The sequence below is a fragment of the Pinus tabuliformis genome, chromosome 5_1, assembly GCF_031772625.1.
Source record: "Pinus tabuliformis cultivar Carrire ecotype Pingquan chromosome 5_1, CPIR1, whole genome shotgun sequence".
NCBI lineage: Eukaryota > Viridiplantae > Streptophyta > Pinopsida > Pinales > Pinaceae > Pinus > Pinus tabuliformis.
In genome coordinates this window covers 752123253-752195341 of record NC_142305.1, presented here as the reverse complement: position 1 = coordinate 752195341, position 72089 = coordinate 752123253, and positions in this window count along the sequence as shown.

Sequence of the window (72089 nt, the reverse complement as noted above, 5' to 3'; positions counted from 1 at the left end):
TTACAGGTTAATATTCTTAAGCAGAGGCCCTCGCCCTGGTGGAGTTTCTGTTATCATGAATATAATCTTGTGTTTCTCGCTCCACGTGATGATTTGGCACGTATCTTCTAGCCTAGCGAACTTGCCCTTTGATGTAAGCGATAGCTCACTACATGACCTCAAGAACGAGACGTTGATAATGGTCCACGATGGCTCTGGTGGAATCCTGAGCATGGGAGGCATGCAGGGAGGGAGGAGTAGGAGAGGGGAGTTGACTCGATCTGCCCCTATGTTCTGCCTCTGTGGAGATGGTGGTGCAACATCGAACCATGACTGAGTGAGAGGTAGGGGTGGCAGAAAGTCGATTGAAAGGAGGAACAAGTCGATGGTGGGTAAAAATAAACTAGATAGAGGTTAACCTTTCTAACTGAAAGTGGGTGGGGGGGGGGGGGGGGTTAAAATTGTGAGGAGGCTCAGGTGAGGAAACCTGCAACAAAAATAAAGCCAAGCATGGGGACAGAGAGACAAGATCCGAAATTCCAAATCGGAGCAAGAAGAGAGGTTGTGGAAAAGAACCAATCTTGAAGTGAGTTGCAAGGGGAGTAAAGGAGAAGACCAAACTTCATTGATAGAGATCCTTGTAAAGGAGAGGCATGGATGATAACCGAAAGTGGAGATCCTAAGGGGTTGATTGCAAGTGCAAACATCGGGGATTACATGGCGCTTGCAAGCTAGATTCATTGATAGAGTGTTGCAGGACCCCATGACCATATGCCCTATTTTAAAGGCTTCGAGAATTGGCTGTATTTTTCTCTTAATGATCCAACATGATATGCTTTGCTTCTTTAAATGACAGTGGTGTACTCACCTACACAAAACCATGAATGTGTGCTCAATTCGAAGAGTGTGAGATCTACGAAATGATAGTAGCCCACCTCCTTTCGTACAAATGCCTCTAATACCATAAATATCATCCTCTACTGAGAATTGTGATGGTGGTGGCAGATATGCCATGCAGGTCGCTGGGTGTGGGCATCCTCATATGATTACTACAGATCATGGTCAATCAGGAAAATTAATGTTGTGCACCCACCTTAGGGAACTTTGTCTTGTTCAACAATGTCCTGACATTCATGCTTCCATTGAGCAACAAAAATTTGTTCCCATAGAGATTCCATGACCTCTAAAGTGAATTTGAGTCCTTCATTGGCAAGCATGTTTACCAACTTGTTGCCCTTTCTTAGTATGTGTTGGAAAGCGAGTGCGTTGAAGTTTAGGAGTTGTTTTGTGATATTCTCTAGACTAGCCAAAAGTCTCCAACTCCTTTAGCTCGAGTAGCCCGGCCTACCACCATCTATTTGATCTCTGCAAAGAAATGTAGTAAGATCATTTCACAGACTAGGAAATTTGTTTTCCTTATGATTCACCCTCAGGACAAGAAGAAGATTGTGGCCACAAATTCCAAACATGGCTCCTCCGCATAGTAGTAGCAGATGGACAAGGTCATGGAGGAGTACAAGGACATTTTCACCTCACCTGCGGGGGTACCTCTCCATTGTCAGGTCAAGCACTCCATCGATCTGACCCCAAGCGCGTCATTCCCAATGGATCAATATATCGACGTTGTGTTCTGGATAAGAATGAGATCAAGAGGAAAATTCAGGAGTTGTTGCAGAAAGGGCACATTAGGAAAAGCTCATCACCCTGTGGGAGTCTGATTGTATTGGTACATAAGAAGGATGGGACCTGGAGACTCTATATTGACTATCGGGTGCCAAACAAAATCATTGTCTATAATAGGTACCCAATCCCATGGATTGATGACCTTCTGGACTAGCTCAAGGGGGCCAAATATTCCAGCAATATTAACTTGAAGTTTGGTTAATTCTGATGTGTGGAAGACTGCCTTCAAATCCAAGGAGGGACTTTTCGAATGGTTGGTCATGCCTTTCAAGTTGACGAATGTTACTGCAACCTTCATGAAGTTGATGGATGACATCTTGTGACCCTTCACCAATGCATTTGTGGTGGTGTATTTAGATGACATCTTAATCTTCAACCAAAGTTGGGAATGAACAAGAGGTTAGTCATGATGATAATACATGGAATGAATACTTTGATACAATTGTTATACTTTGTGGGTGTTATAAATAAGTTCAGTTATAAATTAATGGACGATATAAGTACATCATATAGTCTAATCTCTAACCTTGGAAAAAATAATGCATGTATCAATTATTTTAGGTTGGCAATGGAATCAGAACAAATGAGGAGTTTAATCATTTTGATAGACCAATACAAATACCTGCATATGGACGTGGCCTACGCCGTACAATTAAATCACGCAAAAAGAAATGGGTGGAAGAGGATATGACAATGGAGTTTGTAAATGAAATAGAAAATCAACACAATGAACAAGAGGTTGGCCATGATGATACTACATGCATAGATGAATAATTTGAGACAATTGTTGTTTTTGGATGTTCCTAAGGTAGAAAATCTAAGAATATGAAATTAATGTGGCTTGTTTTTAAAATAATGTGTTCAAAAATAATATTTTTAATTTATTGTATACATGTATAATGTTGTTTTGTTGAGTAATTTATTGCGTATATCTTTGAAATGGATCCATGTTCTATACAGTAATTGCTATCTAACATTAAATAATGGTTGCATTTAATTATAGGTAAACGATGTTGATGATACACCTATTAATGATCAAGATCCAACTAGACCATTAAGAATTCAACGAGATGATCCAATTCATCCTTTAAACCATACTAGGAGAAGAAGAGAAGCATTGAAGAGAGCACTACCACGTGAAAAATTTGAGGAATTGATGAAATTAGCATACATTGATGACATGCCATCCACTACTTAGAGTAGAGATGTCGATGGAAATGTAATGCATGAAGAATGATAGTAATACGTATCCAGAAGATGGTATTGAAACTAGTAATTGTTCACGAATCCATAAGATTGTAAGGTCATTCTCATTATCATAATCATTGTCATCATCATCACCATCATCCTTGTCATTGTTATTGCCATCATTACATTATCATCATAATCACCATTCATGCCATCATCATCATCATTATGGACATTGTTTGCAATTGTTCATAATTGTAGATGTTGTAAGAAATATCATCAACCCAAAAAATGTGATCAGTGCTAGAAAAGGGTTGTTTAGGACACATTGATATACGTAAGAGAAATAACAACTCTATTTTTGACAGATGATCGATGATGATCATCATCACCACCATTATCATCGTCATTGTCATTTTTATCATCCCCATCATCATCATTAATGTAATTTCTATCGACATTGTTGTAATCATGCATCATCATCATTCATGCCATTATTGTTTTTGATGATGACCTAGATGAAAATGATGATCATGACACCAAAGATAATGCTTATGATTATGACAATGACAACATCTAAAATTGGGAAGATTCGCCAACATCATTAGCATCGTCATCATCATAATCATTGCCATCATCATCATTGTCATTGTAACCACTATCGTCTTTATCATCATAATCACAATTCATGTCATCGCCATCATCTTCATTTTCATCATTGTCAATATTATTGACATTGTCATCAATTGTTCATAATTGTCAATGCCATAAGGAATATCATCAATGCAGAAAATATGATGAGTGTTGGAAAAGGGATGCAAAAGTGAACATAGAAATGGGGGCAACAATAGAAGTAAAATTGGATGAAAAGTGGATACAACATAAGTAGATGCACAACAACATGAAAAACCTGACACAAAAGTGGATGCAAAAGTAGATGCAGTTGTCAATGCAAACTTGGATGCAACCATGAAGGCAAAAGTGGAAGTAAACATGGGTCCAATGGTAGGTGTAAAACTTGGCACAAATTGTGGTGAAACAAATGTGGATGCAACAACGGAAACAAAAGTATATGCAAAAATGGATGAAACAAAAGTGGATGCAAACGTGGAAGCAAATGTGGTTGCAATGGTAGGCGTAAGATATGGTGCAACAAAAGTGGATGTAACAATAGACAAAAAATATGCAAAATAAGATGCAAAAATGGATGTAAGAGTGGAAGCAAACATTGATGCAACAGGCAAAACAAAATTGGATGCAAAAAATGGATATAATGTAAGTAGATGCAAAAGTAGATACAAAAAGAGATGCAAAACCCAATGCATAAACCTGACATAAAAGTGGAGGCAAAAATAGATGCAATATTTGATGCAAAAGAGGATGTGAACATGGATGCAAAATTGGAAGCAAACGTGGATACAACAGTGAGTGCAAAACATGGTGCAAATTGTGGCATAACAAAAGTGGATGTAATGATAGATGCAAAAAAAGAATCAAAGTATGATGCAAATGAAGATGTAAAAAGGGATGCAAAAAGTGAAATTTAAAATGGGTGCAACAGTGGATGCAAAATTGTGTGCAAAAGTGGATGCAATAGAAGTCGATGCAAAAGTAGAAGCAAAACGAGACACAAAACCCGATGCAAATCCCGGTCCAAAATTGGATACAAAAAGGGATGCAAAAATAGATGTAGTAGTTGATGAAAACCTAGACGCAAATGAGGATGCAAACGTGGATGCAAAATTATAATCAAAAGTGGGTGCAAAAGGAGGTGCCAAACTAGGCGCTAATTGTGGCACAAAAATATTAGATGCAACAGTGGGTGCAATAATAGATGCAAAAGAGGATGTAAATATGGATGCCAAACAAGAGGGAAAAGTGGACGCAACAAAAGTAGATGCAAAATTTTATGCAAAACTAGACACAAAACTCGATGTAAAACTTGGCGCAAAAGGGATGCACAAATGGATGAAAAAATGGATGCAAAAAATGATTTAAAAAAGGATGCAAAAGTTGATGCAAGTGTAGGTGCAAAAAGTGGATGCAAATGAGGATGCAAAAGTATGTCAAACAAAATTAGGTGCCAAACTTGATGCAAAACCTGGAACAAAACCTGGTGTAAAGGATGACACAAAACTTGGCATAAAATTTGGTGCAAAACGTGGTGCAAAACCTATTGCAATACCTGGTGCTAAACTTGGTGTAAGATTTGGTGCAAAACTTGATGCAAATTTTGTGTCAAGTTTTGCACCATATTTGATAAATGGATGCAAATAGCACCAAAAATGGGCTCTAGATGCAAAAAAAGAAGTAAAAAGGGACGCTAATCGCTGGTTTTGTTGTAGTGTTCTAATGGCGCTCCACACCTTTTGATTGCATTGCAACACCTGTGTCGTAAAGGTGTATCTTAAGTGTCACACTTGGAGGTAAATGTCGTTTTGATGTCGTTTTAATGGGTTCATGTTTATTTTGGGTCTTAAGTGTTCCATTCTCATGTGGTTGATCATTTATGAGTTTCTAATGATGTTCAAGTCTTTTTAAATGTTTTGGTCTTATCTTTCTGTCTTACTGATCCAAAACTTTGTCAATTTCTGAAATTCCCTTGTCTTTTCAATTTTCTCGATCAACCACTCATCCTCTTTCTCCCTTGAACTACATATTGTGTAGTCACAAGATCCACTCAACCATCCTTTCCTTCTAGAATTGTGCATTGTATAGTCACCGCCTCTAAGAATTTTGCATTATGCAATCCCAGTGCCTAGCCCCTGCCTCTTGCACTTACTCAATACACATTATTTGTCTAGTCAGGCCTCTACTACACACTTTGCATTATTAGGTGGCATTCAGGTCCTATCTCAATCCTTGACTTTATCAACTATGCAATCAAATGTCTCAATCTCCCTATAACTGTGCATTGTAAAATCACAATGAGCAAGCCTACGTCACTACATCCCGAACTCTCCCAATTGTGAAATATTTCCTTCCTATCCCTTAGACACTATGCATTGCATAGTTATACTATCTAGATCCTCATCACTACCTCATGTTTCTACACATTGTGTAATCCTTGAGCCTCCTCAATATTGTACATTGTCCCAAATCAATCAATGTGTTGCATGAGAAATAGGATAGATTAGGAGATTTTAAGATTGATGTCATCTTGTCAAGAGTGGATTTCATTTTCAAATGTTATCATCTTAACATGGAAGGGTGATGCTCAAGGTAGGTTATCAAGGCGAGGCTATAAGAAGGAATGTTCAAAGAGGGAGCATAAGATAGTACCGTCATGAAGGACATGAAGGAACCTTGGACCAACAAAAAGACATAGCAAACCATGCTAACTTGGAGGCTTCTGACACTCACCTAGACCCTTTAGAGGGTGAAGATGGAGTATAATCAAAGATATGTCATGAAGAATTAAAATTCACAATAACAAAGAGAATATTTTGGACTTTATGTACTATTAAATCTTATGTTGCCATCATCAAGTCATGGCTTCTCAAATTGTCACGACAAGAGCCATATGAGTCAATGTATTTTTACACATCATTTTTGGAATGTAATTATTATATTTTCAAAAATGAGAAACTGTGTGGAAGCCCTAGGTTCCCACATGGAATGTGAAAAGTCACTAGAATGTTCTAAAGTCATGTATAAACCCAAAGGTCACTTAGGAATTCAAAAAGTCATAGTAGGAGGTCAAGAGTCATGAGGGAGGTCAAGAGTCACATGGGAGGTGGAGATTTGGAGAGTCACCTAATCTATTATAAATACAACATTATAGCTCAAGTGTTGGGACTAGACTTTTCACCTTCGATTCTCTATCTTGGAATATGACAGATTAACTTTCTTTGGAGAAGCGAGTAGAGACTTAATGTTTCACAATTAGGGCTAGTTGGTAGGATTAAAATTTTGTATCTTGGCACTTTCAATTAATATATGAATCTCTTAGAGCCAACGCATTTTCATGCATATGTCGTGAATATTTGTGAGACTATTCTTTCATTTTTTGTGGTGTATGTTTATGTCAACACATACTAATGAAAATGAACTATTTCGTTGACTTTGGTAAGCATCTTGTTGAATTTGCATTGTTACTTAATTCTATGATCATTTTTCTATTATGGACTACTTTTAATGTTAATTAACTATCCTTCCATGCTCTTGTTTGTCTCTTTTAGGATAGTACTATTACTTTTCTTCTATAGGACCACTATCTTTTTTCCCTTAAGAGAAAGTACCTTATATACATTGTAATTGTATGCTTCACAGTGTCAACTTACTTGCTTGTTTCAAATATTTCTTGTATAATCTCTTATGTTGATAATTGTAGCCAAGGAAAATTCCTGAGGATAATGGCAGCTAACCTTATTTCCTAGTTGGGGATCCTACTCCACACAATGTGAGGTCTAGTTCATACTTTATACTAGGGGGACCCGCTTTGTTGGAGGATTTACAACACCGTCAACAAGTGGAACTAGAAGGAGGGCTAGATGAAAAGCTAATCATGTTTATTCTATTTTGAATCCCTTATGTTGAATGACCTCTTCTCAAATCTTAATCCTAGGGTTTTTTCCTGAGAGTTTCAATATTTCTATTCCCAGAGAATTAATAGATGACTGGGCTCATATTAAGTTCAATAGTGAGGGTAAAACATCTATTCTAGAGCATATACTTTTGTTTCTCGAATTTTGTAATATTCATGAAATCAATTGTGAAGAAGTTTTTTGTACACTTTTAACCCTCACACTTGAAGGTCGAGCTAAGAAATGGTGTAACACATTACCAATTTCTTTCATTCACTCGTTAGAACAAATATTCAAGGAGCTTCATCATGCCTTTGACATGGATGGTTATAAAGATATATATAAAATAATCAATCATCTTAGAATGAAACCTGGTGAATTGTTAGAGGATCTTATTGATTGATTTCTTCACATTTGTTGTGAGTTTTTGAAAGAAAATGTGGATTGGGATTTATTTAATGAAAAGTTTCAGCGTTTGGTCCAAATATCCTTGAAACATTCTGAATTTGAATCTCTGGTTTATTGTGCTCTCCCAATTTATATTTATCATGAGACACGTCCAATCTCAAAGGAGGAACATATTTCCCCTGTTGTCCCTTGTACTCCATCCTTTTCATTTCCTAACATGGTAGTCTCTGGTGCTATTATTGAGGTTAGGAAATATGAAAACTAAATTGTTGATCCAGTTATCCTGCCTTCATTTCCTTCCCATGGGAAACATTTTATTTAGGAAAACTTTGATTGTTCTAATAATTCCATGGACCTTTAGGTGAATATTAATACCTTTATTCCTCCAAATGACATTGATGCACATGATCATAATTTTGAATTTGATTTCATCAAAAGTATTGTTTCTTCAAGGGAGACTTGTTATCATCTATCATCTACATCTAATGGCTCTTTGTTCCTTGATATCCTTAATAAATCAACTCCACCAACAATTTCATTAGATACTTTTGATTCTCAATTTTTTTTTTCACATGGTAATCCAGTACAAGGTGGTAACATTTTACAGGTATAGGAGCAGAAGGGTGAAGATGCTTTTAATCTCTCTTTGCTCTTTCAAAGTCCTTTATGTCAAAATGATGTTTCTATATTATTTTTTGATCAAGAGTCTCAACATCTCATTAATAAGTGGAGTGGGATCCAATTCCTTGACCAAGATGAACTCTTGGGAAACCATCACCAAAACGAAAATGACTCCATTCATATGCATGGTGATGAGTGTGCAAGTACATTGGATGATCTCTTGTCTTCAAAAGAAGACTTGTATTTCAAAAATTTCAATCTAGAATCTAATTTTATCACATAAGAGTTTCTCACAGGAATATTTCCCTCAACTCACTAGCCCTTATGTGAATATGTGTGTAGTGAATCAATTGATATACCTTGTTTTTCTAATTTTGACTTCGATGAATTAAATTTCAAATCCACACAAGGTGATAATGTTTCCCGTGATGAAGAATATGACATGGTAATTGTTGATCAAGTCTCTTACAATTTGGGTAATCTGTTTGGTGATGTTGAGACATCTGATGGAATTATTTATTCTAACAACTTCCATTTAATGAATAATGATCTTGTTGAAAGAATTGGTGATAGATGTATTCACACAAATTATGAATTGACCATGCTTTCAAAATTCACTCATTCAACATTTGAAAGTTTAGGGACTTGTCAAGATGTCAATCCACTTCAAATTTAATTGATGGTTTTGTCAGGATCTCACAATCTGGATGGGATCTATGAATTAGGTCAAATTAGAATTCTCTCACATAGTTATTTTCTCAACATTGTTTCATTTGATCTAATCTCACTCCTAAAGGATTTCCAATGTTTTCAAGTTAATCTTATTAATACTCAAGATAAAACTAAAGATTCCTCTTTCGATAATTATTCTGCTTGAAAGCCTCTTATATTAAACCCTTGGAATGCATGTCTTTCTCATATGTACATAACATTGAATCTTATCAAACTAATTATCGATACAAATATCATCATTGGCTAAAATATTTCTCCCTATCAAATTCTTCCATGAACAATCATCTCCTAATATTTACTATGAATGTCATGAAACTAATCATTCTCGTTCTGGCCTGATCAATAATTTTGAGTATTATTCAATGCTTGAATAATTTGGTGGATCAAAGCCATCATGGTTATATGGATATTTGATTTGATCTAACATATATTTCTAACCTTTTTTAGCATGTTATTCAAATTGGTTTCCTAGATTTACAATGCCAATAATTTTTTTCAATTCCCTAAGATTTTGTATTACTCATCTAGTATGGAATTACACACAAAGGGAAGTAATGAAAAATCAAGAATATTGTATGTCAAGCCACCAATCTTATCATAACACTGGGTCTAAAAGAATTCATTCAAATAATTACCCCCCCAACGAGTATATCTAATGATAATTGTTCTACATCAATTGATCTTACTAAACTCATTGATATTTATGATTTATCATTTCATTGTTCAGATAACTATCAAGTTGTTGAGGCACTTCAACGTTTAATGATGGTTATGTTGGCCCCTCACTACCTTGACCACATTTCTGAACAAGATAAGGTTATCTTTCCTTTACAATATTCTCCCCTTGATTCCATTGCATTAATTGAGAGCTCATTTTATCAAGAATTTTAGGGTCCTCAAAAGGATTGTTTCAAATTCCATGACCATATTTGTGATTGTCTGGAAACATCTTACCTAGAAATCTTTGTCATAAATAATAAGTTTCAATCTTTCTTGATTTTTTCTAAGAATAAGAATATGAATGAAGGTGGATTCATAAGAAGCTTTCAAGGTGTCTAAGATTGTTTTTCTAATAAAAGAGTAAGGTTGTAGATTGGTTAAGGTTATTTGTTATGCCACATCTTACTCCCACTAGGAAAGACCTTCAATTTCTTGTGTAAATTATTCACAAAAATATTTTTTATTTTTGCATATTCTTTTATATTGGTACTAATTTCCCACATCTTTGTATTTGCAGGTCAGGAACAACTTGAATGGCTACATTGGAAAATGTACTTCAATTAACCCTCACCTTCTAGACGGTCAGGTTAGGAGTAGGTCTAATCAAATTTTAGTTTCTCTTTTGCATTGCGTCGACCCTAAATTTTTCTCTTCATCTCATCTTTGCATTAGCTATGTTTCTTGCTTTTTGTCTTGCATGTTGTTCCTACGTTTTCCTTTTTTTTGTCTTTCTTGTTTTGTCATGTATTTTCTTTCATTTTTTGCTTAATAAGACCATGCATGAAAATTGGATCGAAAGATAATGTGGTGAATTTTTTAAAGTGAAAGTGTGATGATGAGCAATCCTTGTCTTATCTATGATCCCTTCTTTGTTTGTGTTTACACCTCCATTGTTAGGACCCTATAATACTAGTGATTACCCCATTACTATTGTATTTGTATCCCTTATTAATATTGTTATGCCCCTATTGTCCCCATCTTATTATTACTATGCCCCATAGAATCCCTCTATTGTTATTTTTGTGCCTTTATATTATTATTGTTAGGTCAGTTGGGTTATATTGTGACTCCTTAGACTCCTATATATAGGAAGGAGGTTTTTTCATTTGAATCATCAAAGAATAATTCATTTGTGTAATGTAAAGGAGGTTTCCCCCTCGAAGAGGCTGAATTCTAAGGCATTGATCTATCATTTCTATCCTTTTGTGAGTTGGTTTCATAACATTTGGTATCAGACCTTTGAATTCTAGGGTTTCGCTACTCCAAATAGGTCATTGTGGCTTTTGCACTATAACTTTTTTTTTGCGACGTTTCAGACACTAAAAAAAAAAAACCCATTTGGGCCGAAATCATTCTGAACCGCAGGATTGAATTTCAGAGCTTTTTGCGCTATATTTGTGGAGATATGATCTGAGGAAGTTGGAATTTTTGCAGACTCCCGAATTACATTCTAAACAGGTGACCTGGGGAAAATAGTAATAACTTTTGTTTTGAGCATTAGATTTAAATTTCATAAGAATTTACAGAAATAGGATGGACTATAGTTTCCTGTGTATATTTTTCAGATCTTAAGGTCGAAACATTGACACGTGGCACTTCCTACAAGTTCACTCTTCTGAAAATGTCTATAACTGGGTCATCTTGGGAGATTGTGCATTACTCTACCTTGGAGAATCTAAATTCGATCAGACTAGTGGCATTGGAAAGAGGACATAGAGGGCTACTGCAGACCGCAATTTCAGAACTAGATGATCCAAAATTACAGAGATACATCAGAGGCAATCTCGAGCTCCTACACAGTGAAAAAAGGTGTGTAGATTTTTTAAAATTTTTGCTAAAGCTTGGTTTGAAAAATTATTTTGAAGGAATTCAAAGGGCATAGTAGAGCATTATTATCGGTAACTGATGCCCCGAGGAAAGAAAATGCAAACACCTAGTAAGCAACCTGAAAGCTCTAGCATGACTTATGAAGAAGAGGAAGAAATGCAACATGTTATATCAAAATTACAAGACCAAGTGCAACAAATGTCACTCGCACAAAAAGTAACAGAATCTAAGATGGATGGTTTAAAGAAAGATGTAGAAGCTAATATGAATGATGTGGAAGCTAAGATGGATGATTTGAAGATAGATTTGAAGACAAATTTGAAGACAGATTTGACAAATTTTCTACAAGAAATACTTACTAATGATGAAAGGGTAGTAAAGAAAACTCATGATGAGAAAAAAAAAAAATGTTAATCATGATTTCATAGACTCTTATGTTGGATTAAAGACCCACCATATTCCAAAAATCGATATGAGGAAGTTTCATGGCAAGGATCCTGCAACATGGATATTACAGATGGAGCAATTTTTCGATCTCAATAATGTGCAAAACACATAAAAGGTACGTATTGCAACTTTATATTTGGAACCAAATCAGTTTGTATGGTATCAATAGATTTTCTCTCATAAACAAATTATCACTTGGGCAATTTTTACAGAAGAATTGACAGCACATTATGAGGATATAAAAAGCAACACTTTCTTTAGCCAATTGATAAGTCTCAAACAAAAGGGTTCAATAATGGAGCACATTGAGGAGTTCCAAAAATTGAACATAAGGGTAAAAAATATTCCAGAGGAGCATAGGATTGATGTGTTCACAGGGACTTTAAAGGATAATATCCAGCATGATGGTCGTCTTTGGGAACCTGATTCATTAGAGAAGGCATTCAGGTTAGCAATAAAAATGGAAAGCAAAATTATGGCAAATAGGAAGCATACCACTCACAACTATAAAGGGAAGTGTTGTTGCCCCTAGGCTTCCACAACCTATAAGGTTGACAGCACGACAATTGGAAGAAAAAAGAGCAAAAGGGCTTTGTTACAGTTGTGATAGCAAATACACTAAAGGTCATAAGTGTGCTGAGAAGAAATTATTCTACATAGATTGTGAAGAGGAAGAAGAAAAGGAGCAAGAAAGCTCAAAAGAAGAGGATATACTCCAGGAACAAAGCCTAGATAAAGAAGAAATGAATCCGACCATATCTTGTAATGCATTGGCTAGAATTACCGCTCTTCAAACCATCAAGATAGAAGGACAACTGAAGAAGAAAAAGGTAATAGTGTTGATTGATTCAGGAAGTACCCATAATTTTATTCATTGTAAGATAGCAAAAGAATTGAATTGCTTCCTATATCAAACACCAGAGTGTCAAGTGATGGTTGCAAATGGAGGAACGATAAATTGCTCTTGAAAGTGCCATAATATCAAGCTATCCATGGGAGAATATGTATTTACTAGCCCAATTCGTTCCATTCCAATGGGAGGTGTTGATGTTGTACTAGGAGTCCAATGGCTACAATCCTTGGGTATAATAGCTTTTAATTTTCAAGAACTTTTCATGAAATTTTCTATGAAAGGAAAGGAATTTGAATTAAGGGGTATTGCAAGGAAACCAAGAAAGATAATCAGCTCTAACGGTATGATAAAGCTTCTAAAAAAGGAACAAAGAGATGTAATTGCACAATTATGTTCGCTAGATGTTTCCACATCGAAATCATCTATTTCTCCAGATCTCCAAAAATCCTTGGACAATCATTCCAAGGTATTTGAGACTCCCAAAGGTCTCCCACCTATTTGTGATCATGATCATGTTATTCATCTAATTCCAGGAAGTGTTCCTCCAAACATCAGGCCATACAGATATCCATATGCCCAAAAGAGTGAAATTGAATGTATGGTTGCAAAAATGCTAGAGGCGGGTATAATTCAACCTAGTCAAAGTTCTTTCTCTGCTCCAGTAGTATTGGTGCACAAGAAGGATGGATCATGGCACATGTGTCCGGATTATAGGGAGCTCAATAAGCTCACTATTAAAGATAAGTTTCCCATTCCTGTCATTGATGAATTATTGGATGAATTACATGGATCAATTTACTTCACCAAGTTGGATCTTCATTCAGGATATCATCAAATCAGAATGAAGACTGAAGACATTCTAAAAAAAACATTTAGAACTCATGAGGGTCATTATGAATTTTTGGTCATGCCTTTTGGCCTTACCAATGCACCTTCTACATTTCAAGGTTTGATTAATTCCATTTTCAAACCCTTCCTTACAAAATTTGTGTTAGTATTTTTTGATGATATACTAATCTACAACAAGTCTTGGAAGGATCATGTTGAACATGTTGACTGGGTGCTACAACTATTGGAGCAGAAACAATTATATGCAAAAAGATCCAAAAGTTTCTTTGGAGTACAAGAGGAGGAATATTTGGGTCATATTGTATCTCATGAAGGAGTTAAGGTAGACCCTAGAAAAATTAAAACCATTAAGGAATGGAAAATCCCCACATCAATAAAGCATCTGCGGGGATTTCTCGGGTTGACTGAGTATTATCGCAAGTTTTTTAAGAATTATGGGAGAATAACAACACCTCTAACAACAATATTGAAGAAAGATGCATTTTCATGGACTCTAGAAGAAACAAAGGTCTTCGAACATCTTAAAGAGGCAATGTGCCAAGCACCGGTCTTAGCTACACCGGACTTCACAAAAACCTTTATTGTGGAATGTGATGCTTCAGGAAATGGAAATGGTGTTGTTTTAACGCAAGATGAAAGATCCATTGCTTTTGAAAGTCGTCCAATCAAGGGAAAGTTTTTACACAAAGCTATTTATGAGAAGGAAATGTTGGCAATACTACATGCACTTAAGAAATGGCGACCCTACCTAATGGGAAGACACTTCAAGGTAAAAACGGATCATGATAGCCTTAAATACTTTTTAGAACAAATATTATCCTCTAAAGAGCAACAAAAGTGGGTCACAAAGATGTTGGGTTATGACTTTGAAATCATCTACAAAAAAAGGAAACAAAATGTGGTGGCAGATGCACTCTCAAGAAAGGATGAGGACGTGGAAGCATTGTTGTGTGCCATTTCTATTATCCAACCAGATTGGATAAACGAATCAAGGGAGGAATGGAAGAATGATGAAGAAGTGTGGGCACTTATTCGAAAGTTACAAAAAGATTCCAGTACATCTGATACATTTAGCTCGCAAAATGATTCGTTATGGTACAAAGATCGCTTATACCTCTGTAAGAATTCCCAACTCAAACAAAATATTCTTATGGAATTGCACACTTCTCCCTTAGGAGGGCACTCAGGATTTTCAAAAACTTACTATAGGGTTAAGAAGGAATTTTTTTGGGATGGCCTTAAATCAAATATTCAAAAGTTTGTGGCAGAATGTTTGGTTTTCCAACAAAATAAAGTTGAAACAATTAAGACCCCGAGTCTATTACAATGTTTATCCATTCCAAGCCAACGTTAGGAGGAGGTTTCAATGGGTTTTATCATAGGTTTACACAAGTCTGAGGGAAAGAGTGTCATCATGGTGGTAGTTGACAGACTTACCAAGTATGCACACTTTTGTGCATTATCACATCCATTTAAAGCCAGTATAGTTTCCACTGCATTTATGGAAACAATTCAAAAGCTACATGGAAACCCAAAGATTATTGTAAGTGACAAAGATCCCATTTTCACTGGAAATTTTTGGACAAAATTATTTTATTGTCTTGGTACTCCGTTAACTCATAGCTCATCTTATCATCCTCAATCTAATGGGCAAACTGATATAGTAAACAAATGTTTGGAAGGATATATTCGTTGCTTTGTATCTGATAAATAGACACAGTGGGTCAAATGGTTGTCTCTGGCTGAATGGTGGTATAACACTTCCTTCCATACAGCAACAAAAATGACCCCATTTATGGCACTTTATGGATATCAGCCACCATCCATCACATCATATTTAAGAGAAACTTCTAAGGTTCAAGAAGTGGAACATAACATCGAGCATAAAAAAAAACTCCTCCAACTCTTAAAGGATAACCTCGTATTGGCGCAAAATAGAATGAAACAACAGGAAAATCAACAGCGCAACAAAAGAAGTTTTGATGTAGGTGATTGGGTATTCCTATAGCTACAACCATATAAACAAATGTCCCTCAAGCAAGCTAAGAAGGATAATAAATTATCACCAAAGTATTATGGTCCGTACAAGGTGTTGCAAAAGATTGGTACTATGGCATACAAATTGGAGCTTCCTGCAGCTTCTCGAGTGCACCCAGTTTTCCATGTTTCATGTTTAAAGAAGGTTATAAGCAACAAGCTCCCAGTTCAAACAATATTGCCAGAACTTGACAAGGAAGGAAAAATTATATTGGAACCGGAAGCAGTCACAGAAACAAGAACTCGACAACTACGAAATCAATCAATTTCATAGTATCTCATCGAGTGGAAGAACTTATCAGCTGAAGATTCCACATGGGAGGATGAGAATTTTATACAGAAGCATCTAGAACTACTCAAGCATTGATGACAACACTTTTTTGAAGGAGAGGGGCATGTTAGGTCACTATAATACTAGTGATTACCCCATTACTATTGTAGTTGTATCACTTATTAATATTGTTGTGCCCCTATTGTCCCCATATTGTTATTATTGTTACCCATAGAATCCCTCTATTGTTATTTTTGTGCCTTTATATTATTATTGCTAGGTCGGTTGGGTTATATTGTGACTCATTAGACTCCTATATATAGAAAGGAGGTTTTATCATTTGAATCATCAAAGAATCATTCATTTGTGTAATGTAAAGGAGGTTGCCCCCTCGAAGAGGCTGAATTCTAAGGCGTTGATCTATCTTTTATATCTTTTTGTGAGCTGGTTTCATAACATCCATTCGAACAAAAATCCATAAGTAGAACCATGATGCTCATACATATTTTAGGATCTGCATTCCTTAACTCGGTGTGGTAATTGAATGGTGTTTCTACATGCTGATCCAATCGGGTAGAGAAGGGAAAGGAGAAAATTAAAGGTGAGCATATAAATTTTAGAGCACATAACCATATGTGAAGGAATAACCTATCTTTCTCTCAATAAGTTTGGGTCCATCTTATACCCTTGCAATATAAATGCTAATAAAATACTAATAAGCGTATTGAAAAAAAATGGTGAAAGAAGAGAAAGTTTTTCTGCATAGAGAGGTGAAGCAAGCAAATTTGCTAGGGTACTGAACAGACTCACTGATATCGAAGAAATTCTTGTGTTCCTACAGTGACTCCATTGGGGTACTGAATAGGCATGATCGTAGCAGAGAAACATTGAAGATGAAATTAAAACTCTGGTCATTTTAAAATCACAACCACATATTACCCTTATCTTGGATAAAAACAGAAGTGATATGGTAAGCCTTGTAAACATCTTTAGCTAATAAAGGGGATAGGAGAGATTATAATCATAACCAAGATAAATGGGGAAGCTAAGGTGGTCCACATGTTGAATCAATACTTCTTCAAAGACTAAGAATTTGTTCTCAAAGGTAGACCTCAGCAGAGAAGTTCTTCCAGTGTGTCACTAAGTATTGGCATTGTAAAAAACACCAATAAAATCCTACATCCTTAATTTTGGAGCCTCCTTGTAATCTTATGATATGTCATTTCACATTGTTCATGGTCACTGCATGATTAGTGGATTTTTTTCTAGGTCCTTAAGTCTTCTTGTGAGATTTTACCTGTGCAAGTCACTTGCTTACACATGCTTGGATTTTGATGCATTCATAAGCACACCCCTTCCAAGAAATCCTAGCAGTGAATGTTTATCCTTGAAGACAAGAATTTCATAATATTTGGAGATAGTGCCTGTACACAATCCCTAGATATAGTGACTGTGTAGTGCCTAGTGGTAGTAACTGTGCAACTCCCGATGATAATGACTGCACAACCCTTGGTGGTAGTGACTACATAGTTCATAAAGATAGTGCTTGTGTAACCCTTGCTGATAGTAAATGTCAAATTCCAATCAACAGTGAGAATGTAATTCTTCAATTTAGTTATTCTCTCACTCAAAGTTGTAGTTTTACTCTCATCTGGATGAGTTTCTCAATTGTCACTTTTGCACACTTTTGCTTTCGTAAGTGTCACTTTCACTTGCACAACTATTGTTTTTCCTTGATTTCACTTTCACAAGTGTCGATTTTTCTTTATTTCACTTTCACTTATGCCATATTCACTTTCATTACATTTTTCAAGTGTCACTTTCACTTATTCTCACTTTTACAAGTGTCATTTTTTCCTTCTTTCATTCTTACATGTGTCTCTTGTGTTTTTTTTGTGTTTCCATGTGTCAATTTCACTTGTTTTCACTAACCTAAGAGTGTAATGGCACACCCTAATAAGGCAGATAGATCACACTCTCCCACATTATTTGATGTTATTTATTATTAGCACATGTGCTGGAGACATTTTGATAGCATTGTGCACTTTTTTGTTGCATTACATCACTTGTGCCGTAAAGGTGTATCTTAAGTGTCACACTTGGAGGTAAGTGTCATTTTGTCATCATTTATATGTATTCATGTTATTTTTTTATGTTAAGTGTTTCATTCTCATGTGGTTTATTTTTTACGAGTTTTTGGTCATGTTTAGGTCTTCTTACATGTTCTAATCTTGTCTTTCTGTTATATTGATCCCACACTTACTCAATTTCCAAAGTGTCCTTAACTTTGTAACTTGCTTAACCAACCACTCATCATATTTATCCCTTAAAGTATGCACTACATAGTCACAAGACCATTTCATCAATCCTTACCACCTAGAATTTCACATTGCATAGTCACTCTCTCCAAGAACTGATAATTGTGCAATCCCAGTGCATAGTTATTGCCTCTTGCGCTTGACCATAACACAATATTTGTCAAGTCATGCCTCTAATGAACACTGCATATTCTCATTCAGTATACAAGACCTATCTTATTCCTTAACTTAATCAACTCCACAATAAATTGTCTCTTTCCTCCCAAAAATGCACATTGTGCATTCACAGTGAGTAGACCTACCTCACTACATTCCTAACTCCCTTAACTATGCAATCTTTCCATCCTATCCCTCAAACACTATGTGTTGTGAAATTATAGTAACTAGAAACTCTTCAACTCCTTTTTTTTATATGCACTGCTCAATCAGTGTGTTGCATGAGAAACAAGGTAGATTAGGAGACTTTAGGGTTGATGTCATCTTGTTATGAGTGGATTTTATTTGTAGGTGTTATCATCTCAATATGGTAGGGTGATGCTCAAGGGAGGTTATCAAGTAGATGTTACATGAAGGCACTTGCAAATAAGGAGAAAAAGAAAGCAACATCATGAAGGACATGAAAGAATCATGGACTTAGACAAAGGCATGGCAACTCATGATGACTTCGAGGGTTTTGACACTCATCTAGGCCCTTTGGAGGGTGAAGATGGAGTACATAAAATGATATATCATGATGAAGTCAAAGACACAAAAACAAAGAGAATAACTTTTCCTTTATGTACTATGAAATCTTATGTTATCATTGCCAAGTCATGGCTTCTCAAAGTTTCACCAAAAGAGTCATATGAATCAATGTATTTTTCCACATCATTTATGGAATGTAATAATTGTATTTTAAAAAATGAGAAAATGTAAAATGTGCAGAAGCCAAAGGGTCCCACATGGAATTCAAATTGACACTAGAAATGTCTAAAGTCATGTAGAAGCTTAAAGGTCACGTAGGGATCCAAAAAGTCATAGTAGGAGCTTAAGAGTCACGGGGGAGCTAAAGAGTAACATGGTAGGTGGAGAGTCACCTCATTTGTTATAAATACACCCTCATAGCTCAAGAGGGTGTACTTTGGACTTTTCACCTTGGCTTCTTTAGCTTGGAATAGGAGAGAAGATATTTCTTAGGAAAAGCAAGTAGTAACTTAATGTTCAACTATTGAGGCTAGTGTGGCAACATTGTAATTATGCATCTTGGAAATTTCACTTAATATATGAAGCTCTTGGAGCCAACACAATTTCATGCGCATGTAATGAATGATTGGGAGACTATTCCATCATTTTTTTTCTGTGTATGTTTATGTTCATAAATATTGATGAAAATGAACTATTTTGTTGGATTTGGTATGCGTCTTGTTAAATGTGCATTGTTACTTTCCTTTATGATCATTTCGATATTCTGAACTTCTTTGCAAGTCAATTAACAATCCTTCCATATTCTTCTGTGTTTCTTTTAGGATAGTACTATTAGTTTTCTTCTACAAGTTCACTCTCATTTTCCCTCTAGTAAAAGTAACTTATATCCATTGCAATTGTATGCTTCACAGTGTCAACCTACTTTCTTGTTTGAAATATTTCTTGTATAGTCTCTTATGTTGATAATTGTAGCCAAGGAAAATTCATAAGGATAATGGAAACTGAAATTATTTCCGAGTTGGGGCTCCTACTCCAAATGATGTGGCATCTAGTTGGGACTTCATACCAAGTAAACCCACTTTGTTGGAATATTTCCAACATCGTCAACATAGCCATGAGTAAAAGAACATCTACTTCAGCTATATATGATATCATCGATCTCATGTTGTCCATTGGTTGAGTAACCCTTGTCTTAGTGATGGATAGAAGGAAGCCTTGTTTCAGCCATGTATGCACCTTTGGGAGTGAAGATCTAGCCTAGCATTTGATTGATTTAGCTATATACTTCCATGATATATCCATGCACTTGCATTGCATATCATTATTATCTTTGGTGTGGCTTATTGTGAAGCCCTTGGTCCATGAGGAGTAGCCTCTTGCATGTTGCAAGAAGGAATAAAGAGAGGCAATGAATTCTTATGTACAACAACATTTAGTTGATGATTGCAACTTAGGTACATGTTCATGGGGGGCATGTTCAACTAGGAAAGTCATGGTGTTGGCATAGTTTAATTGATTCACACTTTTGTAGGAGCCAAAGGTATGAGGAAACATTTACTCTTATTCTAATGATTACTATGTAGGTGTATCATAGCTAGTTATAGACATCCTATGCTTCATTAGAAAACCATTTTTCAGCATGTTTCTTAAAGGGAGAGTCAAATCAGTCTTGGCTAGACTTTTTCACTGATCCCAAATGGGGATAATGAGACTAGCCACTAGTGGAGAATGAAACCAACCAGCAGAGAATGAAGGAAAATAATGAAGATCCAATTGGTGAAGTGGTTGTGGTGTTTCCATCAATGCCAAAGGGGGATATTGTTAGCAACATGGTGTTGGAATTGATGTCAACATCTAGTTCAACTATGTATTTGCATTGATGTTAATAGTTATAGGAGTGCTTGTGCATGATCTGGATGAATGGTTTAAGGTGTTAATGTTGTTGATGGTGATTGGCATGATATTGGAAGAAGGAAAGACTGAACCAAGTGTTATAGATTTGAGTAAAGGAATTTGTGTTTCCCTAAATTAGGGGATGGAATCAGGTTAGCCACTAACAACTTGTGTCCATTGGGAATGGACTAAAATTAGAACTTAACAACTTGTGTCCATAACTTAGATTTCTAGTGTACAACCTACATCCATTGACATGTACATGCATATTTCCACATCCACATGCATGTACGCATAAAAGAAAAAATACGACCAGTTTTCCGATGGATTTTTCCAAAGGTTTATGGTGTGAATTGAAGCGATTAGATTTGGTACTAACTAATTTGGTCACAAATATGAAAAGGAAGATAATTAATGCATTGATGTGGTTCATCTTATGGTATGGGTAAATTATTTGTCATGGATCAATCACAGGTTTTAGATGATATGCATTTGGTGTGGGATGAATACACCTGAAGCATGATGCATGAAAGGATCAAATCGTATGGCTAAGATTTAGAAGAAAGGAGCATCAGAATGGTCACATTGTTTATTTGTATTACATATCTAACTGTGCAACTATGGTAGAATATTGGTAGTGATGGTTATATTATTGTTGGGGTTTGTTGACATTTATATTTGATATAGGTAATTATGTTTTTGGAATATATAGCATTATATTGTTGCAAAACATTTATATGATATTGTTAGTATTTTGATGTAGTTTGCATGTAATTGTATTGTCAGAGTATTAGATTAATTCTTGTATATGTTGTTGCTAGAGTTTGTTAGTTTGATATATTGATACTATATATTGGGAGTATGTCGTTGGTGTTATATGGTTGACTTTGCATGTGAAATGAGTTTATATTGATGTAATGTAATTTTTATTGTTGCTCTTTAAAATATTTGATATTTTGATCTTGCATTTCCATCATGCTCACATTGAAGTTTTTTGTGTTGATGTTTCGATCCATCAATATCATGAGATGTGCCACACTTGATGGCTTGAAATGTCGAAACAAAAAAGTCAATGTGAGTATTCTAGAAATGCAAGATCAAAATTTATCTTCCCACAAAACCCTCTAATCCCAAAATATTTGATATGTTGTTTCTATTAGGTTTTTTCAGTGAGATGTATTGAGTAGAGTTGTTGTTGAGTTGTTTCTATTGGAGAGAGGTTTTGAATTTAGTTTAGAAGAGAGATTATGTGGGTAAGTATGAAAATTGATGAAATGTGGTACACAACTGTTGGGATGATATTTATGGTCTACAATGTTATGAAGGTTGGGGCATTCAGTGGAAAGTGGTGGATTTTTTAGCTAAGGAGTGGTGGCTTACTTTTGATGGTGGCTTAAGAATCTATTGGAGATTGCGGCCTGTAGAAAGTTGTGGCCTGCAGCAGGTTGGGGCCTCTAATAGGATGGGGCCTGCAAAAGGCTGGGGCTTGCATATAGTTGCAGAAGTGGTGCCTTTCATCAAGCAATGGCCTTGAGTGAGTGGTTTCTCCCATACAATGCAAGTCAGGGCTTGCACACTACTGGTGGATGGTGGATGATCTAAATAAATAATCAATAATAAAGAAGAAGAATACAAATAGTATGATATTTTTTCTCCAAGAAGGGTTTTCAACAAATATCTCGAGTTCATATGGTTGAAGTTTTTTATTTGATTTTTTGGTTGCTACTCTTATGCTTTATATGTTCTATATGTCGATCATTGTTTATGCATTGATTATGTTATGTTTATATATGCTACTAGTATGTTATGTTTCTCATTGATGATTCAGTTGATCACTATAAAGAAAAGGTAGAATTTGAGATCGATGATTTATTGTGCACAATACTGATTCACCTCGCCCCCACCCACAATATTACCAAATGCCCAACAAAACTTTACACAAAAATGTGTATTTTTCTCTAATTTTATATTTTTTTGGTGCATTCATAGAAACATGAGTTTTTCCCATGGAAGAGTAACATAATTGTATGTTTTATCTTAAAGAGAGTAGTGTAAAACCTTGTAAAAATAGTTTTTTTAAGGAGATTCCTTATTCATATTATTACACAATTGATGGAGGATTAAGGATGAAGTCCATTAATTTAATATTTTCAATATGGGGTGGAAAAATATTTTATAAAAAATTCCTTCTAATATGTGAGGTTATAAGGGAAGAAATGGATGTAATGTATTACAATATATAAAATGAATCTATGAAGGGGGCCTAGAAAGAGTTAACGAAACAACAAACTAGAAAAGTAACTACAACATAAACTAATTATGGGATAAATATATTCCCAAGGTGGGAATACCCATGCTCTAGTATAGAAATGAATGAATACCAAAATGGGTATGTTATGGTTTCATTAAGTATATGTAAGAAGTAATCATAGCCATGAAAATGAATACTTACTAAATCCATGTCAAAAGAAAGCATAGTGATCATTAGATACACAATGGATCCATGCCCAAATATATATCAAGAGAATAACTAGAATAAATGAACTATGTAAGTTGGTCCTTCACAAGTAGAAATTCCATACATTTATGTGGTAGTTTCCTACACAACTTTGGGAGCAATAGAAAATAGGTGATTCTACTACAAACTTGAGATCTTCAACCAAATTGTTTAAGGTACAAAAATAATCCACATGAATAAATGGGTTGAATTAGATAATGGGGGGAGCTTATTTATTTTTAGCCATTAATGTATACCATTAACAAATGAGAGACAACCCATCAATAATGATAACCAGAATCAAAGTAATTAACAAAAACTAGCAAGTGTGAATGAAAGAGACTGCATCGAACAATTACAAAATGTATATATTAAGGGATATTAATGTATCCTCACTATCAATAAGGAGGGGTATTTTCACTGACAATTGGAATCCCAAATGTAATATAAATTTTCTAAATCCCATTGGTGGATTAAATGAGTTGAATTCAATGGGAAACGATCTACTTTTTGGAGGCCATTCAAGCATCCCCCATAATCCAATATTAAGAAACAAAAGGCAATTGATTTTGAAGGATGTTGATGAAAACTAGAATTACAAATCACTGAGTACATAACTCGCATGCACAGGAGGGAATAACATATGAAAGATGCGCTCTGAGCAATAATTGAATTCCAGCAATGATGAAAATGGAATCAAAGGTACTATTTGAATAAAAAAATTTGAATAGAGGTCTTGATGTCAAACAAATGGGAAACCACTCAGTGACTAATCATTGAGTAAATTTCATATTTTGAGTGCAAGGTAACTTATTGATGATGAAAATAGGCCCAATAAGCTACTATAGGTTAAACTATCAAAATAATGTGTCAAATTGGATAAGATGTAACCCATCAACCAGAATTCGATGGGGACCTTCCAAATTAGCACAAGAACACGACATACATACTTGTTGATATTAAGAGTTACTTGTAAAACAATGATATAGACTAGATCATTATATTGCTTTCCATCCATCTTGAAACTTTCAGAGTGGAAAAATTAGAGGAATAAGCTCATGGACCAAATTTATTAGTGGGACTTAGTTTGGAAAAATACCATCTGAAACCTTCCAAGAGCATTTTGAGGCATCAAATGATATTTTTGGGGGATTTTTTTTTATTTAGTTTTTCACCTTGTTTTCCTATTCTACACATATATACCTTTCTAACAACAAAAAAATTGCATCAAATAGAGTCTTTATGTGAAAGTTATGCCACTTAAAAGTTGATCTTCCTATTTTCACCACCATAATTCAAGAGGATGGCACATAATCCTCCATTATTCATGTAAAAGGGGGCTATCCATTTAATTATGATGTAGAATACTGTAGAAGAATATATATTTTAATTATGGTTAATATTTAAGGTAGTTAAACTGAACCACTGGTAGGCTATTGGATTGTGTTATAACCTAGCCACTAGGAGGGAAAGGGATTTCATTCTTTTGAGTGCATTTGTTCCATAGTTCAACGGAAATAACCAAGACGGATAGGAGATAGAGCACATAGAGGGGATTTTTGCATTGTAAAATCCCATAAACCACATGTCATACTTCTTTGTACTTGTAGAAATATTTTTATTTAGAGAAAGAGAGAGGAGTGACCTCACCTTCCAAATGGGTTTTGCTCCTGAAAGGGCTTCCCAGAGCGCATCTTCATCCAAATGTGTGTATGAGATTTTATTTCGTTGTTCTCTATTTTATGCATAATTTTAATTCATGTGCATGCATTACTAACAATAAATATACAAATCCAGAAATCTAATAAAACTATAATAGTGTAGAATTTTGGATTTTAAATATAATTTTATCAAATCTATTTTGATAATGTATCCATTGAAATATCCATGGCATTTTACAGATCAACCAAGAAGAATCAAATTAATAGTTAGGAAATCTAATGAGTCGATGACATAGGGTAGAACATCCCCTAAACATAAACATGAACCAAATGTGACTTAGAAACATCATCTCATGAATGAAAAGTGATGCAAGTCTACAACAAAAGAGGAATCAACAAATTCTCCATAGTGGCTACAAGAGTAACTAGTTGGAGAAGTAAAGAATCAATAATAATGGTAAATCTTCCTAAGACTAAACTAAAACCCAACTTGTCGAAACAAATACTGAAAATTTATGCTTTTTCCAACGGATGACATTACTCAGAACTATTGCCAACAAGAAATAGAGAATATTATGCTTTCCCTTCCCTCTTCTTTTAATAATTTTCAATTTTTTCTTTTTTTTCATATTATAAATCTTGAAAAGGAATAACAAATGCTATAATACAATGAAGGAAGTGAGTGTTGTGGGGAAAACAAACTAGTTCCAAGCACACAGAACATCTTATGATCAATCCAAGGAAACCATGTAGTATATGGACATTCTCATGTATTATCACTCAAAAATGGATCATCTAGTGCATATTGATAGGATTTCCAAACTACAATATTATAGTGTGGGTTTCCCATGTTAAGACCCATTTTCGTAATACTACCCCATGGAAATGGCCTAAGGAACCACTTTTTACATGTTACTTTCATTATTTTAACCCATATTTTATGAAAATATACCAAAGAAAAACCTAACATATTTTCATTAAAACAACTTAAGAAACAATGTTCCCTAACTAATTTACCTTCAATAGGTGATAAACCCCTCTTCATGTCATTTTTCTCTTATATTTAAGCAAAAAGGGAAAAAGATAATAATAATTTGAAGTTAGTTAGATATTTATTTTTTCCAAATAATCATATTTTACGAGTTTGACTATATCAACTATAACCATTATTTTTCTATGAATATAAGATTTTTTCTTTGATTCTCATCTTTTCTCTTCTTTGATGAACATTTACATCTTTATCATATTTGAGAGAAAATAGGTTATTTAGCCATCACAATTCCTTTCAGCCACACACAAGAGAAAGCGATATCTATGGATGAATGGGTAGAGGTCTTGAAATATTTTCAATCATTTAAGAGTGAATCAAGAAGGTTAAAAAAGAGAGATAAATATTTCAAATGTTCTAGCTCGTGAAATTTCTCCATCATGGTTTTGACGAAAAATTTATATTGGTTAAGGAAAAATCCTAGGAAATCCATTATAGACAATCCATAATTCTAGTTAGATAGAGATCAAGTATGGAATTAAGGTTGCAAATGAAGATGCTATGGGAGAGGAGATTGGAAATCAACATGGAAATGAGGGTTGGGAATAGCTTTTACTTTATTTCATGATTCTTTTGGTGGTTACACAGAGATAATCACCATAAAATTCACAAAAAAATCATATATGAGTGAGCAAGACTTCGGAGTATAAGAGTTAGCTTAACAATTTTGCATCAAATTTCACTCGGATGTAAAATTTAGTGTACATATGAATTAGGGACAACATGTCATAAATATATTTAGGTGTGAATAATGAACTACATGAACTTAACCTATTTCTCTAGGTGGGTTAGTGCCTTGTTGATGGTAGAAACAAATTCTCAACCAATAACAAGGGAGAATTATTCAATGACAAGTTTCAATTTGAATTTCTCTAGTTTGGTGTGATGATTACACTGATATGTGGAGATAGTGGCTACTAAATATATTACTCTTTGAAAGAATAGTTTCTCATTAACTTCTTCCAAATCCTAAATGAGTTCATATTTTATTATGCAAAGATAATCTTATATATGGTCATAATCTAATAATGATAAAAGGTTGATTGTAAGTATAAAGTATCTATTAATAGAAAGAAAGAAAGAATTAATTACTCTTAGAATTAATGAAACCAACATTTTAATTATCATGTTGTTGAATGTCGGAAATGTTTGCCTCAACATTGGGGCAAAACCACCCAGTTGGGAACTTAAAGCAACTCCTTTTCCATTTGGAATGGTGGTTCCAACTACTTAAACTAGGTCTAGTTACCTTCTCTCTGTGTCTGTTGGCTTATAGTCTTTCTATTTCTTATTATCAGGAAGAGAAATATCAAATTAACCTCCTTGAAAAACTCTTACAAAGAAGTAAATCCTTAAGCTATTAATGTCTCAACTAAACCACATCTAGAGTTAACCTATGTCAATCTAAGTGTTAGTCTAACCTACATGTATTATACTAGCCTATGCATTATTGTGTCAAGTTAACACTAATTGTTAGTACTAATGCACAACTACATTAATGCTATTATAATACTAAAGTTACATTGGTCATTAATCTAAGTTAATAGAAATCTTCTATATTAGTGATAACTAATATGTATATATCTAGCTATAAATATTACATAATGCTACAATGCTACTTATTATTAAAATATGTCATTTACTTTATTATGTAATCTTATTATGTTATTATTATAATGTCAAAAAGGTTAGTTCCTAAGGTAATGTTAGTAAATAAAGTAAAGTCTAGTTAAATATAGCCTACCTACTATCTAATGTTATTTATCAAAATGAAATAAATAACTAAATCTACCAAAAGGTTAAAGTTAATTATAAACTAAAAAAGAAAAAGAATTAAACTTTATAATAAAAAACAAATTTATATACATATAATATACAAAAAAAAAAATACCTTTTTATTGATCTATTAATGATAAAAATTAAAGAATTAGATCAATATAAAGGTTTGATCAATTTGAGGGTTTGATCAAACCACACTTTAATAAGTTTTCCTCTTCAAGAGATGACTTGATGCGAAATTGAAATGCATATGTAAAACTATTCTAAGATACAAGAAAGAAAAGAAAACCTATCTTGAATAAAAGAAAAGTAACTTTACTTAGAAAAGTATCTAAAAGAGAAAAGGAGGAACTGAAATTGGATCCAAAACCAAGATGAACCTATATGTTATTAAAATAGTTTAATGATGAATAAGTTATTTAATCAAGTATGCAGAAACATAGTTTGAATAATTAGTTACTAAAACTTTTTCCACATATTTTTTTGATCCAAATTAAGTATGAATTCATTTTGAAGTTTTATGTGGTGTAAGGGAAATAGTTCTCCCTACAAAACATAAGATTTAGAAAAACAAATATGCAAGCAACAAATAAATAATTATTTATTGCCAAAAATTAGTCTCCATGAACTAGTCTCAACCTTAGTATAAACCCTGCTAGTCCTCCAAAATATAGCATAAAAAAATCAACCAAACAAAAGTGCTTCAATTGATTATTAGCAAACTCATTCGTACAAAATTTAACCAAAATTTGGTTTATGGCATTAAAAATGTAGAAACTAAGAAATTCTTACAAAAGTTTGAGAAAGATGAGGCTTGTAATAGAATCCAATTGACATGTACATTTAGTGTTCAAATATCCAACTCTTTCATAAGCATTTTGGTAATAGTGCCAAAAACTTCTATACAAAATTGAAGATCTAAATTCTGCAAAATAACATTGTCCTCTCTACAACAGTGCATGAAAACATAATTTACTTTGCAGCATTTCCTTCTTTCATAATTGCTCCAGTCTCACCTGTCTTCGTGGATTCAAATCCCCCACTTGACAAATGCATATCTCTGCTCTTTTTATAAGTCTTCCAGGAGTTTTGCCTCCCTTAATCCTAGCTTTATTTAAAATAAAAATGATCCTTCAAAATCAAATCATCTCTAAATAAATCATAAATTTATATCTAAATTAAATCCATAAAATAAAATCTAAAAATAAAATAAAACTTAAACCAACTCTACAATAGATTAAATTATGTTTAAATATAAAGAACTAAAGTAACTAAAATAAACCTAATTATTAAAGTACACTTTAAGTATTTAGAAAATAACACAATTAAAGCATTAAACTAACAAAATAAATAAAATTAAAATTAGATATATAAATTAAACTAAATAATTAAATTAAGTTAAATTAAAATAAAATAAAATCAATATTAAATTAAACCACATTAACTAAAAAAACGAAAATGAAAATCAAAACCCTATCATTTGATTTGTTCACATCCAATTCGTTGTTCTCCATTGAGAAATCCCTCTTTGACCAGAAAATTCAATTGCCCGTGTGTTTTTGAACTATTGGCCATCATTATGCATTGGTCATACATGTAATTAGGGCGATTTGATTCTGTTTGCACGGTGCACGTAGGAATTGACATGATACAAATTGATGCGATCTCTCAGGTGGATAAGGGTGAGTTCGATTATTATGAATTATTGGAACAAGGTGCAAAATAAGTGGATGTTGAGCCATATTTTCATCCTTCTGTCACAAACATCCTTTGTTACATCGATAAGATTTCTAACCAAGGAATTGGAAAAATGTTAAGAGGCAGAGCAGGGAGTTGGTAAAGAGGAGGTTTTTCACTGGTGGCCGCGTCTGTACCTTTTTCATGGCGGCTTCATATGAACAAGTTTGAGTTTATAAGTTTTTGTGATGCCATCCATCTGCTCTGGTTATCGTCTATAATATTTGGGTATGTTTTTTCGGTTATGTCTTTGGTTAATGTGGTCGGAACTGGTCCACATTCTGCTGTTATCTGTTGTCTCTATTTACATCCTCTATCGTATATATTCTGCACATTTCTCTACCTTGCATCATCGGCCACATGCATCCTGGCTCTGAACCTCTCACAGGTTGTTGTTTATCTGCTCCTATGCTTTGAAATACTTGTCTAAATTTATGTGTTGCGCATCTCATATGTCGTCTGTGCTCTAACTTTTTCTACATCTCTCAGCCATGCAAACAAATTGGTTTTCATTTCAGTGATACATGGTGGACATGTATGGGTTGTTATTGCCTTTGCGGTTGTGTAGGGTATTACGTTGCCCTATTATAATTGTTTTCGTGCTATTTTGGATTATGGTTCCTTTACTGGCTCTCTGGTATATCGCATTTTCCGGCACCTTTTTCGGGTACCTTTTTCTGGTATCTTCTTGGAATATCTGCCTGGCAGATGGTGGTAGGTAGCTTCATATCCTGTTTTAGATCCTGCCACACCCCTGTTTCAGTCTGTCGTGCATTGGGTTTTGTCAGACTTAATGCATTGGGATCCCTGGTTATCCTTTGTGCCTGACATTACATCTTTTCTCCCTGACATATTCCTTTTTATCCTGATCTGGGGAATGTTTCCGCCGGCGTTTTCTTATGGGGATTTAGTCTAGAATCATGTATGTTCATTGGGATTTGGAGTTTCCAACAATTTTGGAACTTTGGATGGGTCGCCTGTATTATTCCCATTTAACTCTTCCAACTACCCATGATGTCATCATCTGTCATGTATCTTTCATTTTGTACAACTGTCCATTTGCTGTGACTTTTTGAATTTGGGGTTGTCACATCTTGGCAGTATTTTTGAGCGGGGTGTTATGGATGTCCTAGATTCCAACATGTTGGCTCAGGAGGATTTTATAAGGCTACTATGGAGGCGGAGTCCAGTCGGATAGGCGGTTAGGGGGTGGTTGCCAAGGTGGCACACATCCACTTGGTGACTGACATAATATCTTGGGTGATGTTTCGGTGCCATATGGCGGACATGCACCCCTTGATCTGCAGGGTGGCATGCATGCACAACAACATTGTTGATCTGGGCATCATGTTCAGTCCATTAAAACAACGTCTCTACAACCCGCTCCATTTTTCGACATTGAAAGGTTAAATGATCGTATTACCAGTCTGCAAAAACGTGTTTTAGTTGGGCGTTGGCACTTCTCTATGTGGAGTGATGCTGCTATGAGAAAATGGGTGGAATTGAGGTGGAAGTCCATACTGGATTATATGTCCATAGTGGTGAGATTGCTCCGCGGCTGGTATAGCTTTCACTTCCTTAGCTAGGAAGACCTGCAAAAGATTAAATCAATTCCATGGATTGATGGGCGCAGCTTTCTGGAACTACACTCTTGGTTTATCGGGTTTAATTCCCTCAACAACACTCCACATAATAAGTTGATTTGGGTTAGGTTTCCCGGTCTGCCCATTGAACTATGGATGAAGCAGGCTTTGGAAGATATTGGCAATGCAATTGGGAAATTTGTGTATGTGGATCCTCGCTGTCTTGGTGCCCCTGACAAAAGAGTCGCTTGGATTCTTATAGAGAAAGAATACAAGGGCGGTTTCCGGAACATATCGGGCTTCATTGCGGTGACACTAACCTTATTCAGAGGTTGGATTATTGGGGATTTCGTTTCGATGTTCTCTTTGTTACCACACTGGACACATCCTGGCAAACTGTTCGTAGTGCATGGATGGAAAATATTATGGAAGGCACTGTATGCGGGCGCCAAAAAATCTAGATCATGGTGCTGTGTTCACATGGGGAATAAGTCCGCATCACTTCTCAGGTATTCGTCATGATATTCATCATTCTCGTTATGCTGTTATGTTATATACCTGGGGGGATAATATGGGGTACCAAGGGAGGTACCCAAGGTAATAATGTAATAATGAGATGGGCCATAGTAATAAATAAGGTGGTTACCCATATCATGTAAGGGACCACAAGTAGTTAATAATAATGTAATGGGCCAATGGTATTAGTTGATGGTAATGACCCATGGTATTGTATGTATGAGACCTATATAAAGGCTAGAGACTCCACATGGAAATAGAGTGAAGGATTATTGTATGAACAGGCATATGGTTTGTGGAGTGTTCTCCTTCTTTAAGGAGTGAATGTATGGTGTTGCCCTACCTTAAGGGTTTTGATAATAAAGAAGCATTTCTATCTATTTTGATCTTGTTATTCTTGGGTCTATTTATATTATCATATATTTCTGGGTTAGAGCTACAACAATTTGTATCATAGCACTTTCTTGGGCAAACCGTGGAAAAAAAAAATTTATTTTTATTTTTGCAAGGTTTCGGGGGCGGCGAGTTTGCAGATCAGATCTGTAAGTTTTGGTTCAAGATCTGTAAATTCTAATTGCAGATCTGGATTCTATGTGAAAAAATACCCGATTTCAAAAAAAATCGGTCGAATCGGAGTCCGGATGAAGGAGATATTGCTGATTTAAAATCAGTGGGGTTGCAGACAATTTTTCACGGCAGCGAGTTTACGGCGCAGAGCTGGACGTCCTGGTGGAAGATCTGCAAAATCTAATTGTAGATCTGGATTGTTTGAGAAAAATTACCCAATTTCAAAAAAAAAAATCAGTCGAATCAGAGTCCGGATGAGGGAGATATCACTGATTTAAAATCAGCTCTTTTTTGCAGAAATTTTGGGGACGGCGGGAGAGTTGCAGCGCAGATTTGAAATTTCATTGCCTGGATCAAAAATTTTATCACATGGGCAGATGCAGATTGGTTGTTCCATTTCCAAAAACAGGTCATAATAGGGATTCTGAACAATATTGACTAAACTGTGACAATTTCAAATTTTCGCCAAGTGTGTGTGTTTTTTTTTTTAAACTCTCTTCATGGCTTCTAGCAAGGTTCTATGTTTTACAGGAACAGATAATGGGCCTACTATTGAAGAATGCATAAAAGAACACAAGTTATTATGGACACATCATTGGAGAACGTTTATAGTGTTTAATTTTAAATATGAGGCAGCCACATGGTGGGGATTACTTAACCAAAAGAAGTGTTCCGACCTGCCCGATGAAGAATTTGAAAAATTACTTTTAGACAGATGGTCTCATGCCAGAAAACAAGATAAAAAGAAACATCTGGGGTTATTTCCTACTGGTATATTCTTATTGCAGGTTCATGGATTGATTCAGAAAGAAAAGATCATTGTTTCTATAAATCCTAGTTGCAAGCATAATCTCATAAATGTCAACTTGGCAAAAACATTGCAAGTTCCAGTGAAACAAATTGAGAGTACACAGGTTGATGATGAGGTTGTTCAAATTTATAAGGATTTGAAACTTTCTATGGATAAGTATGTGTTTCATGGTGATTTTTATGCTTCAGATATGGATAACATGGATGTTGTTTTGGGATACCCTTGGATGGAATTAGTGGGTACTATAAATATTAATGTGCAGAAGAAATTCCTGAAGCTCTGGTATAAAAAGAAGAAAATTACATTACAGGATATTTCTATTAATAAGCAGGTAGAGTCCAAGGAGGTTGACGCAGAAGATGTTCCAGGGACTGACATATCAGATGATGAGCAGTTGATGGTCGACAATCAAACACAAACCGAGGCTGAAGCAGAACAGGTTACAGGTACTGACACATCTGATAAGGGTTCAGTGGTTGAAGTCATATTGGAAAAGAAGACACCACAATATGCACCACAGCAGGGTGAATTAAAGAAAAAGACATCGTGGGTTAAAACTTCAACATATCATCACCCACATCACCCCGCAAGACAACCATCAAGATGGAAACCAAGTAGTCACATGACGGATCGCGAGGAGAGAAGATCCACCCACTACACATCAACACAGAAGAGTTGCCACGATCAACTTCCATCTCAAGCGAGCGAGGCACCAGCGAGATCGACGGTTCACCTTTCTCTTGGATGGCTAGATGCACGTGCATGGTACCAGTGGACTACTCTTCTGAGTAGATCTTATTATTTGTGTTCTTCCCATGTTTCGGGGACGAAACATGCTTAGGGGGGTGGAATGTTATATACCTAGGGGGGATAATATGGGGTACCGAGGGAGGTACCCAAGGTAATAATGTAATAATGAGATGGGTCATAGTAATAAATAAGGTGGTTAACCCATATCATGTAAGGGACCACAAGTAGTTAATAATAATATAATGTGCCCATGGTATTAGTTGATGGTATGAGGGAACCATGGTAATGACCCATGGTATTGTATGTATGAGGCCTATATAAAGGCTAGAGACTCCACATGGAGATAGAGTGAAGGATTATTGTATGAACATTCATATGGCTTGTGGAGTGTTCTCCTTCCTTAAGGAGTGAATGTATGGTGTTGCCCTACCTTAAGGGTTTTGATAATAAAGAAGCATTTCTATCTATTTTGATCTTGTTATTCTTGGGTCTATTTATATTATCATATATTTCTGGGTTAGAGCTACAACATGTTATGTCATCTCCGCGAAATGGAATATCTCCCATAACCATCCCGTCATCTCATTTTTCTTCTGGGAATTCTACCTTACCGAGATCACGCTAACCTCTCTCGTCTTCACACCTGCCTTCCTCAGGTTTCTCCCCCACCGGTCAAGACTGCCATAAACCGTTTTGGCCTCTTAATGTCCCTCTCAGTCCTAATTTGTTTAGGCAACATGATGTTCCATCCTCCTCTTATGCAACCTATATTCTATCCCCTCCGCGACAGCGAAAAGCTACGAGTCACCGTCCTGGTAAGAGCCTTGAACATTCTCCGTTAACTTCTCCTACCAACTTTGTGTGTAGCGATTTGGATTACCTTCTCCAACGGAAAACCCTTGATTTAAAGTCTCTTACCATTCATAAGCCTTCGGGTATATCCTCTCCTCACATTAGCGCCACCTCTGTTGGAAATATCACGGTCAGGCATAAAAACAATCGGGGGAGTCGCCATTTTAGGGGTCGTGCCAAGCTGAATATTTCTAATTCTCCTTTGGATAGATTTATTATTGACGTACCTATTGCTGACGTACCATCCTCACAGGCCCTTGGAGCACAGATGCCCGCACAAGGTGTGCCATGACTTCCATTCTATCGCTTAATATTCGGGGATTGGGAATCCCCACTAAGTTCTTGGCTCTAAAGCATCTACTTCTATCTGTTCACCCATGTATCATATTGCTTCAGGAAACCATGCATTCGGTTTCTCATGTTGTTGATTATTTTCAGAAAATGTTCCTGGGGTGGTATATCGTAGCCATGGCTACGACTAGCCTATCTAGCGGACTGGTGGTTTTATGGAACCCTATATGGGTTCGGGCAAAAGATTTCTCCTATTCGACGGGTATTCTCATTGAGGTATTTTTGCGTGGATTTCGGGATCGTTTTCACATCCTGAATTTATATGGCCCATATAGAAACAAGTCGATTTTTTGGGAAGCTCTGTTTGTATTTGGCATCATGGATCTTGCCTCTCTAATTATTGCAGGGGATTTCAATTGTATCGTGGGTCACGATGAAGTATGAGGGATGTCGAGGAAGATTTACCCAATCGCGGGATTGATTCGGGAGGCTTTTTTTGAACATAATTTTATTGATATCTACCCATCGAAGTTGGTCCCTACCTGGGATAATGGTCAGAAAGGGGACGCTTACATTGCGAAAAGGATGGATCAATTAATTCTTCATGAGCACCTGATGGAGCGTCTGGGCAATGTTCAGTCGAAGGTCATAAACAATTATCTATCTGACCATAGGCCAATAACATTACATTGGTAGACAGGTGGTCATAGACTTGGGTTTCCTTTTAAATTTAATCGCACTTGGTTTGATAATCTGGGCTTTAATGTTTTTGTTCACTCCATTTGGTCCCAAGCATAGGTTTCGAGGTCCTCTCCCATGAAAAATATCCTCGAAAGATTGGGTATCCTTCGAACAAAAGTTAAGGCATGGAAAAAATTGAAAGTTAAGGCTCAGCAGAAGGAATTGAAGGATATCCAATAGCAATTAGATGCTTTTATTACCACGGATGTTATCACATGTTCTACAAGCAAACATTTGATCCCATATCCATGCACTAGAACAGAAGAAAATGGGCATTTTATCGGCTTTGGAGGCCTCTTGGTGCCTAAAGAACAAGGCAATATGGATAAAAGAAGGTGACAGGAACACAAAGTTCTTCCATTGCTATGCTAACCATAGGAGAAATATCAATTCAATTTGGGAAATTCAGGACGAGCATGGTGCTCGTTTACAGACACAAGAGAGTATAAGTGAAGATGTTGTACAACACTTCCAAAGTGCATATGAATGAAAATGGGAGGTTGATGGAGATTCTATTTTATGGGTTGTTTATTTGTATCCTATAATGTTCGATGCTGGTGAAAATGAATTTTTTTTCAAGGTTGTCACAGAAGATAAGATTCTGGACGTCTTACAGTCCTTCAAGAGGGATAATAGTCCAGGTCCGGATGGATGGTCGACTGAAATCTTCATGCATTTCTTTGATATTTTTAAATTTGATCATCTGAATATGGTGGAGGAGTATAGGATCTTGGGGAGCATCCATCCGTGCATAAACTCGACCTATATTGCCCTCATTCCTAAACGAAGGCATGCTCTATCTTTCAATGATTATAGACCCACTTATTTCTGTAATCTAATTCATAAAATCATTTCCAAAACCATTGCGGGTCGGATGCAGAATATATTGTTTAAATATATATCTCTCGAGCAATATGGGTTTTTATAGGATCGGAAAATACACGATGCACTCGCCATTGCACAGGAATGTATGCATTCCATTCATACAAAGCATACAAATGCAGCCATTATGAAGGTGGATCTGATGAAGGCATATGACTCGGTTGATTGGGGCTATTTGCATTTAGTTCTCCTTAAGATCGAGCTACAACCCAGATGTGTGAATTGGGTTATGGCATGTGTTCTGAATATAAATTACGCAGTTATCATCAACAGATACCCTACCTGTTTCTTTAGAGCTGGTCACGGACTGCGTCAAGGCTACTCGCTATCACCGTTATTAATCATTTTGGCAATGGATGCCTTGAGTTTGCGAATCAAAAAAGCGATGGAAGAGGACCAATTTCAAGCCCTGGGTATCGGGATCAATATCAAAATTTCACATGGTTTCTTTGTAGACAATGTGCTCGTAATGGGTATGATTAATCGTCTTTCATAGCTGAATCTCTTTCATATTTTTTAAAAATTTGAATGTGCTTCTGGGTTAATTATGAATTTGCATAAAACAATGTTATTTCATGATATGGGGGATTCAGATGTCATTGATTATATAAAGAATTTGTTTGGTATTGAGGCGGCTTCGATGCAGGATGGATTACAGTATCTTGGTTATCATATCAAACCAAATTGCTATAGAAACTTTGACTGACAATGGCTGGTTGATAGGTTCTACAAGCGAATTTTTGGTTGGGAATTTCGATGTTTATCCTTGGGGGGACGAGTGACACTCACTAAGGCTGTGCTTACCCAACTGAGGGTATATTGGGCACATCTATTTCATGTTCCTATGGCTATTATTAACAGAATTAACCGTATTGTTGCAAACTTCATATGGGTTGGTGGTAATAGAAAGAACAAATTTCATCTCACTAAATTCTCAAATATTTTCGAAAAAAGGGGGGTTTGGGGTATCATGAATCTCAAACTATCTTGAAAATCACTGTTGGTTAAGTCATTATGACATGCAATATTTGGGTCTGGAATATGGTGCAGGGTGATTAGACATAAATACATGAAAGATCATAATATCTTATATTGGTTTCGTAAGAACAAAATTGGCACTTCAGGCAAATCAGCCATATGGCGCAGTTTTCAAAAGTTTGCAAACTTCTTCTTACAACAGTTGGTGTGGAATATGGGGTCTGGTCACTCAATCATTATTGGAGTGGATCAGATTCACGGAGCGGGTGGGGATTGCTATCTATCTTAATCATTACTTGACTTTCTATATAGAAATGGCATATTTTTGTGGAACCAATTGATTTATACATGGAGGGATTGTTTTCCAATATGGAAATCTCCACATGATTTGGGGATGGTTGGTAATATGGCCATGGAATGGCTACAAATTTCTGTTGGTTTAAAATCTCTATGTATTTTCCAAGAGGTGCCATATGATAGATTAATGTGTTCGGGCAAAATGAAAATAGGAAATGTTTTGGTGGCAGACATTTATGATAAGCTGTGTGGATATGCTCGTGGGTATTTGGAGGATCTGATTTTGTATGCCCTTTGGAAAAATCACATTCCCTACAAAATCATTTGGTTTACATGGTTAATTTTCCATAATAAGAATCCCACATGGGAGAATCCGAAAAAGTGACATTGGCATGGTCCAAGTATATGCAAGCAGGAGGAGGAAAACAAAGTACATCTATTTCTCAAATGTCAACATGTAATTCAGGTATGGGAAAAATTAGCATTATATTTTGTTTTCCCTTATATACAGTTCCATAATATTGCAGATTGTATGGGGTGGTGGAACAAACAAAAGCCTGCATGGAGGATAATTCCGCTCCTTCTTTTCTGGTCCATATGGAAGTGGAGGAACAAGCTCATATTTGAGGATTGGGTTGAAGACTTTGGACTAATACATGAGAAGATCATTTCATTATATTTATTGTATCCCGTTAAAGACAATGTGCATAAACAAATGAAGCTTTCAAAGAGCATCTGCCCTCAGGTAGTATATCTGATCGCATTTTTTGATGGTGCTACACAAAACAATGTATGTGGATGTGGTATATGGCTAGCTAAGTCAAACGAACTTCAGTATCATGCTCACTGGAATGTTGGTATGGGTACCAATAACAACGCTGAAGCTATGGCACTATGGAGTATATTATGGCTTATTAATTTTCTCAATATCCCTGACGTTCATATATATGGAAATTCAAAGATCATCTTTGATTGTGTAAAAAGCAAAGCACATATGAATCAACCAGCCCTCCTTGGTTGGTTAAGGAAAATAAATTGCCTTTCGATACAGTTAGGGAGACCTCCAATTAATCACACGAGCAGAGAATATAATCTGATTGCTGACACACTGTCAAAGAAAGGACTGCAAAGAAAAATGAGAGAAGTTCAGATGGTCATATTAATGGAGGAGCATAATATGCACGCTGTGGAGTTCAACTTTCCGGGATAATACTTGCATATAGTATTTTTTTGACTTTTTGTATAACTGTTGTTTTTACTCTTTGCATGTCAACAGGTAATGGATCACGTGTAGATATGCTTTTTTGATACACTATGAATATGGTTGATATTTTCATCAGAAAGTTATTTTTTGATGAATTATCTGTTATTTCTATCGGTTATACAGGACATTTTTACATGCAGTACTTACACAGGATGGATGTACATGTATTGTAATTGGTCAGTTTTATGGGTTTGACTCTTTTGGCAACCAGGATTATCTGGACTTATGATGAAACATGTTTTGGGGTGTTTCTATGATGTACATGAACTACAGCCTATATAAATATAAGCTTAATATAAGCTTTTTCATATTGAGGAAAAAAAAAGAGGATGATGATTTCTAACCAAGAACCTCATTTTTCAAACTCACAGGTTAAATTTGGGAGAACGAAAGCTAAAGCACAATTCTATTTTTTGGAACAGGAAAATATTTGTAGTCTTTTGCTCATTCATTTGCACTTGTTTCAATTTACCAATGGCTTCCTCATCGAATAATTATCCACCAAACTTGAATCAACAATAGAAATATCGGCTTGGATTTTTGCTTCATGCATTTAACTGATTGGAATAAAAACGAGTTTGTTGCGAGGACCATTCATCTATACCTGTAACAAAATAAACAAAAAAAGTCGGTGGCAAATGTCAAAGAATCAAAATTAAAATAAGTATTCAAATATGCCATCCAGAATTTGATTCAGAAATTAAAGTTTCTGGTCTCAAATTTAGTGTTTTTTAATCCGTTTTAGAATTTTTTTTTTGTGTTTTTTATTTTAAATTTGGGTTTCCTGATCCGTATTGGAGTATTTCCTAGCGATACAATTGTAAACAAACGACACATCAACGATCTACTCGTATCATTTTTTATTCAGAAGTCATATGATTGTAATGGCATTAGCTGCCTTCATTACTGAATTGGTGGATTCTAGGATGCAACAGTTGTTGTCATCAAAGAATGTCGTTAATATACTTCCAAATCCATGCAATATGTATTATATAATGTACAATTTTAATTAAAAGTTTATTATGTATAAAAGTTTGCATTGAGTGTTATATATATTAATATAATTTGTGTTTTTAAATATTTACATATATAAGTTATTATACTTTACATTATATAAATACAATAATGATATTTACAATATTAAAATACTTAAGGGTTCATTATCTTTTTCTAGTATCTTTTTCTAGGTAGGTATCAAGCCAAGAGTAGGAGATAAGAGTAGGAGATAAACAACCAATGTGTCGTATTGTGAAAAGTAAGGGGATGGGGTAATGAAAGGTGCCACATCATATTCTTATGATCATCACCAGAATGTCGTCATGAACACAGGAGTTAGAAAGGAGATGCCAACAACCTAGAAAACAAAATAAAGTCCATAACAAAGGATATGTAAAAAAATGATATAAAGAACCCCAAAGCTCAGTAATAAAGGCCAGAGAAATCAAGAGTAACCCAAATGCAAATAAAGAAGGGAGCAACTAATGAAAACCTAATGCAATGAAAGAGTAACATCAACAAAAATTAATAAATGGTCCCCATATATTTTTCAAAATATATGGGGGGAGGGGGAAGGGGTTGTGGCAAAAAATAATGGGGATTCACTCGGAAGAAACACTTATCTTTGGTTTAAGGATAAGAAACTTGTAAAAATGAAGGAATTATAGTTAAATGATTCAAAATTCAAAATTCATATATCTTAGTAGTTTCGTCCCTCTCATGCATTGTTAACAAACAAAAATGATATCCATCATTATTCATAAACTTTTAAAAAAATTACCCCATGAATCAAGTGTATTCAACAAATTTGTATGTATAACAATCTACTTGATCGACAATTAGTTTTCAAGTAAACAAGATAATCAAATAAAACATGGTGTTAATTTAACTTCCATACCATAGGCATGGTCGTTATTGCCAACATGCGTCTATAGCCTCAACAAGGATACCTTTTAACTCTTTTAGAAGCCAATGTCCCATCTATTAAAAATAAATGCATAGTTACAAAAGCTCATCTTAAACTTATTTGGATGTCAACAGAAGATCATTGTCCTATCTTGGTAACCAGTTAATGACAATTCCATTCACAAGATCTAACATAGTGATCATGCTGGCTCGTGATGAGACCTCTTGTCTTTCAACCTTGCGGTCGAAAGCCATTTGTGGTTGAAAGTCATTACCTTGGCTTGGTGACCAGTAATCATACTTTCATAATGTTAGAACCTATGATCATGGTACGTTGACTCATAATGAGACCTACTATCCTTCAAATTCCCATTTTGTTTTTAGGTTTAACATCGGTTATTGTTAATCTCATTGATATTACTTAATAGATGGGGTGGGAGATTTATCCTTAGGAGCGAGGGATTGCGTAAAACATTTTAAGATAACTAATTTTTACTTGATTATACTTTCTTCCCAAGAGATAATACCTTAAGTAACTATTGTAAAAAAAATTTAATTACTTTAAAGTGGGTTAAAAGATAGTTCATTAGAAAATGATGGAAAGACTTAACCACCAAAACCTGGGACTTCACTGGTTAGGAAAGCTGAAAATGGGCATAACGAAATCATGTTCATTGAAATATTCCTTAACCATAACGTTTCGTTAATAGAAAATAGATCATAAAAAATCACTTTTCCAATGATTATGCCTAGTTGAAATCAAAAGGTATTTCCCCATTTTATTAGAGAGTGAAATGAAAACAAAGTCAAACCAAATTGAAGCAAATGCTAGCAAATTAGGAGGAAAACAATCGAGAGAATGAGCCCTAAAATAAATCTTACAAGATAACATTAACATAAAATCATATAAAATGATGATTATGTTAAAATTATAGATTCTACTTTGTAAGTTGACTTATTAATAAGGCCCTTTATTCTAAAGCAAGTTTTTAATTAAATTTGTGCATTTGTATCTTTCATTTGTATGCTTTAGTAGGAATTTTCTTTCTTTTGCAAATCTTGCTTAAAAATTAAATTGCAAGTCTTTAAGGATCAATTTTTAGGAATAAGGCTAACAATTAGTTTGAAAAAGAGTATAAATGAAAAAGGAAACAAAACATTATGATGCTTGTTCTTCATAGTAGCTTTTGTTAGCAAACCTAAATTGTCAAACGAATAAAAAAATGCAAAAGAGAGAAGACAAGGATAAGAAAACTAAAAGAAAAATGAAAGAAAGGAACTAAGGAGAAATGAAGATCAACATATACACATACCTAAGAGAAATGCATACCAAATTACATTGTGAATCTTGACATCCTCATATAAAAATAGGCAAGGCAAGTTATATTTATTTTCATGTTTGTATATTGTTGAAGATCATCAAATTATTGGGTCTAAATTCTAAGCAGTACACTACAAGAGCTATCAACAAGACATAATAAGGTTTCACATATGAATAATAAATGATAAAATATTGTATGGAAAAATTTGAAGATTTGTCTCATGAGCTCCTTTTATTAATGTAAATTCTAATCTTAATCATAATGCAATTATGTTTACAAAAAGGTAGAAATGAGTGCTATAATTGAGTTATCATCCTAGAATATGAGGTTTACCATTGTAAATTAATGATAATGATCAAATAAAAACCTTCACGAATGATAACCCATTATAAGTAAGATGATAACTAAATGAATGACAAAACTCATTCCTATTCATTAAAATACCATAATTGCTTTATTTTAGAAAAATAAAAACAAACTAAACAAAGCTAAATTTATTCCTACTCTAACTCTTTTGAAGGAAAATGACTAGGTATAGTCATATTTCCAATGCAACCAAGCAATCACTTTACTTCCTGCAAAAATATGTACAACATATATTAGTAAAAGTGATGGAGGAAATATTAATCTATATACAAAAATCCTAGAGCGAACATTAATTCCTAAAAATATGAATAAAGGAACTCTATAATTAGAAAAATTTCTAATATAAGAATCCTCAAATTCTAAATAAAATCTATCATAATATGTACATCCTAAAGAGTTAGTGACATCACCTTTAAGAACATGATAAAGAGTGACTTTTGAAGACTGCATAAGACTGAAAGAATTAAAATTAATTTTCCATAAAATTTAAAAGAACCTTCTTTTTCCCCTATGATATATTGATCATTACAGGGAAAGGAAAAAGAAGCAGGATCCTTAGAGGCATTTGTTATATGTACATGTGAATGAAGGAAACTAGTAATCCCATGATTATCTACAAATGTAAGAGGGTCACTAGATGATTGTATCAAGCCTTTAACATAAAGAGTTTCATATTTAAGATTGTCATGAGTAACATCAAAAAATTGTAATAGAGGTGGATGATCCAAATCAGAATGGAAGGATGAAAATTTGCGCTTAGAAAATGAATCATCATGAAAATATGTTATGACTGAATCAAATGATCTAAGTTCACAAGTATCAGGATAGTTGTTAAAGATCAAATCCTTTTCCCACAATTTATAAGAATTATGATAATCATGAAAATGATGAATAGAAATTTCTAAACTGATATCAATATATAATTGATCATTTAAAGATATCCCTTGAGAACCATGATACAATTCATTCTTAAGAACTGAACTTGTGAATATTCCAATGGGTTGACACATACAACAATTGTGTTGCAAATACTGATAATCATCATTTTCGATTTCGTGGTTTATTAATGTGTAATTTGTTGTCAAAATAGATTCTAGCTCATTTTCAGAAGAAGAATTATCAACATCATTATTTGTTAAATCTTGGTGTTGTGTATAATTTAATTCTATTGAACTTGACTCATTATCAAAAACATAAGGAGATACAATAGATACATTTTCAGATGTAAGATTTTCCTATGATGTTGATTGTTGAGGAGGATTATTATTTTCATTTGAAGGTTCAATAGGATTAATCTTAGAATCAAGGTTTATTAATGATGATTCCTCTATATGTCCATTATAGATTCTTACATTATATTCTTTAACAACATAGGTAAAATTCTCAACTAAAACTTTCTTAGGGGGTAAGTCATCATGACAAAATCTGTAGCAAAATAACATGAATCTATCTAACAATTCACTAACAGTTTCATCTTCATAGATTGTCAAGTTATCAAATTCTAAGCACCATTTCTCATAGTTATAATTGTGATGAGCTAAAAAGAATACCTACATGAAGTGGTTCCAAGAGTGAATGCACTTAGCTGGTAGTATCTTGAACCACTCCCGAATCATTCCTTGAAGCATGAGAGTAAATAACCTGCAAATTTCATTGTCATTAGTGATATTAAAACCTTTAAATTTATGTATAAACTGATCAACATGATCTAAAGAAGAAATGAAACTCTCACCATCTTATTGCAAATATCGATTCAAGTTGTCACTTGGGTATACCTCTAGTAGGCTTGGGTGAGCTAAAAGCATGACTCAAAATAGGAATGCATATAGGATCCATGGCTAGTTAAAAAATGTTAGCACAAAATTGTGCATGGATCAACTAGCTTGGCCCTCCTTCTAGTGCCAAAAACGCTGATGGCCTGAAATGTCTGCCTCAACATTGGGGGAAAGCCACCCGGTCAGGAACTTAAAGCAACTCTTACTCCGTTTGGAATGTTGGTTCCAACTAGTTAAACTAGGTCCAATTGCCTTCTCTCTGTCTCTGTTGGCTTATAGTGTTTCGATTTCTTACTAACAGGAAGAGAAATATCAAATTGACCTTGTTACAAAACTTTGGCAAAGAAGTAAATCCTTAAGATGAATTAATGGCTTAGCTAAACCACATCTAGGGTTAACCTATGTCAATCTAAGTGTTAGTCTAGCCTAGATGTATTATACTAGCCTACGTAGTACTATGTCAAGTTAACACTAATTTCTAGTCCTAATGTACAACTATATTAATATTATTCTACTACTAAAACTACATTAGCCATTAATCTACGTTAATATAAATCTTCTATATTAGTGATAACTAATATCTATATATCTAGCTATAAATATTACATAATGCTACAATGTTACTTATTATTAAAATATGTCATTTACTTTATTATGTAATTTAATTATGTTATTATTATAATGTCAAAAATGTTAGTTCCTAAGGTAATGTTAGTAAATAAAGTTAAATCTAGTTAAATATAATCTATCTAATATGTAGCGTTATTTATCAAAATAAGAGAAATAACTAAATCCAATTGAAATGTTGAAATTAATTCTAAACTAAAAAAAAGAATTAAAATTTATAAAAACAGAAAAAACAAACTTATATACATATAATATACAAAATTACCTTTTTATTGATCTATTAATGATAAAAATTAAGAATTAGATCAATATAAAGATTTGATCAATTTGCGAGTTTGATCAAACAACACTTTAATAAGTTTTCCTCTTTAAGAGAAGATTTGATGTGAAACTAAAATGCATATGCAAAAATATTCTAATATGCAAGAAAAAAAAAACCTATGAACAAAAGTAGTTTTACTTCTACTCAAGGGAAAATTATCTAAAAGAGAAGAGGAGGAACTAAAATTGGATCCAAAACCAAGATGAACCTATATGTCATTAACATAGTTTAATGACTCATACATTATTCAATCAAGTATGGGGAAACATAGTTTGAATAATTAGTTATTAGAAATTTTTCCACGTATGTTTTTGATCCAAATTAAGTATGACTTCATTTTGAAGTTTTATGTAATGTAAGGGAAATAGTTCCCCTAAAAAACATAAGATTTCGCAAAACAAATTTGCTAGCAAAAAATAAATAATTATTTATTGCCACAAATTAGTCTCCGTGAACTAGTTTCACCGTTAGTATAAACCTTGCTAGCCCTGCAAAACCTAGCTTCAGTAGAACAACAATACGCATAAAACAATCAAACAAACAATTGTGCTTCAATTGATTATTAACAAAATGATTGGTACAAAATTTAACCAAAATTTGGTTTATGGCATTAAAAATGTTGGAAATTCTTACAAAAGTGTAAGAAAGATGAGGCTTGTAATAGAATCCAATTGCCATGTACATTTAGTGTTTAGATCTCGAACTTCTTGAAAAGTATTTTAGCAATAGTGCCACAAAATTCTATACAAAATTGAAGATCTAAACTGCCTACAAAATAAGACTGCACTCTCTAAAATAGTGCATGAAAATAAAATTTACTTTGCAGCATTTCCTTCTTTCATAATTTGTCCAGTCTTTCCTCTATTCCTGGATTCAAATCCCCCTCCTGGCAAATGCATATGTGTGCTCTTTTTATAAGTCTTCAGGTAGTTTTACCTCCCTTGATTTTAGGCTTTAAATTCTTCCATTTTAACTTGAGACGATCATATTATTTAAAACAATAAAAATCTTTCAAAATCAAATCAAATCTAAATCATAAATAATTTAATATCTAAGTTAAATCCATAAAATCCAATTAAAATTTTAAATAAAATCTAGAAATAAAATAAAAATTAAACTAACTCTATACTAGATTAAATTATGTTGAAAAAAAAAAAATAACTAAATCCTAAAAAATAACTAAAATAAAACTATTTATTAAATTACACTTTAAATATTTAGAAAGGAAAAAAATTAAAACATTAAATTAACAAAAATAAATAAAATTAAAATCAATATATAAATTAACCTAAATAATAAAATTAGGCTAAAAGAAAATAACATATATTAAATATTAAATAAAACCACATTAACTTGAAAAAAAAACGAAAATGAAAATCAAAACCCCATCATTTGATTTGTTCACATCCAAATAAAGTTAAAAACAAATATATAAATTAAACTAAATAGTAAAATTACGGTAAAGTAAAATAAAATATATTAAATATTAAATAAAACCACATTATCTAAAAAAGCAAAAAAAAAAAAATCAAAACCACGTCATTTGATTTGTTCACATCCAATTCGTTGTTTGCCATTGAGAACCAGACAATTCAATTGCCTCTGTGTTTTTGAAATATTCGCCATTACTACGCATTGGCAATACATGCAATTAGGGTGTTTCTGTTTGCACGGTGCAATGAGGAATTGACATGATAGAAATTGTTGCGATCTCTTAGGTGGATAAGGGTGAGATCGACTATTATGAAATCTTTGAACAAGGTGCAAAATAAGTGGATTGCCCACCTATATTTTCATCCTTCTATCACAAAGATTTTTCGTTACTTCGATAAGCTAATAACCAAGAATCTCATTTTTCGAACTTAAAAGCTAAATTTGGGAGAGTGAAAACTAAAAGTTTTTTTTAAAAAGTAAAATATTTTAGATATCATTTTTTGGGATTCAACTGCTTTAAAGTTATTCATTTATGACTATTTCCATGAGAGCTAGTTTTAACTGATTAATTTTAGTTCACTTAACAATCATTGCATCATGCTCACAGGGGTGAAGAAGTGGGATTGAAACTAGTAAATGAATCACATAACATCAATCATCACTTCCGGGGCTAGCACCAAATAACCAAAACTTCCCTGGAGGTCACCCATCCCAGATGGCCTCTGACTCAAACCCACTAACATTTTCTCCACAATCAAACCCACTTACTACACTATTTACAAAACTTTAGCCAATATTATATTTAAAAAACCATTCAAGTAAAACTTTATTTTCTTTTGCTCATTCCTTTGCACTTGTTTCAATTTACCAAAAACTTTCTCATCAAATCATTATCCGCAAATCTTGAATCCAATAGAAAAATCGCCTGTACTTTTAACAAAACAAACAAACAAAGAATCGATGTCAAATGTCAAAGAATCAAATTTAAAACAAGCAACCAAATATGCAATCCAGAATTTGATTCATAAATTAACGTTTCTGGTCTCAAATTTAGTTTTTTTTTTAAAAATCCTTTTTAGCAAAATTTTGGGGTTTTTGACTTTAAATTTGGAGTTCGTGATCCATATTGCAGGATTTCCCAGCGATACACTTGTAAACAAGCGACACCTCAATGATCTTCTCGTATCCTTTTTTATTTGGCAGTCCCGTTATGTACATGCAATATATATTATATAAGTTACAATTTTAATTCAAAGTTTATAGTGTATAAAAGTGTGCATTAAATGTTATATATATTAATATAATTTTTAGTGTTAAATATTTATATAGTTTATATATAAGTTATTATATTTTACATTATATACATAAAATTATGATATTTACAATTTATTATTTTTTTCTAGGTTGGTATTAAGTCAAGAATGGGATATAAACTACTAATGTGACTCATTGTGAAAAGTAAGGGGATGCCGGAATAAAAGGTGCCACATCTTCTTCTTATGATGACCATTAAAAGAATGTCGTCATGAACCCAAAAGTTAGAAAGGAGATGTCAACAATCTAGCAAGCAAAATAAAGGTGATAACAAAAGATATGCAAAAAAACATGATAATAAAAAACCCCAAAGCTCAGAAAAAAGCAAAAAATAAAGAGTAACCCAAATGCAAATAAAAAAGAACAAGTAATCAAAACCTAATGTAATAAAAGAGCAACATCAACCAAAATCAATAAAAAAATCCCAATATATTTTCAAAAACATATGAGGTTGTGACCAACAACACATACATACATAAGAAATAATTCTAAAACAATAACACATACATACATAAGAAATAATTTAAAAAAAAATAATAATAAATATGTGCAATCAAATTCATAATCTATTCATAAAATTCTCTACTAAAACAATTAACATAAATAACAAATTGTATCCCTTAAAAAAAAATCGAAATATAAAATAATGTAAAATTACTTAAATAAACCATGAATTAGTATTTCCTCATATTCACCTTTTTAAAAGAATTTCTTTAAGACTTGATAACAATATATAAATTACAATTCTATATTTTTCCTCAGTCTCCGAGGTCCTCAAAAGTTTCATTTTACCCAATAAGAATATACAAGTAAATGCTTTGAATTTTCCAACTCCCTAATCCTAATACCAAATTCCCATTTTATAATCCTTCCTTCTCGATTTCATTTCCATCACTTTATTATTCTATTGGAAATCATATAATTTATTTTCCTAACAATTGTGTTGTTATATGTTTCATATTTTATACTTCAATAATGTTCCATTGTATAACAACTTTTTTTGTTTTTTTGTTTAATTATGTATGTGGCTTTGTCTCATTCTGGTCTTGTACATCGTTTTTTGTTTTGCTTCATATATCCTATACCAAAAAAATTCATTAATAAATATATTCATTTACTCCCCTAGCTCTTAGAATTTTTTTGGCATTTTCGTAAAATAAATGAAGAAACATTAAAATAGAAATCAAATATTAGGAAAATTTTTAATTTTATTATTTTGAAAGTATAATAAAATCATAGTTTCTAAAATAATTTTTTTTTATTCTATTTTGTCCATGGTTCTTATAACTTATAAAGTTATTCTAAATATTTACTTAATTTACAAAATATAAAATTATTAAAAATTTAAATAAAATTATTTAACTTCTAATCAAATAAAAATTTCAATGTGAACCTAATTTGTATATAAACTTATATAATCACACAAGTTAAATAATAAATATGAGATTAACTTTTTCCCTTTTTCTTATGGTACATAGATATATATTTTTTAGAATTTTATTATCTATCTAGTGAAAACAAATTTCTCAAAATTTTCTTCATATTCCCAACTTCCAACAAGCTATTTCTTCTACACTTTGACAATTTTAAACTCAAGATATAACTCATAGAGGTTAGAATTAACATGTTGTTGATTTTTCCCTTGGATTAATTTTGAACCATTGATATGTAGGGTTTATCCCACATGCATTGTGGGAAGGGATTATGAATTTTTTATATGATTAATTTTGAACCATTGATATGTAGGGTTTATCCCACATGCAGTGTGGGAAGGGATTATGAGTTTTTTATATGACTTTTTCTTCCCATAATAGATTTTGTGTAAGGTAAAATGAATATGGAACATGGGTCCCACACTAATTGTTTTTTTTTGGAGGATCTAAAGTACCTTTGATGCAACATATTTATGACATCTATGAAGCATCCAAATTCATATATTTTTAGGATTCAGGATATCCATGGAATATTTAGATGTGGATATGTCAAAGACTTTGAGAAATCCATGAAACATCAATATCTAGAAAGATTTGGGACATTGAATTTTTTTGGATATTTGGGACATTTAAATGTCATGTAATGTGAAAAGGTTTAATGCTCGGATGCATGAATTGCACTAGAAAATTTAGATATTTGGTATTTGAGAAAAAATAGATGCAATGTGATGTGCGAGGTCTAGATTCTTGGATGACCCCATACCTATAGAAAATCAAGTAAATAAAAAGTAAAAACCAATATAAAATAAAAAAATGAAATAGAAAAAAAAATAAAAAATAAATAAATAAATAAAGTAATGAAAAATTGATGGGTTCTTGCTTGAGATGACCATTGGATGATAAATGAAATCAACTTTGGCTATATTTTTTTTTAATATGGAGAAATGGTACATCTAGAATCTGTATGTTGGATAATATCCAGATGTTTGGATATCTAGATACCTAGAATTTGGAATATCTCGAAAATTTACTTAAATAATCTTAGATGACCTAAAAAGAGAAACAAGGTATGACTCAATGAAAACACATGAAATCCATGCTAGCCAATAAATATCCTTTTTATGGCATGTGGATTTGGGAGATACATCATATGCCATGTCACAAAAACACAATGATAATACCTTTGTGTCCTAAACTCGGTATGAGAAAAATATACATCACTAGGAATCTCTCTATGAGTATGAGTAGAATATTATAGAGGCTTCAAAATTGGAAAATTATGAAACTTAAATGAAAAAATACAACCTAACTAGTGCATTGAAAGTAAAATTTACACTAATATATGAACTATTACAAATAATGAATGTAATCAAAACCAAAACAAAACAAGATCAATGTTCTAATCTATAAAACCAAAGGGAGATAAAGATTAGAAAGTAAACTCACAAGATTAGGAATTAAAATAAAAAAATTATTAGGGGCTCCATTTTCTTTTACTTATCTTAAGAAAATAAAATGAGTGGTTGTTGTGGCCACAATAGGTAGGCCAAGGTTCAAATGCATGCTTAATTTTGATTTCATATAATCTCTAGTGGCATAGAATGGTACCTTATGGTACTTTCACCATTTATGGGGATATTTGTTCATTGCACATTCATTGTTTTTTTGCTTGGGTGGTGATCGAAATGTGCATTGAGATGATAGTTGTATTTATATTAGAAATGTAGGTGTTGTTGAGACATTGCTATGAATTATTTTATCTTAAAATGGAGTTATTTTATATGTAAATTTTAATAAAGGTGGCTACCTCCATATTTCCGTATTGCAATGAAATAATACTATAAAAATGGTAGAAACCCAATGAACACCAATCCATTTCAAGGTAGAAACCTTCTTTTATAGTGAATACAATAAGTAAGGAAATATATTATGCATATTCAAATGAATCTCCTTTATGATAAATAGGAGATAAAGTGACATGATTTAACGTACCTCTAGGATGACCTAACCATAACAAATAAAATAATAACAAATTCTTATGGGTGTTATAGACAATGTAAACCAAGACACTACTGAGAGGGCGGGCTGAATCGGTAGTGTGACCATACAATTCTTCACAAATTCTACTTTTCAATCACTTTTGAAATTATTCATGGATCAACAACATAACTCAATCATATAAAACATAACATAATCATCATCAAACACATGAGCAACATATACATAACACACCAATCTTATATTTATTACAAGCTTTAACTTGATTACATCATTTCTAAACAAGCTACTACTTTTAGGTTTATCAACTACTATTGAAAAGAACTTTTATCTCTGCTCGTTTATTAGTCTTCACTGAATGGGTTACTACCCCTACTCATTTCTCAGCTTATGCTGAAAGAGACTCTTGCCCCTACTCATTTATCAGTTACTACTACAAGGGACTCTTGCCCTTGCTTATTTAATAGTTACTATTGAAAGGGACTCTTTCCCTTGCACATTTACCAATAGCTAATGGAAGGAGCTACAACCATTTATTTGCAAGCTAACACTTGTTGGGCCTCTTGATTCATCTTTCGTCCATTCTCAAACTAAAACCAATAGACTACTTACATCATAAATAAATAAAATTCTAACTACAACTGCTCTCCAAAACCACTATATTAATACCTTCAACAATCCTTGATTAGCGATAAAATCATAATAAAAGTCACCTTCAACAATCTCTCATTACTGAACACATCACAAAAACATATACACCAGTAGCATCAACACCAAAAGTTACATTTCATGAATTCTGTAGGAAATTTCATCGCACTTAGTCAAAAGGTCCCAAAGCTGGGTTTGTTGACATTTGTCACACTTTGCATCAATCTCCTCAAGGCCAAAAGCAAAACTATTCCAAAAAATTATAATAATCTAGGATTACATTGGTTCAAAACCCTAATTTGAGACTCCATTGCACTTAACTTCATGAAAATATGCAATGTCACATGTCACACAAATTCAAATTGCACTGGTCATCGAATGTTTCCTTTACCAAAAGCATGATGACACCTAGGAATGAGGAAAATTAAAATATATTTTCGAACCTTTGCCTTCTAGATGCTTCACGAATGGATTCATCTATTTTTGTTGAATATGATCTCAAATTGATACTAATGAGTCTTTAACCCTTATCTTGTGGAATTTACCTTTTTCCAAAGTGGATCTAAACCTAGTATGGTGGATCTAAAACTACCTCATTTTCCCTATAAAAGTAGTAGCTATTATGGAGTTTGGGTTGACTTTTGGAGACACTGATTATGCCATTATTTTATTATTTTGAGATTGGATGTCCATAATCCATCCTTATGAATTGGTGAGATTCAAGGATTTATAATTGTGGAAAAGAAAGGATGAGAAGGTTGGGATAGATTAATAGCATCAAAGGCTCAACAAAGGTTGTAATATTTATTTGTTATTATTAATACAAAGTGCATTATTTTTCCCATACATCATGTCTTCGATTGTACATGCGTAGAATAAGGATCCTTGATCTCTTATTTTTAGATATTTGAGTATATTGTGTTGTATATCTTGATCTATTTTCTTGTCTTAGCTAATTTGCAGGGGTTGGCATTGATGTTGTGATGCATTTTTGTTGCTTTGCATTGATGTCAACCTACTTATGATGGCTCTAATGATACATATGTTTGATGGTATAGGGTCTTATGTTCCTTGCAAAATTTTGGCCACCTAGGCTGCTTTCTCTTCACTATTGTAGAGAAAGTATTATCTTATGTTTGTGAGTTCTATGTGATTGGATCATGTTTCAATTTTGTCATGTTCTCCACTCCTCATGTCTGAAGCTAAGCTGCAGATGGTTTTCTGGAACAAGGTGTTGAAGTGCATGCTATGAATTGCTACAAAATACTAGTTGAGTATGGATTTTTGAGGTGAACAAAGGTTGCAGAGTTGTTCATGTGACTTGTCATGGTTTGAACAAGTCCTACAAATGTTGGAGAAGGTAAGAAAGAAGTTGGAGGCAGTTATGAGCTGGAGTTTTTGGATTCTAACCATTCTCTACCCCAACTTCACCCATGCAAGCTTGTGTGTGTTATTAACGAGCTCTAACCACATGGACACAAGCCTATGCATGTGGTTACAACCCTGATCACATAGTTTTTTGCCTGTGGTTGTGTATTGAATTAGAAATACCTATGAATTTGATGCGGGAGCACTCAGCAGCAAACGTGGACCGGAGGATCAGAACAGAGGAAAGTCTGTCTTAAAGCAGAAAATTAGATTTAAAGCAGATAAAGCAGATTTAAAGTGGCTTTAAAGCGGATAAAGGATACTTATCTGTCATGCATGTAGAAAAACAAGGATAGGATCGATGCTTTCAATCTAACACTTCTTGTATATATATGTGTAGTGTGATAGGGTGTGAGATATCTGTGCTGTGAGGAAAATTGTGAGTGATCAAGATGTAGCGAGCATGAGCTCGGTTTTAAGGCTGAAATGCCTTAATTTTGTAACCGTTTTGCATAATAAATAAAAGCATGCTTTAGTGTATGTTGTGTACGTTTATGTGAAAGTCTGGTGTTGCGTGCTGGATCGATCATCGTTCACTTAAAAGATCGATGATGATCCAAAATAACGTTTAACTATTCTGCATGAGTGTTCTGTTGAAAGCATCTGTGTAAACGTGTGCAAAATGCTATTACTGCGTGCAGCGCAGGGAAGAAACGGGTATCGAACTGTAAAATTTCGATGTCAAACTGATGATAAAGGCGTTGTTGAAATGGACCTTACGCCGATCAAGGAACAAACCGGAGCTGCGTTTAATGATAAAGAGGAAAGTTGTGTTTATTATAAAGTTTGTGATTGACCGTTCGTTGACAACGTTAAGAAATGGCGCAGCGGAACAGTTATTCAAAGGCGGTGTCATATATTTTAAATCCTCCATATTACTGGCTCAGCCAATTTCAGCGCCGTGGACAGAACTTTATTATCGTTATAGATAATCAACGGGGAACTATCATGGTTATCCGCACAATTGTGGCTTTCGGTATGGGAGCGATCCCAGTGAATAATTCCGGCGATTAGTTATAAGCAGACTTGATCGGAATTGGATCAGAGGGTTCCATATTTACATCAGCTCGGAGTTGGGTATGTGGGCCGCCGATATCTACAGCGGCGCCCATATTATTTTAAAATCCATCTATTGTTATTACGAGTAGAGACTTATATTGCATAATGCTCGATTTAATGAAGATCCATGTCAAATAAATTAAAAGGTTTAAAATCACTAAGACTCGCTTCCAGACTAGATCGAATTTTACATGAAAAGGGATTTTGGGCAAACCCCAAATTCTCATTTGCATCAGTTGGTATCAGAGCGAGAAAAAGATTCTGCGGAAGGAGGTATAGTTCTTGATAAAGTATGTATGGTCTTTATATTTTGTGTAGGTATAGCAGAGGAAGGTGAGAAGATTGCAATAGCCTAGAGCGGTTACCAAAAGACCAAGTCTAGAGGAGCGCTTGGCGAGGTAAGAGGCAGCAAGGAGGACTTGCTGTTGCAGAGTTAGATTGCAGCTCACAAGTTAAAGTTATTACGAAGACTAGAAGCATATGAATAGGAGCTCATAAATTTTTGTGCCTCGGGAGTCTGATGCGGGAGCACTCAGCAGCAAACGTGGACCAGAGGATCAGAACAGAAGAAAGTCTGCCTTAAAGCAGAAAATTAGATTTAAAGCAGATAAAGCAGATTTAAAGTGGCTTTAAAGCGGATAAAGGATACTTATCTGTCATGCATTTAGAAAAACAAGGATAGGATCGATGCTTTCAATCTAACACTTCTTGTATATATATGTGTAGTGTGATAGGGTGTGAGATATCTGTGCTATGAGGAAAATTGTGAGTGATCAAGATGTAGCGAGCATGAGCTCGGTTTTAAGGCTGAAATGCCTTAATTTTGTAACCGTTTTGCATAATAAATAAAAGCATGCTTTAGTGTATGTTGTGTACGTTTATGTGAAAGTCTGGTGTTGCGGTTATGTGAAAGTCTGGTGTTGCGTGCTGGATCGATCATCGTTCACTTAAAAGATCGATGATGATCCAAAATAACGTTTAACTATTCTGCATGAGTGTTCTGTTGAAAGCATCTGTGTAAACGTGTGCAAAATGCTGCGTGCAGCGCAGGGAAGAAACGGGTATCAAACTGTAAAATTTCGATGTCAAACTGATGATAAAGGCGTTGTTGAAATGGACCTTACACCGATCAAGGAACAAACGGAGTTGAATTTAATGATAAAGAGGAAAGATGTGTTTATTATAAAGTTTGTGATTGACCGTTCGTTGACAACGTTAAGAAATGGCGCAGCGGAACGGTTATTCAAAGGCGGTGTCATATATTTTAAATCCTCCATATTACTGGCTCAGCCAATTTCATCGTCGTGGACAGAACTTTATTATCGTTATAGATAATCAACAGGGAACTATCATGGTTATCCACACAATTGTGGCTTTCGGTATGGGAGCGATCCCAGTGAATAATTCCGGCGATTAGTTATAAGCAGACTTGATCGGAATCGGATCAGAGGGTTCCATATTTACATCAGCTCGGAGTTGGGTATGTGGGCCGCCGATATCTACAGCGGCGCCCATATTATTTTAAAATCCATATATTGTTATTATGAGTAGAGACTTATATTGCATAATGCTCGATTTAATGAAGATCCACGTCAAATAAATTAAAAGGTTTAAAATCACTAAGACTCGCTTCCAGACTAGATCGAATTTTACATGAAAAGGGATTTTGGCAAACCCCAAATTCTCATTTTCATCAGAATTCCTCACATATCTTAGAAATTCCACGTGATAAACAACAAGCTAATTGCTTGTGGTTTTGTAAAGAAGTTTCTATTGACTTAATAAATAGAAAAAAGTAATTTTTTAAGGTGTGAACGCATTGATCAAGCGAGTAGTGGAGAATATGGAGCAAATTGTTTAAATAGATGAGCATCTCTATCATTTTGGTGTTACACAATGCACATATTGGAGAGTAGGTTTGTGAAGACCCAAGGGGTTGAAATTGTATAGTAAAATAATATTTAAAGGCAAATGGAAGTGTTCCAAGTATAGGAAGATGCATGGAGAGGAAAAAATTTGTGATTGAGTGGAATAGTTCGATTTGCTATTAATGACAAAATTTACAGTAGTTGTAGCACAAATAAATATGAGCCAGAATGCTTGATAGTTGAGAAAACTTTAGAGCATGTTACTTTTGTAGAGTTTTAGAGCTTAATGGTAGATGAGATGAGGAGAACATCGCTCCTTGGTTATATGATTGACTTGTTTTTGTTTGCATGGATAGAGAATTAAAATGTATGGTTGCAACAATGTTTCATGTTTTATATGGCTACTTTATACCACATGTTATAGTTTTTTCATCTAGATCATTTGAACCTAATGTATTGAGGTAGTGTGAGTTGAGGATGGTTTTTAGATGTGAGAGAGAGCTATTTGTTAATTTGATATGAAACTAATGTATTTGAAAAGTTGAGGTTGATTCAGTGATTGATATTTGTTTGAGAAAAAGTGTTTTTATTGTATTGAGAGTGTTGATTATGTGCTATGACGATATTGTTGTTGTGATGTTCATGTCGAGTAGCTATGGGGTTCCAGTTTTAAAATTCACGAAATGTTAACCACATAGAGGAGTGGAGTGGGGGCTTCAGAGGAAGAGTATTGAGAACATATTTCTTCATAGTCCAATGGGAGTTGGGTGAGGCTCGTTGAGTTGTGGAGGCTTCTAGTGGATGGTGGTCCATATAGTCGTGAGATGAAGATTAGAGTTCTTTACAGATAGTTTCCATTTTTATACTCTATGTAATGATTTTCTTAACAAATAATTAAATATATTGAGTAGTGTAGTAGTAGCAAGGGTGGTATTTTACCACAAGCGGGTTTTCCACCAAATAAACTATGCCCATATGTGATGTGACGATTTTTGTTTCATTGTGCATGTTTAGTTTATATGTTATGGATCTTATGCATTGATCCTTATTGAAGTTACATGTTTAGATATATTGATTATATGCTAGATTACAATTTGTTTAATATATTGGAGAAAATGTTTGAAAGTTGGGTAACTTATATCACTATCGATTTACCCCGCCCACTCAATAATGGACTTGCTTTCCAACAATTGATATCAAAGCCAAGTTCCTTCTAGTGAAACTTCATCTTTGGAAGGTAGATCATGGATAACCATGGAAAACATACAACAGATGGAGTTGTTATTCTACATGGACTAGATTATATGCTTTGGAAGGTGAAATTTGAAGAATACCTTTTTACTCTTGATGTGAATATTTTTATTTCAATTGAATATGGTATGCATGATGAGTTTAATGAGGAAGCCAAGAGGATAATTTTAAAAGGATTATCATATCATGATGCAGCTAAAGTGAGACACTGCATGACTACAAAATAAATCATGGACAAGATGCATAATTTATATGCAAGAGAAGGGTTTCAAGATTTAGAAATTGTTGAAGAACCACATTGCATTCTTCAAGATAAGGAGAAGGATAAAAGATACTCCACATTCACGGCTAGTGAGAGCATCATTGAGAGTAATGACATGCAAATCATTGTTCTAAATATTAAACATGAAGAAGTCATCAAGGCGAACGATATATTGCCAAATCTGTTGCAATACTGAGAGGCCTATTGTGCAATATTATAAGTAGAATTAGCCTCTACGTGATGTGAGATTCAAAAAGAAAATAATCAGTTGTTACCGTATCAAAAGTTTGAGAAAGGCACCAGAATTTTGAAAGAAATCCCTGTCATTCAATGCTCTCCTCTTATCAAAACGAGATTGGGTTTTCAAGGAGAATCATGTCTTGTGAAGGAAAATGACAAAGTGTAGGACAACCATGTAGAAAAGAATCACAATTACACCACCATTGAAGTCAATCAAGGCCCTAGGAAGCATCATCATCAAAGGAAGCCAAAGAAGAAAAGAGATTATTAGTAGAAGCAAAGAAAAGAAGATCACAACCAAAACATACAACAACTTAGAAAAGTAATCAAGAAACGAAATGTTTATGGTATGGAAAATCAAAACCCAAGGTATCAAAATTAATTTTATGTTTATTGGTTTTTTTGCAATCACAATTGACATTATGATGTTTAATGTAAATAGTTTGCAAGAAAACAAATATTGTAGGATAACTATTGTTTCAAGTGTGGAAAACATGCCCATAACGCTCTAACTTGAATATATGATAGGACCAAGCCTACAAAAGAAGAAATTTGATCGGTGAGGATAATGAAGTTATGGAGGAGAAAAGATGAATTGAAAAGATATAACTCTTTAAAGGATTTCAAGCAAAGATATATTATTTTTCAGATATATAATATAGTCAGGGGGAGAAGATATTTGGCTTGTCCCCAATAACAAATCACTGCAAGAGAAGCCAAATGTGATAGATGCATGCAACTAAGAGAAGAAATTGCATCATGCATATAAGTGTTCCAAGTCCACAAGACCTACATGAGGCATGGAAGGAGAGCACATAAGTCTAGGGGGAGTTCTATAAGGTTTGAATAATTACACATCATTTATACTTTTTTATTATGTGATTGAAGATGTTTGCAACCATGTTAGAAATATATTATGAGCTTCCAATCTATTTGAAATCATTTAGAGCTCCCATATATTATGTCATGCCATGTAAGTTAATTCAAGGATTTATGCTCAAATTTTTCTTATGAGGATCCTATCTTGGGGACCTTTACATGTAATTTCTTGCGATGATGAGGATCATACTTGTTGGCACATATTATATCAAGACAACATGGCTAGAGCTTGCATTGCAAACCTTTAACCTATGATTCATAGTAACTACAGATTATGTTACATAAACATGTTTGCATGGTTACTGTTGTTGATTTTATTTGAGTTTTACTTGCACATGGAGTTGTTGCACTATTATTATATTATTGAATTTGTCATTGATGATATTATTTCCCATGATGCATATGGGTTGTTGGTCCTAGAGAAAGAAATTTTGGGTTGATGGCATGAATATCTGGACATATTTTAGTTACCAGATGATTAGAGGTTTATTCTTGCTACTCAATGAATCAAGTAATTGTCATCAATAATGTTATGTTGTGTTGCTTTCTATTCAACTAGAGCTTATATTGTTGGTTGATCCATGTGGTTCGATAATAGTATATTTCTTCTTATTGCTATATGTTGATGGATACTTGTTGCTGTAGTTCATTCTTGGAGGTGTGTGATGTTGGGGATGCTAACTATTGATGTTGTAGATTGCTAGTATATGACATGTGCTGGAAAAATTTATGAGAGAGTTATGTATACTCCTTTGGCATGAAATTATTCATTTCTAAATATTGATCACATGTTTTTGTTTGATTTTTTAAAACAATAAACTTATGAGTTATAAATTTGCACTCTCATAATAAACCCATTCATTATCATTGCTTACCATTAATGTGTTGGGTGAAGTGATTCGTGAATTGTAGAGAATTGTGAGTCATGGGTTATATTGTATGTGTAGTCATGAGTCAAGAATGTCTTGAGAGAGAGAGATATGAGTGTCATTTAAACCTTGTTTTATTTGGTATATGTTATGTCTTGCGGCTTCGTGTGGATTTTCAAAATCATTATGTAGCCAAGTAATACCACGTATCAATTTTGGGTCATTGGTTGAGTCATATGAGTGATGTTCATATATAAGTGAGGAGTCATATTTCAGATTTGAGGAGGCATTGTACAATCACATTCTATCATTTTTGTAGCTACCTAATAGGCCTAAGAAGCCTTGTAATTTCATTGCACATATTTGGTTCATAGTCCGTGGGTCTCTTAGAGTAGCCTCCTACATGTGCCATGGAGGAAATGAATTTTGCAGAAGTATTTTGTTCAATAGCTTGGATGATATATTTGTAGCCTCTTCTACATCTTCAAGAGGAGCTTATTCAGTGAGAAAAGACAAGATGATGGCATAATTATTCACCTGTCAAAGGCAGAGAGAGAGAGTGTTGATTCCCGCACCATATTGCTCCTGATGTTTTATGGTATGTCTTTGTTACTTGATGAGAGATGTTATGATCATGATCATTGTTATGTATGTGTTGATACAATGTCTTCGTGAAGGCATAATGATTAATTATGATGTTATTTCTCATTGAGATTAGGAGAGAGTGCTCCTACTCACGTTATATTGATGTTAATGGTTTTGATATGTTGTCGTTATTCTGATTCGAGAGTTATATTAACAGAGATGGAGTTGTTTACTAAGTTTGTTGCTATTATGGGCACCTATTTACTGCTACTTAGGTGATATTTTTATTGTTGCTTTAGGGGAGAGTGATTTATTGATGTCGCCTCTTGTTATGCACTCATAGAGGAGTTACAATGTTTGTTTCTTGGATCAAATATGTAGCCCTTGGTTTTTCAGTAGAGTGTTGATGGATTGACCCTTCACAATTGATGTCAAAAGGGGAGAAAGTGAAGAGTTATTCAGTTCTTCAGAGGTTGCTTGGAGGGTCCAGATGGGGTTGCCATCAATGCCAAAAGGGGATATTTATGGCATTGATGTTGTGATGCAATGTTGTTGGTTGGAATTGATATCAACCTAGTTATGGTGGCTCTAATAAAGGGGATGTTTGATGGTCTAGGTTCATATGTTTGTTGCAGAAGTTTTTCCATCTAGGCCTCTTTCTCTTGACTATTGTAGAGATAGTAGTATCTTATATTGGTGAGTTCTAGGTGATTGGATCAGTGTTACAATGTTGTCATGTTGTCCACTACTCATATCTAAAGTTGAGCTGCAAAAGGTGTAGTGGAACAAGGTATTGAAGTGCATGTTGTGAAGTGATAGAAAATACTAATTGAGGATGGTTTGCTGACATGAACAAATGTTACAGAGTTATTCATGTGAGTTGTCATGGTTTGAACAAGTCCTATATATTTTGGAGAAAGTAAACAATAAATTGGAGGCAGTTCTAAGCTATATTTTTTGTGTTTTGACCAGCCTATGCCCCAACCACACACATGCAAGCTCATGCATGCAATTGAAGGGTTCCAAACAAATGGAGAAAAACATATGCATGCATTTTCAACCCTGATTAGAAAGTTATGTGCATGAGATTGTGGATTGAACTATAAATACCTCTCTATTCCTCGTTCATATTAGTAATTGTGCGTGATTGAGACCAAGGTAATTGCTCTTGATTTGTAAAGAAGTTTCTATTGACTTAATCAATAAAAAAATAAGTTTATATTGACTTAATCAACAAAAAAATAAATGTTTAAGGTGTGAACACATTGATCAATGGATTAGTGGAGAAGATGGAAAACATTGTTTAAATAGATGATAAACTCTATCGTTTTGGTGTTAGAAATGCACATATTGGAGAGGGAAGGCCTATGTAAAACCAAGTGGTTGAAATTGTCGAGTAGAAGAATATTAAGAGGAGAATTTTAGTGTTTAGAGTATAGGAAGATGCATGCAAAGACCAACATTGGTGATTAAGTGGCATAGTTCAATTTGCTGGTAATGAAAAAACTTGCAGAAACTATAAGAGAGATAAATCTCAACCTGAATGTGTTGATCAATGCTTAATGGATGAGAAAACTTAAGAGCATGTTAGAGATGCAAATTTTTAGAGATTGATGGTAGATGAAATGAGGCGAGCATATCTCCTTGGTTATATGAATGAATTATTTGTGTTCGCAGGGACAAAGAATTCAAATGTATGGTTGCAACAAGGTTTCATGTTTTATATGGCTACTTTATATTTCATGTTAGATTTTTTGCATCTATACCATTTGTAACTAATGTATTGAGGTAGTATGAGTTGAGGATGGTGTCTGGATGTGAGAGAGAGATATGTGTTAAGTTGATTTTCAATTAATGTATTTACAAAGTTGAGGTTGATTCAGTGATTGATGTTTGTTCGAGTAGAAAGTGTTTGTCTTGTATTACGAGCGTTGATTATGTGCTATGAAGATATTCTTTTTGTGATGTTCATGTTGAGCAGCTATGGGGTTCCAGTTTGAAAATGCATGAAATATAAACCACATAGAGGAGTGGAGTGGGGGCTTTGGAAAAAAAAGTATTGAGAACAAATTTCTTCTTAGTCTAATGGAAGTTGGGTGAGGCTCATTTGGTCGTGGAGACTTCTAGCAGATGGTAGTTTGTAGAGTCGTGAGCTGAAGATTAGAGTTCCTTACAAATATTTTCCATTTGTATACTCTATTTAATGACATACAATAAAATATATTGAGAAGCACAACAATATCAATGGTGGTCTTTGACCCAGAGGGGGTTATCCACCAAATATCATGTGTCCATATGTGATGTGATGACTTTTGTCTCATTGTGCATGTTCACTTTATATGTTATGGCTCTTATGTGTTAATCCTTATTGAAATTGCATGTTCAAATCTATTTCTTATATGGTAAATTATGAGTTGTTTAATACATTGGAGAAAAAGTTTGAAAATTGGCTAATTGGTATCACTATTGATTCACCCCCGCATAGTAGTGACCCTACTTTCCAACAATAAGTTCTTCTTTCGAGAGTTAAATTTGGAATTGGAGTGAGCGACTAAAATGAAGAAGGAGACTTGCACTGAACACCAATTTGGTATACTTGTTATATTTCAAATATCTCTAGGGAAAAATAGTGTAGTTTGTTCAGTTGTTTCTAGGTTAAGCCATCAAACATAGGGAGATCTCTTCTACCTGTAGAAGGTATTTATACAGAGAACAACATGGCAACTCCATTGGTGTTGTTATTAACCATATGTGTTATATTTTGGGGATGGTTAGTTTTCCACATACTTTGAAGTATATAGGACCTTTTTTCCATGTACCTTGGGTATATAGGAAGGCGCAACATGTACGATGAGTATATAGGAACACTTCCGTCATATAGTTACGCATTAGAAAAAACTACCATAGACTGTGTTTCCATATATCATTCAGATATATATTGGAATCCCCCCTAGGTTGCAAACCTGCCATATGTAACCGAGTCATCCACCTTGTTATTTGTGATACATCAAACAAAACAGTTGGGAAGATTTCTTGGATGTACCTAATGTTATATTTTAGTGCACAACAACTTGGTAATCCGTTCATACCTAGTGACTCTTTTCGTTGTTACTATTTCTTTGATTGGCTTCTCTATTTTACTCCTTAGTAGACCTTTAATTGAGTCTGATGGAAACAATTCTAGAGTATGTCAGTCAAGGAAACCCCTTTGATGGGAATCCTGGTTTGTTTCCTTCTTTTTGAAATATTGGTGCTCCTTACATGGCTACATTGTACTTTACTAGATTCACTATAGGTTTATTGGTCTCGTTGTTTTCAATGTCCTTGGTTCTAAATGTCCTAACTACTTCAAAACCAAGTTCTCCACCTCAAAAACACCAACCTCATGTTGCCCCTTTTCCTTATTCACCCACAATATCTTCATCCCTTTCTTCTTCTTCACTTGGTGAAAGTTTTGATGTTAGTAACCATGAAGCTAAGAATAATAAGATAAGGAAGAATATGAAGAAGCAAAATAAGCAAGGTGGAAACCAACAGAGCATTTCCATGAATGTTTCTAATGTTGAAAAACCTTCAAACATGCCTCGTAATATTAAATCCCATTAGAATATTTGTAAGGGTGACCAGCTTCTTAGACATTTTCCTAGTATTCCCCAAGTATTAAAAGTGTGGTCCACAGGCTGACACCAACCCTTCTCATCAGCCTCTCGATATGATGATGGTGAAAAACCATCAACTAGTGATAATACAATTCCTGATAAAATGGTGAAGTAAGGTTTCCATGTAGGTTATGTGAAGGGAGTCATAAAACTCACCTTTTCCCTCATATGGTTGAACCCTCCAAATTGTTGGAAAACCTTATTGTTTCTCAGCAGTAACTTCAAAATGGTTACTGTAAGTTTTCCTCCAATCCTCCATTAGTTGATAAAGTTATTGATCCAATTCCATATTTAGGCAATCCCACTCTCCTTGAGCATGAATCCCATGAGTCCTTGTCCAACCAACCATTGGATGAGAAAGTGATCGACTCTATTTTGTTTTCATTCGATAATACTCTCCCCTTAGAGAGTGAAGTTAATACCACTTAGGTTCTCCTTATTACTTCATATCCCACCAAAAGAGGGGGAATTTCCCTCATTCTGATAGAAACCCCTCCAAGTAATGATCTCATTTCCTTCGATTGGAATCAATTGACATAACCTCATCTCCCTTCTTACATTCGCTTCCAAATCATGACGAAGGATTGTGATAAGAACATATATCACACTATTATTGACAAATGCTCTTTTATTAGCATTCTAGCCTTGAATACTTGTTAAGATTTAGGTTCCCCTCAGCTTGTGTTCATTACTCCAAACCTCTTGGATTTTAACAAAAGAAACAATGATCCTTTAGGAATTCTTCCTCAGTTACCTGTTACCTTATAAGGAAAAATTGTTTTTATTGATGTTATGGTAGTCCAAGGGCCCATGGATTTCAATTTTTTCCTTGGTCGAGACTATGTTTATGCTGTGAATGTTGTCATCTCCACACTATTTCGAGTGTTTCCTTTTCTGCATGATGGAAAAATTGTGACTATTGACCAACTTTCATTTGTTACTCCTTATTTGATTGCTAACCATCCAACTTCCTTAAATGTTCCTAACATGCAAATGTTATGCCCCTTACCACAGGTTAATTATGTGGAAAATGTTCCATACCTGCACCTACCAATGAAGAAGAGCCTCTCACTATTTTCTAGACTTATTTTAACCTACATCCAGTAAGTGTTAGGGTCCAACCCTAACCCCTTTATTTATGTAATAAACCCAATAGGGTCGAGTCATAGTCATAGTTAGTTAAGGAGTCAATAAAGCCCATATTAATAATTGTAAGTGGTTGACCTGTATTTAAGAAAGGGACCACAGTTAGTTGTAACCAACCATAATTAATAAATAAATTGGTTAACCCTTGTTATGCAAAGGACCACTAGTCGTTAGGTTGTTGAAGGTCATTTAGTTATAAATAGTCGTAGTTAGAAGGGAAATATCATCGAATCTTATTTTTTAATCAAGCTCTGCTTTGTTGGAGGTTTCCCCCTCGAAGAGGCAAGTGAACATTGCTTTCATCTCTGAACAATAAAATACTTGTTGTTTTTCTCATTTTATTCTGTGTTCTGGGTTGTATTTCTTCGTATATTTGGTATTCTGGAATTTCTCACAGGTCAAGAGCATAACAAGTAGCATCAGAGCAGTTTCTAGGGTTGGTGGTGCCTCCATTTTTGGATGAATGTTTTTTAGGCTAGAGAAGTGTTCCAACATCTTTAAACCACGGGATCATCATTGAGTGCATAAACCTGTGGATTTGGGGAGGAATGCACGCAGGAAATACAAGAGGTGATCATGCTTGTTGGACTCCCTTGTAACCCCTATGGGTACCCCTTCAAGTAGTAATGCATTAGACAGAACTGCGAATAGACTGCCTTTGATGTAACCTCTGCATATATCGAAAGCCCCCTAGTCTCACCTGAAACCTCACATTAGTTAAGCTGTCATCCATCTTGATACTATAGTACATTGAGAACAGCACTTGGGGAGATTACTCGTGCGTATGAGAGGGTAGTCGGGTAGTATGGCTAAGGGTATGGTTGATCCTACTTAGTTAGCTCCCTGAAAGATTGGGCTGAGTACTATTATTGGACCCTTATGTATATTGTGATCTATAGCACCTGACGCTCCTTTGTGACCATAGTTCCCTCGACTCTCTAAAGATCGCCCACTATCTTATTTACAATAAAAAATCCACCAGTTGGGGTTCTACTGCCACAGTACGATTCAGATCTAGTAGTTGGGGTTTTGTTACTGCCGCCACAATGAGATCCACGAATTGGGGTTCTATCACCGTAGTACCATTCATATCTAGCAGTTGGGGTTCTGTCATTGTTGCACCAATCAGATCCAATATTTGGGGTTCTGCTGCCGCAGTCCAACTCACATTCATCCGTTGGGGTTTCGCAGGAAGATCTAACCCTCTGCACAGTAAGGCTTGTGGTTGCTATAGTCTGGGCCCAATTTTTGCAGGACATTGGGCAGGATCAAGTTTTCTGGAAATTGGCCATTGTAGTATTGATCAGCGGGGTGTAAAACTTCGTTCGGAGTAAAAAAAAAAATGTCTGAGGCCTTCCCAGGATGCTTACAAGAGTCTTAGCCCATAAGATTCAAGACGACTAGCTAATCGCAGTGGTACCATTCACTTGTCAGCTTCAATTTTCTAGCGGTCCGAATTTTTTTCAAAGTGATGTCAAGTGACCAAGATCTATGTATGGTAGAAACCAGAGCTCAAGTCATGGCCAATGAGAATATTGAGCGCCTTAAAAATAAGTTGGATTTTTTCCAGGAAGAGATGCAAAAAATTACACAATTCATTGCATAATTTGATAAGAGCACATCGGGGTTGCATCCAGAGGCACATGGTATTGATGAACACCTTGAAGGAGAATCTAGCCATCATATTCACTTCCATGGAAATCACCAACATTCCCACCCTCGGCCACCCAAGTTGGACATGTATAAATTTGATGTCTCTAATCCAAGATTATGGGTAGCACAAATGGAACGATATTTCATTCCGAATGATATCCACAATGATCAAACTAAACTAGGTGTGGAAGCCTTTTACCTGGACCAAGAGAGATGGCAATGGTGGCTGTGGCATCGAAAATGCTATCCTGGGAACATATCTTGGCAGGTGTTCTCAAAATCCCTTTGTGACCGCTTTGACAGAGAATCTAATTTTTGGGTCATCTTACTAAGCTATGATAGATAGGCACAGTAAAAGAATACATTATAGCCTTTGAGACATTGGCCATCTGAACAGAAGGTCTAGGAGATGAATTCTACTTGGAATTTTTTATAAGTGGTCTCAAAGAAGCCATCGTCAGGGCTATACCCAAAAACTTAAGGTTCAAAAGGTGTCCCTAGCAAAAATTGATGAAAGAAGAAAACAACGATTGTGCTACTACTATGAAGACAAATACTCCCCAGGGCATAAATGCAAGGAAAAAAAATACTTTCAAATTGATGTTGCTGATCACAGCTCATTCGAGGAAGCCCCACCCCTTGGGGGACTAAAGGACGAGGTTAAGGAAACCCAGGAGGACAGTGAGCTCACAGCTACACCAGAGGAACCAATTATCTCGCTACATGCTTTGGCGGGAATTTCTGCGCCCCAAACTCTTAAAATCATAGCCTTTATTAAACATTGCCCTGTAGTAGTATTGATTGATAGTGGCAACACTCATAACTTTAACCATCTGTGAGTTGCCGAAGTTGTGCATTGTTTTGTAAGGGCATTCTCTAATTTCCAGGTCCTTATTGCTAATCGGGGGACAATGAAATGTGATGGCCGCTGCGATAATATTAAACTTCAAATGGGAGACTACCACCCAGAGACCCACATGTTTGTGATTAACATGGGCGGTTGTGACATTGTCTTGGGTGCTGAATGGCTTCGTACACTAGCCACAGTCACAATGGATTTCCAGGAGTTATATATGAGCTTTAAGAAGAATGACCACACGCATACACTCCGTGCACTCCAGGCAGGTGCTCCTATTATCATCAACTCGCATCGAATGGAAGATTTGTTGGAAAAGGGCCATCATGGAGTTATCACCCAGTTTAATGCCATACAGGTCATAGAACCCACTACTTTTCATATTCGTTTTGAGATGCAACAAGTCTTAAACTACCACCAATAGGTATTTAACAAAACTAAAGAGCTTCCACCCACTAGAGGGGAACATGATCATAGCATCACTTTGGTCCCCGGGGCACAACCGCTGAATGTCCGCCCATATCGATATCCTTTCGTACAAAAGAATGGAATTGAAAAAGTCATCAAGGAACTCCTTGAAGCCGGTGTTATTCATCCTATCATCAGTCCTTATTCATCACCAATGGTCATGGTGCTCAAGAAATATGGGGAATGGCACATGCGTCTAGAATTTCGGGCCCTCAACAAGCTCACTTTCAAAGACAAATTCCCTATCCCGGTTGTTAATGATCTTCTTGATGAACTCTATGGTGCTCAATTCTTTATTAAGCTATATCTTTTCTCTGGTTATCACCAAATATGCATGAAAGATGTAGATATTCCCAAGACTCCTTTTTGAACTCATGAAGTCCATTATGAATTCTTGGTCATGCCATTTGGTCTCTATAATTCCCCATCCACTTTTCAAAGCCTCATGAATCACCTACTGAAACCATATCTCTGAAAATTTGTCCTCTTTTTCTTTGATGACATTCTCATCTACAGCCTAACCTGGGAAAAACATCTTCAGCATGTAGATCTGATCCTGCAACTGCTCTAGAATCACAAATTATTTGTTAGATTTTCCAAGTTCTCTTTTGTCATGGAATAAGTCAAGTATTTGGGACACATTGTGGGTCGTGAAGGTGTCACAGTTGATCACAAAAAGATACAGGCTATGCAATATTGGCCCCAACCAAAAACCTTGAAGAGATTGAGGGGATTCTTGGGTCTCATCGACTACTATTGCAAATGTGTCTATAATTATGGTCACATTGCTAGACCCCTCACTAACCTTTTCAAGAAAAAATCATTCCTCTAGACTGATGCATCAAAACATGCATTTATGGATCTCAAACAGGCCATGTGTTCCACTCCAGTATTGGCACTACTCGACTTCACCAAATCTTTTGTGATTGAATGTGATGCTTCAGGTACTGGTATTGGTGTTGTCTTAATGCAAGAAGGTCGACCCTTAGCTATCACTAGCCAAAAACTGAGTGGGAAACATATGGGACAATCTACCTATGAGAAAGAGATGATGGCCATCTTACATGTAGTAGATACTTGGCGACCATACTTATTGGAGAGATGTTTCCAAATCCACACAGATCATGAAAGCCTCAAATATGTTTTGGAGCAACATCTATCCTCGCCACAACAAAATAAGTGGCTAGCCAAAATGTTGGGATTTTATTATGAGATAATTTACAAGAAAGAGCGTGAAAATGTAGTAGCATATGAGTTATCATGCCAATTTGAGGATGAAAGCACCTTTCTATCAATCTCTCTTTGCATACTAGATTGGATTGAAGAAGCCCGCAATGAATGGTTTCACACCCCTCTCTCTCCCAACTCATTAATAAATTGATGGAAGATCATAATTCCTCATTTGGCTACTCTTGGAAGGATGAGATTCTTCACTACAAGGATCGAGTAGTTATATCGCTGACATCCACCCTCAAAACGTGCATTTTGGTAGAGTTGCACTCATCTCCCACTGCATCCCATACAGGCTTTTAGAAGAATTATGCTCGCACTCATCGTTCTTTCTTTTGGAAGAGCATGAAAACCAACATTCTTACTTTTGTAGTTGAATGTGATGTGTGTCAATGCCACAAAGGAGAAACAGTGAAGTTACCAGAAACCTTACAACCATTGCCAATCCCTGCCTCTGTCTGGATGGATGTTTCGATGGATTTCATTACTATTCTCCCAAAGTCAGGAAACAAATCAGTCATCATGGTGGTTGTGGATAGACTTTCTAAATATGCTCATTTTTGCGCTCTACCCCACCCATTTACCCCCACTTTGGTGGCTCAATCTTTCATCGAGCAGATCTTCAAACTGCATGGCATGCCCACTTCCATTATGTCTAATCAGCTTTCACTAGTAAATTTTGGCAAGAACTTTTCAAGCTACAAGGCATCCAACTCCAACTAAGTATTTCCTATCATCCCCAAACTGATGGTCAAACTAAAGCAGTCAACAAATGTTTGGAGACATACCTAAGGTGCTTATGTTATGAAACTAGCTCACAAAAAGATAGAAAAGAGAGATCAACACCTTAGAATTCAGCCTCTTCGAGGGGGCAACCTCCTTTACATTACACAAATGAACAATTCTTGGATGATTCAAATGAAAAAACCTCCTTTCTATATATAGGAGTCTAAGGAGTCACAATATAACTCAGCCGACCTTACAATAATAATATAAAGCCACAAAAATAACAATAGAGGGATTCTATGGGGCACAATAATAACAATATGGGGACAATAGGGGCACAACAATATTAATAAGGGATACAACTACAATAGTAATGGGGTAATCACTAGTATTATGGGGACCCAACATGCCCCTCTCCTTCAAAAAAGTGTTGTCCTCAACGCTTGAGTAGTTCTGGATGCTTTTGTATAAAATTCTCATCCTCCCATGTGGAATCTTCAGCGGATAAGTTCTTCCACTTGATAAGATACTGCGAATTTGATCGATTTCGTAACTATCGAGTTCTTGTTTCTGTGACTGCTTCTGGTTCCAATATAATTTTTCCTTCCTCGTCAACTTTTGCCAATATTGTTTTAAGTGGGAGCTTGTCACCTATAACCTTCTTTAAACATGAAACATGGAAAACTGGGTGCAATCAAGAAGCTGTAGGAAGCTCCAATTTGTATGCCATAGTACCAATATTTTGCAACACCTTGTATGGACCATAATACTTTGGTGATAATTTATTATCCTTCTTAGCTTGCTTGAGGGACATTTGCTTATATGGTTGTAACTGTAGGAATACCCAATCACCTACATCAAAACTTCTTTCACTGCGATGTTGATCTACCTGTTGTTTCATTCTATTTTGTGCCAACACGAGGTTATCCTTTAAGAGTTGGAGGACTTGTTGTTGATGTTTGATGTGATGTTCCACTGCTTGAACCTTAGAATTTTCTCGTAAATATGATGTGATGGATGGTGGTTGATATCCATAAAGTGCCATAAATGGGGTCATTTTTGTTGTTGTATGGAAGGAAGTGTTATACCACCATTCAGCCAGAGGCAACCATTTGACCCATTGTGTTTGTTTATCAGATACAAAGCAATGAAGATATCCTTCCAAACATTTTTTTACTATCTCTGTTTGCCCATCAGATTGAGGATATAAGATGAGCTATGAGCTAACTGAGTACCAAGACAAGAAAATAATTCTGGCAAAAAATTTCCAGTGAAAATGGGATCCCTGTCACTTACAATAATCTTTGGGTTTCCATGTAGCTTTTGAATTGTTTCCATAAATGCAGTAGAAACTGTACTGGCTTTAAATGGAAGTGATAATGCACAAAAGTGTGCATACTTGGTAAGTCTATCAACTACCACCATGATGACACTCTTTCCCTCAGACTTGGGTAAACCTGTGATAAAATCCATCGAAAC